The following is a 71,262-nucleotide window of genomic DNA, read 5'->3' on the forward strand; positions in this document are numbered from 1 at the left end:
GAGAAATATTGTAGGCCTTTCCCCTCCCCGGCCGTACATCACGGACATTTTTGTTCTGCTTTAAAAGGCGGGTTACAAAATAGCTCTCAGGGAATATTTAGCAAGTGCATGACTTAAAATATCTTGTGTACTGGGGGAAAGAAAACTCAAAGCGTTTTCTTATCTCATTTTTTGTGCTGGCACTAGAAAAGATAAAAATGACACAAACTTTTCTGCATGGAAGGCCCTTATGAGTGGCCGCTCCACCAAGTTCCAGGCCTCGATGAAAACTAGCACCAGTCATCTCGAGTGGGTATAGGGAGAGGAAAGAGGATACCATTTAGGGTACAGTGTCAGAAGATGGACAATGGAGCCACAAGTTGAGGTGATTTCCCATTTTTTATTTGTACCCCCCTCGTGTTGAGACAGGTTTCACATGCGCCTCATGGTCTGCTGAATCCATCCCACATAGTTGCAGACCTTGGTGTAGATACCGGGTTTCCCGGGCTGGCCACACACTTCCGGACCCCAAGACACGATGCCCTGAATCTTTTCGTCACAGAGGAGGGGAGCCCCAGAGTCACCCTGCAGAGACAAAAAAAAAGTCCCCTCCCTCAAGTCTTAACTAGTTCATGTGTCACTCTTGTATGGCCAACTGGTATTCACCACTCTAAGAGGAACCACTACGTCTTGAAAAACATTTCTGTAAAAGAGTTGGTGGACTTAGAGCAGAACCACAAGTGACAAAAGGCACAGATTGGACACTTGTCAGCTTCCCTCAAGTTTTGATGGGAAATGTAGGCATCCTAGTCTTGCAGCTTGGCTCTCTGACTGCTGTCCAATGGACTTTTTAACTGTCACTTGTCCAACATTCCGCCAAGCTGCCTACATTTCCCATCAAAACTTGAGGGAAGCTGACAAGTGTCCAATCTGTGCCTTTTGTCACTTGTAGTTCCGCTCTTATATAACAATGTGAGTGTCTGGGCTAGGATCAAATCCTTACTCTGCCATGCAACTCTCTGGCTGACATTCTTAGCAGAAAAAAAGGATAAAATAGGAAGGGGCATGCTCTATGCTGCCCTGAGGGCAGGTTAACAAAGCCCTTGATAGATAGCACCAGGGCTTATTTCGAGGGGGAGCGCACAGGAACGCAGTTCTTTTCTTTTATTTTATTTATATTTCAATTTATATACCACCCATCCCCAGGGGCTCTGGCAGTTCCCCGAAAGAGGTCACATGTCAGGTGGCCCCGCCCACCTGACTCTCAGCCATTTTGGGCCCGTTTGGGCCCGTTTCAGCCTGGATTGGGGCCAAAACGGCCTGGATCGGGCCAGCTCGATCCTGACCATTTTGGGCCCCTTTTTGGCCATTTTCAGACCCTTTTTGCCATTTTGGGCCCAATTTCAGCCCTGAATGGCCAGGATTGGGTCCAAAACAGCCAGGATAGGTGATGTCAGGGGGTGTGGCATATGCAAATCAGTTATACCAATGACACACTTCCGGTGATGGCAAGAGGCGTGGCACACGCTAATGAATTATGCTAATGAGTTATGCTAATAAGTTCCTCCAGCTCTTTTTCTACGAAATGACTCCTGGATAGCACTTTTACAAAACTGCAATTCTCAGGATTTTTCAGGTGAGGCCTTGATGGGTGCACAGATCTCAAACCATTTGTAGCACCAGCTAGATAAAGACAAAGAGTATGTTCCCTCGTGGGAGTTTAGCATCTTTGGCTAAGTTGATAAAGAACACAGCCTCCCAAGAAAGGATTCATCCAGTCTTCCCCACTGGAGGCTCAAACCTGTCTGACTCAAGCTGACGGCTTTGCCGCTTCTTCTCCCCTTGCCCCCCCAAATCTGGTTCCTCCAGCATTCCATGGGTCCTGATTGGCTGTTAGCTGCTCTGGACTTCTACTGAACAGGAATAAAGAGAACTGGAGATTGATAGAAAGGGGCAGGGACTTTTGCCCATTCATCACCGATGGTCACTAAACTGTGCAACGAACAGAGAAGTTTTTGAATCACAGACATCACATAGATATCATAGAGGATGTCAATCCAGAGGATTTAGCCATGTTAGTCTGTAGTTGCAAAATAGTAAAAAGTCCAGTAGCACCTTTGAGACTAAATAACTTTATTGAGGCACATGCTTTCGAGAACCACAGCTCTCTTTGTCAGATAGAGAATGTTATGTCATTTGGCCATTAGAGCATTCTCACTACACTGGCATGATTGAGACAAGGAAGTGTTGTTTTACAGCCTGGTTTTAGGAGAAGGCAGGCTAATTTTAGCAAATATTTTAAAAAGGAGCCTGCACAAATCTCAGAGCGGAGTTTCAAGGGAAATCTAGCTAAAGAATTGGGGTTTCCAGAAGGAGTAACTGTCTCTCTACATGTTATGGATTACCTTGGGATGCTCAAGTGAACCTCAGTTCACATGTCCCCTCTCCAACTTTCCAGATTGTTATACTGTCTGGGAGCCACCTCAAAAAACTCCTGACAGTTACTAATTTCCCCCCTGGTTTTCCTAATGTCTCATTTGAAATAACTACATTTAGGAGGCGCTTGAGGTCAGTCTGGCAGGTGGAGGTTGGGGTAGATACCACATTTGGTCAAACTTCACATCACACTACCTGTATCCATTTAAAACCCCAACCCTTTTCATGCAGTTAAATAGAAAGAGGTGGCAGATCTTATATTTAAAAGCAAAACGAGTCTATCAGGGAAGGGGGCTGAATGATTCCCACTGACAAGTCTTACTTCTCTCTTAGCCAGGGACACTTCTGATAACAGATCCCTGGATAGCTGCAAAAAGTACGCGAGGAGAGGAAGGAAGTAAGCTGCACGCAGAGGGTGATGGGAAGGTTTAAAAGTCTTGGGAACAAGCCAAGCTGAGCAGCCCCTGTGGTGCTTTGAGCCAGTTCTGCAGGGCCCACTTGGGGTAGCCCTTGCCAGCAGCAATGATAATAAGCATCATTGCACCCATTGCTTCTGGGAGGTGGGACAAATGGAGAAAACTGGTGAGCTGAGACCATTCGTTCTGCTGACGGGCCTGATCCAAGTGAATCCTGAAGCACTGGTAAGTTTTCTGGGCTATGGCTCAGCTTGCCCCTGGCCGCCAGTAGCCATCCAGGTTAGTGGCCCACCAGGAAGGTTCCCAGTAAGGTAAATGGGTATGGTCCCTTCCCTAGTTAGAGGCAGACAGGTTCAGTGTCCCTTGTCTGTATGCTTTTAAAGTTGCTACACGTTTCTATGTGATTGGGGTAGAAAGACATGGAATCATGTGTTGTTTGGGCCTAAGTGTGGAGGAATATGGGTTTGCGCTGACCAATCAGCTTTTCTGCAAGCGCAAAGAGGCGGGACTCTGACACTTGATTCAGTCCCTGGGCAGTTTGGTGGTGAGCGCAACCATAGACGTACAGCTTTCCATTACGATTAAACGTTTCTGGGCTTAAGTATTTGGCAAATCTGTTTTATGAAAGCAACTTTTCTTAAAAAACAAACAAACCAAGACACAGATCTGTTTTTTAAATGCCCCATTTAAACATGTCTTAAAAATGAGCATCAAGGTAAAGGAGGTGAAGGCGGTGGCCAAGTCGGTCTCCTTTCTTACCTGACAGGAGTCGACGTTTCCTTCCCTCTCACCTGCACACAGCATGTTGTTTGTGATGGCATCAGGATAGACTCTCTCGCACTCTCCCTGAGAGACAATGTTCAGGTAAGCACACTGCAGTTTTTCAGGGATGGTTGCTGTGGATACAACAGTCAGTGTTGAGTCTTTTTATTTTGAAAGAGTGAAGGATTTCTCCTGAGGTAATTTTTTTTTTGCTATCAGGTTGCAGGTGACTTTATGGCGACCCCATAGGATTTTCAAGGCAAGAGACATTCAGAGGGTTTTTTTGTGCCATTTCCTGCCCCTTCATAGCAAATCTGGACTTCCTTGGTGGTGTCCCAACCAGGGCTTTTTTTCAGCAGGAACACAATGAAACAGAGTTCCGGCACCTCTTGAAAATGGTCACAGGGCTGGTGGCCCCGCCCCCTGATCTCCAGACAGAGGGCAGTTTAGATTGCCCTCCGTGCCAAATGGCATGGAAGGCAATCTAAACTCCCCTCTGTCTGGAGATCAGGGGGCGGGGCCACCAACCATGTGGCCATTTTCGCTGAGGGCGATTTAAACTTTAAAAAACTCCCCCCTTGTTCCAGATGACCCAAAGTAATGTCATTGTGTGGTCCTGTGCTGGCAACCCCCTGAGTTCCACCTCCTCTTTTCCCAGAAAAAAAGCCCTGCTCCCAACCAATTACAAAGAAGTACTGAACCTACTTTGCTTCAGAGATTTGACAAGATCTGGCTAGCCTGGTCTATCCAAGCCAGGGTATATATTAGATGCAATAAATAAAAACTAACTTTAAAGATATCAGACTGGAGACATTGAAGGTCAAAGTGGTCAGGAGGACACTGGGAGTTCTGTCAAAGAGGTGCCTGGTGTTTTTATCTATTCAGTTTTAAAGTCTGCTATGGCATAGTTCTTAAGAGAATTTAAGTCTTCCCCCCCAAGCCGTTTTCCTGACTTGAAACAGCCTCAGAGAGCCTGCCGGAGTATCTGCATGAGTCTACATTTCAGTAGAATCGAAGCATTCCTTTCAGCCATACAGTTTTCTACAGGGCCATACCCAGTCTTTGTCACTAGATGGGGCTGCCATATTTCCATTTGGGGCTTTAAATAAATGAATGGAATGGGGAATCCACACTTTCTTTAGGACGGAGAGGAACAGAATCTTCTCACCCAGCTTGCTATTTTAATGCCCACTGATAGCAAATCTAAGTTTAAAAAAGTAGAGTGGTTTTTAATGTTTACTTGTAACAAACCTCTCCATTTCCATAATGTATCTCTTTTTAAGCCGTCCACCATATTCAGCCATAGTAGTTCAAATTCCCCCCATGCCCTTAACTTCTTGAATTTATGGATTTAGATATTCATACCTTGCTTTTTCTCCTCGATGGGGACCCAAAGCCGTTTAAAACACCGTTCATCCCTCCCCATTTTATCCTCTTAGCAACAATCCTGTGAAGCAGTTTAGGCTGTGAGAGAGTGAGGATCGCACTACAAGTGATGAATGACACTTGCCTGGCAAATGAACAGACTCCTATGCAGGGCTTTTTTTCAGGGGGAACGCGGTGGAACGGAGTTCCGGCACCTCTTAAAAATGGTCACATGGCCGGTGGCCCCGCCCCCTGATCTCCAGATAGAGGGGAGTTTAGATTGCCCTCCACGCTGTCTGGAGATCATGGGGCGGGGCCACCGGCCATGTGACCATTTTCACCAAGGGCAATTTAAACTTTAAAAAACTCCCCCCTTGTCCCAGCTGACCCAAAGTGATGTCATTGTGCGGTCTTGAGTTCCACCACCTCTTTTACCAGAAAAAAACCCCTGCTCACGTGTATTCCTCCCTGTTCACTTGCCATTCACTTGCGCTCCATTTGATCAAGTGGAGAACAAGTGAATGGCAAGTGAACAGGGAGGCATACAGGTGAGTCTGTTCACTTGCCGGGCAAGTGTAATTCGTCACTTGTAATGTGGCCCTGACTGGCCCAAGGACACCTAGGCCAGCCCCCCTGCGGCAAGGGACAGAACCTACCTGGCTTAAATCTGTCTAGCTGCCCAGCTTGGCTTTGCACCTCCTGCTTGGCAGTTGATCCCTCCCTCCTTTGGCCACCTCCCCCCTAATCTTCTGCAGCATTTGTTATTTCATTGGGTACAGGTGCCCATGAATGGGGAATTGCATTCCCAGATCCTCTGTCATGTGTTGGAAGAAAATCTTCATGCCATACTTCCATGAACCTCACTGCAAACCTGGCCATTCACCAGTAGAGCTTTCCTTGCAGGTTATGGTGAAGAAGGGGTGAGGAATTTGGGATGCAGTGTAGTAAAATAACTACTTTGGTCACCCGGTGAACCACTGCAATTAACAGCTTGTTATTTGGTCACCATATGACTTTTGATTGAAAGCAGTTACAACATGCTCAGGGGGTGGTCATAAAATATGCAGAAAGATCAATTTATAGATCATGTTATGCTGTTGCAGTGTGGGAGTGGGAATTTACAGGGGCAAGGTAATAAAAGAAATCACCCTGTTTACAGATAGGGTTGCTGACTCCGACATGGGAAAATTGATATTTGAGAGGAGGAGAAGTGCTTGGGGAGGGCAGTGTTCGAGCAGGTAGCTTGGCACGCACGTGATGTCATACACTCCACCCTCTGAAGGTGAGACTTCCTTAGCAGAGCTGATCTTTGTAGTCTGGAGATTGGTTGTAATTCTGGGAGAACTCCATGCTTCAGCTGGAGATTGGCAATCCCAGGGCTCATTTCGAGGGGGAACGCACAGGAACACAGTTCCGGCAGTTCCCCAAAGAGGTCACATGTCAGGTGGCCCTGCCTACCTAACTCTCATCCATTTGGGGCCTGTTTCAGCCTGGATTGGTCCTGAAATGGCCCAGATTGGGCCTCTGACGGGTGGTGGATCACTCTCCCACTCAGCAGCGGCCCAATCCTGACAATTTTGGGCCCCTTTTCAGCCATTTTCAGCCCCTTTTTTCCCTTTTGGACCCAATTTTGACCCTGAATGGCCAGGATTGGGTCCAAAACAGCCAGGATTGGTGATGTCAGGGGGTGTGGCATATGCAAATCAGTTATGCTAATGACACAATGCTGGTGATGTCAAGGGGTGTGGCATATACTAATAGGTTATGCTAATGAGTTCCTCCAGCTCTTTTTCTACAAAATGACCCCTGGGGAACCCTATTTGCATAGCAAAACACACCACTTCTAATGGGGTATGAGTGCCCCCCTGGATAAGCCCAGAAGTGATTTTTTTTTCCTACTCTGCACCCCTGGGGTGAGAATTTTCTTCCCACATGTGACAGAGGATCTGGGAACACAACTCTCTTCTTGGACACAGCCACTGCCTCTGAAATAACAAATACCACACAGGATGCACAATTGTCCAGTCGCACGCTACAGCTGCCAGGCCCCGCATGCGATCTAATAGTTGTGACTGAGCACTCTCCACATTTCGGAGGGTGCTGGGTGCATTGCTGAGACCTTGCTCTCAGAAACCCCCCAGGATAGCAACTGGGATAGAGGAGACAAGGGTAAGCGCCGAAGACTTTCCAAAATGAAGAACCCTCCCGTAATCTGTTTGAATGGTTTTTTTAAAAAAAATAAAAGGGATTAGTGCAGTACGTTTAGGGCTGGTGACTGTGCCCCAGCCTGTCACAAGACACCGCGTTCCTGGAGCAGCACATTCATTGGCCACGTTGATCGGCTGGACTCTGTCATTGATGTCCACCAAAGAGGACAGCTTGATCATCATGATGTCATTGTCCTTGCTGACAGGGTCATAGTTTGGGTGGGCTACGAACGTCATTGCCCTTCTCTGCTGTTCGTTACTTTCTGAGGCGGCCATGTCGGTTACTCCCAGGCGTATGTAGGTGGTGCTGAAGGAAAACAAGGAAAGAGGTGGTTAGTATGGAAATCTGTAAGAAAGAAAATGCTGAAGGTATATATGAGGTCCTGTTTCCGCTACATGCTTTCATCTCAAACTCTGGCCTTCAACTCATGGGTCGAGATCTTCAGAGCACCGCCCGCCCCCTGCAAATCACTGTAGAGCCACCACTTTTTAAACTACTTTTGAGAAGGATTTGCTGCTCGTGTTTCAGGGCCAGTGGCACCTTAAAGCCCAACTAGATTTCCAGGGTTTGAACTTTCAAGGGTCAGAGCTCCCTTTGTCAGATACAAGGGCTCCTCTTCTACTACAGACGGATATGGCTACCCACCTGAAACGGCTCATGTTTAGAGAGCAAAGGGACTATACGTCCTGCCTTTCTTTGCACACACTCACTGAGCATAGCAGGATGGTGAGGTTTCAGTCACTTGGTAGGGAGGGATTCCTTTTTAGAAAAGGCTGGGCTCCTCCTCTTCCTGTCATGTGACTCTGATGTCACATACATCTGATGCCATGTCACTTCCTATGACCTGGCACATGCTTTCAACACAGTGGATCCTATACTGCCATCTGGGATTTTGACAACCACTGATCTAAAAGAACAGTCACGGGTAAGCATAAAGGCAAGAGAGAATAGGTCTCATTCTCCTGTAATACATTGGTGGAGGAAGGAATTTTGGCACGGGCAGCTCATTAAGCTATAACATTGGAGGGTTGAGGAAAGCTTGTTTAATTTTTTTAAAAGGATAACCAACCTCTTAGAGCGGAACTACAAGTGACAAAAGGCACAGGTTGGACACTTGTCAGCTTCCCTCAAGTTTTGATGGGAAATGTAGGCAGCTTGGCAGAATGTTGGACAAATGACAGTTGAAAAGTCCATTGGACAGCAGTCAGAGAGCCAAGCTGCAAGACTAGGATGCCTACATTTCCCATCAAAACTTGAGGGAAGCTGACAAGTGTCCAACCTGTGCCTTTTGTCACTTGTAGTTCCACTCTTAGACTCCCTAGCCCAATCCCATACGGAACTATCTTACACCATCATTTTGACTGGCAGCACTTCTGCAGTGCAGAAAGATACTTCTGGCTATGAGATACTCTAATTGGAGATGCCAAGAATTGAACCTGGGACCCTCTGCACGCAAAACAGGTATTCTACCACTGAGCTATTGCTGTTGCCTAACTTTTGATTCCTTTTTCCTCCAGGCATGAACCCAGGATACTTTGCACCCAGAGGAATAATGCCTTGTTTGACTTTTCTGAACACTAGAGTGGCACCTGCCCCATTAATCAAGGCTATCGCCCAGTAGGCTTTTTGTTGGTAGATGGTTCTAACTTAGCACAGAAAGAGGTTCAAATCAACTAGTCTCTTCTAGCGTCCAACCTGGATACTTTTAACATAATATAATTTTAAACGTCCAGCTTAATAAAGAATTCAGGAGAACTTGAAATCTTGCATATTGCTTTGTGTCATAAGGCAGACTCGCAAGCCCTCTCCTCTCTCCAGATACCCAAGGGCTGCTGGCTAAGGTTCAGCGAGGGGGTAGGGAGAGGCTAGCCTACATGTTCAGAGGTTATAGGTATATGTTTCATATTAATACTTACCTTATTGTATGTGAGTTTGATGGGGTGGCACACAGGGCATCCAGGAGCCACATGACTCTTTGGATTGATGATAATTGCAAATGTGGCTCTCAGGAAGCCATGGAGTAAGGAGTCGCCAGTGCATTAGACTAACCAGCCTGACCCAAAGTTAGATGGAACTCTGACATAAACATAGGAAGTTGCTAAATACTGAGTCCAGCAATGGTCTATTTAGCTCAGCGTGGCCTACTCTGAACGGCAGCAGCTCTCTAGGGTTTCACGGAGAGATCTTTCTGCTCTCAGATCTTCTTCCAAGATCAGCTACCCAAGATCTTTTTAACTGGACCTGTCAGGGACTGAAGCTGGGTCCTGCACGCAAAAGCAGAAGACACCTGCACTGAGCAACAGCTTCCCCCCCACCCCAATAAGAACATACAACGTGTCCTTATGCCCAATCAGATTATTGCACCATCTGGTGTGGTGTCATTTACCCTGAATGATAGTGACACTGGAGATGACAGGGTTGGAGCCTGCAGTCTTTTGGAAGAGAAATGGACGCTGTACCACTGAGCCAATACCAGATGTTCCAAATGCCAGCATTTGCCAGAGTGGAGGCGTTTGTGCCAATGTTTTGCTCTCCAATGGGGGTGGGTAGAGCCTGGCCTTCTCTTTGCCTTTATTCCAATTGAAAAATTCTTGTGGTTGGTTCCCTAGACAGTTTCCTAAGAACATACCCCGGCATTTTGCAATGTGCAGCTGTCAGCACCCACTGTCTGTTCAGCAGCGTCCCGCTACAATAGAACCGGTTGCTGTCATAAAGGGCTACGTGCCAAGGCTGGGAGTTTTTGATGCAAGTAGTTCCACCAACAATTCGTGGCCCAGGTTGTGCAGCGACTGCAATGCAAAAGCAGCAAGACTGTGAGTTGATAATACAATCGGGGTCCCAGGTGACTTGTACATTAAAACGACAAAGGGGGCAAGGGATTGTGAAGGCCCGTTGGCAAATTATGTTTATTTATTTATTTTACCCTGCCTTTCTTCCCAGTGGAGACCAAAACAGCTTGCATTGTTCTCTTCTCCTCCCTTTTAATGTTCACAACAATCCTGTGAGGTAGGTTAGACTGAGGGAGGGGGAGGAGGAATAGTTATTTCAGGATGTTATATGGCAATCGGTTGTAATTCTAGGAGATCTCCAGGCCCCACTGTCAACTTTTTTTTGAGAATTTGACTAACTACACACAAGGGGAAATTGCTAGGCTAGGAGATAGAGGGATGCTTGCACCCAGTGGGTCAGCTCCAAAGCTGCTCTTTTGCTTACAGAAGTGGTCTTCCATTCACAGGACTACCCACCAAAGCAAGCCGATATAAATTTGAGAGTCAGGCCACAACTGTTGAGAATATTTGCCACATTGGACAGCCGGACGAGTTCCACTCGTTCGTACCCTCTTACCTGCGGAAATGAACAGCAGTGCCAGCACCACCTCCTCCGTGGGTGTCATGTCAACATATGAAACACGAGGCGAGCCTCTCTACCAGTAGCTGTGCTGAGGACAGACCCGGAGAGTCAAGGAGATGTAAACGAATGATGTGACAAACTGACGTGAGTTCAAATCCCTGTTCGTCCAGGAAGCTCAGGGTCAAAATGCACGTATAGAAGATTGGTGATAAGATCCTCCTGACTTTGTTTCTAAAGCTTCCAAGTAGATAGAGGGGGAGAGGACCAAAACTGGACTGAGATCAGAGTGCTGGGGAGGTGTGATGTAGCGTCATGATGGTTTCAGGCAAGGACCAGGGAGATTTCCAGCAATAATTGAGCCTCTGCTTGGATGGTATATCCCTAACTACTACACCATGCTCAGGTCTATGGCATATGGGGAGGGAATTTAACCCTTTCCCCTGTCATTTTTATAAGCTCAGTTGTCCTCAGAATATGTGATACATATATGTCATATGTATATTTTCCCTACAGCCAAATAATCATTCCCCAATGGACCTCTGTTCCTCCCTGGCTTTGCTTTCTGTCTCCTCTATAGTTCTGGGTCCACTTGTTATTTTGGATGGCTACAGTGACCAAATGTGTGGCCGAAACTCTCTTTCCCCCCTGATATCAGTGTTCACATTGGGGATGTGCGTGTCCTCAGATCAAGTTTGGAATTTCCCTGTAAACCTGGGCCATTTCCACACTACTTACCGGCCTACGGAGCGTTGTGCAAAACACGCAGAAGATAGCGTCTTCTTGCACGAAACCGTGCCAGGAAGACGCTATCATCTGGGAGTTTTGCGCGACATCGCGTCTTCCTGGCACGATTTCACGCGAGAAGATGCTATCTTCCGTGTGTTTTGCACAACGCTCCGGAGGCCGGTAAGTCATGTGAAAACGGCCCTGGAGTTTCCTCAGATTTACAAAATCCTGAATTGCAACCATAATTGGCCCCATTGCATGAATTTTTTATCCGCAAATTTTTTTAATCTGCTCTCCCCTTGGATATTAGATTGAATGATAGAATTTGCTCCAAAAGATAAACCCCTGAACTATTTTCAAAATACATACAGTACATAGATTTATTAATTTAAAATGTTGATAAACTTGCCTTTCTCCCAGGCATCTAAACAGAACATTTCTTGTGGAGTTTAAAATATTTGTATCCCAATGAAACAAATAAGACTAACAAGTTTCAAAACATAACTCTAGAGAAGCTCAATTAACAGAACAGCAGAAAGCAGCAAGAATAATAAGACCATCTTCTAATGCTCAAGCAACTGTCTTAACCTGATGACTAAAAAATCCTGAATCTTAGAAGTATCTCTGGGAAGAGTATTCCATAGGTAGGGTACCACCATAAATAAGGCTCAGTCACTGCTGGTAGTCGTCATTGTCAACCTAACAACAGAGGGCATGTGTATCTGAGCAAGGAGCAGAAGTTAAGGAACAGGCAGGTTTACATGGGAGAAAGACATCCTTCAGACACCCGGGTCCTCCTAAACCACTGAGAGCTTGTGATACAATGCATTAAAAATTCAACATCAAGCTATTAACTGAAAAATCCATTTGGCAATCTTTACTATGGAGATATTTATATAGAACATGTCATTTATACACTGTATTTGATACTTAATTGCCAGGAAGTCTAATTAGAACAAATTGGGATGAGGCATGGATTGTCGTTACATGTTTCATTGGCCACATTGATGGCCATAAAAGGTGGGGGGAGGAAAGATAGACTCGGTTAGAAACTCTACATATTTGCTATCATCCTAAGACTGAGACCCTATTCCTTTGAGCAAAATGTGACTTTCAAACCTTTTTAGTATTTTGAAATCAGGTGTATCATTAATGAGAGGGGGCTGTCCTCCTTTATATCTAAAATTTAACTGTGACGGCTTTTCAAAATAATCTATATCTCTGGTTGGTAATTATGAAATATCGCAGTCACCACAGCAGATGCTCTTAAAATACAATTTTACGTAGACCTCCCCTACTGTGATTTTTGTTTACTAATATTCTTATGCCCCGGCCTGGATAGCCTAGGCTAGGCTGATCTTGTCAGATCTCGGAAGCTAAGCAGGTTCAAATTTATTTAGTATTGGATAGGAGACCACCAGTGAAGTCTAGGGTTGTTATGAAGAGTCATGCAACGGCAAACCATCTCTTGCCTTGAAAACCCTAGGGGGGGGGGGTCTCTGTAAATCGGCTATGACTTGATGCCCTCACCCAGTCACACTGAAACCTGAACCTTACATACAACTTTTGCTCATAAACAGGGACATTTTATTCCAAAAGGACAGCTCTGTAGCATCTTCATATAGAATGAACACAGAAGGAGAATATTTACAAGCAAAGATAAAAGCAGTGCAACATACCTGGGACAGAGATAGATATTTTGAACAGGGATCCAGTGCCTTCTTGGAGGACCCTGTCTCCAGCTTAGTAGCAGCAAGGATTCCTGAGTGCATTCATCACCACAACTTGTACAGCTTCTTATAATCTGCCAAATTCCTGGAGGCCCCAGATCATGAAAGTCCCAGCTGGGATATCTCCTCTTATTGCTGTTATATTTCCTCTTCCCACCTGAGTTGCCCTGCTTTCAACAACCTCTCCCTTCAGCTGCCCCATGCATTTACGGGGCCTGAGATGCGTCTTCCTGCTGTCTTAAATTCTAGGCACTCCTCTTAATGAAGAGGTGTCAACCTTTAATTATTATTACAAGGGGGGTTGTCTCATCGGATAAGGGCACAAAATGAGCGAGGATCACTTCTGAGGGCCGTAGAACGAGAGAGTAGTGTTTGGCTAGACTGTCCCCCACCCTTCTACCCCATCAATGGCTGCTGTTTGACACCTTCATTTTTACTGGGTTGGGCAGCAGGGGTGCTGAGGAAAGAGTTTTCTGTTGAACGAGGAATTACGTAACTCAGCTGTTCAGATAAGAATGTTGCGTACCCTCTGACATTTCATGTGCTTATAACACTTCTAATCTCATAGTAAAGATTGCTTTGCAAGCCCTACCCTTTTTGCTATGATACAAGGTTGAAGATATAAATCGAATGTTGTTGTTGTTATTATTATGTGCCACTGTGTGGCATACGCCATATTTGTTTACTCTGCAATTGTCCAATCTTGGTTAAGATTGTCCTGGTTAAGATTTAATTGTCGTACAGCACGATATCTTGATTTCCAAACATATTTCAGCTGCTGCAATGTGTCAAACAGAAGGTGTGGAATGACAGTTTTAGATGGGTAGCCATGTTGATCTGCAGTAGAACAGTAGGATTTGAGTCCAGTGGCACTTTAGAGACCAACAAGATTTTTGGGGTATGAGTTTTTGAGAGTCACAGCTCCCTTCTTTAAATATCAGATATCTGAAAAAGGGAGCTCTGACTCTCAAAAGCTCATACCTTGAAAATCTTGTTGGTCTCTAAGGTGCCACTGGACTCAAATCCTGGAGTGCAGTGATGTTAGAAATATTTTTAGGGTCGTTTCAAGCTTACTAAGACGTAGCTCACATCAATTATTACCTTCTTTGGAGGGACGAAGGGATCAGCTAACATTGCCTTGAATACCATCCTATCCCTATAGGGGAAAAAACACACACATATACCCTTCCAAAACAAAGAGAAATATCTCAAAGTTAAAACAGATGATCTCAAGAACTGAGCTGGAGGAAGAACCTGTGATTTAGAGGTTTCCAATATATATATATATATATAGTCAGGGCTTTTTTTCTGGGAAAAGAGGTGGTAGAACTCAGTGGGTTGCCCTCGGAGAAAATGGTCACATGGCTGGTGGCCCCACCCCCTGATCTCCAGACAGAGGGGACTTTAGATTGCCCTCCGTGCCTCCGCCACCAGCCATGTGACCATTTTCAAGAGGTTCCAGAACTCCGTTCCACCGCATTCCTGCTGAAAAAAAGCCCTGTATATAGTATATCGCATATATATAGTTTAGTATTTATTATAGGCAGGCAAAATCATCCATACAGGACACCCGTCTCTCTCGCCAGTCTTTTTAAGCAAAGGGATTTGTGGTTTTGTTGCACATAGCAAGTATGTGAGCTCATTTAATTGCTTGTAATGATAGTCATTCATCTTTAAGTGTGTGGAACGGGGCGTGGTAGCTGCAGACATAGATGTTCCTGATTAAGGCTGGCTTCTGTTTTGTGATCACCTCCTCTTGTACTTTTAATGATTGTTTAATCTAGAGACGTTTACTAGTGGTAATCTTTATCTCTCTACTGTAAAAAGCCACTTCAGATTTCAAGGGGTAGATTCTAGCTTTGAATATACCATCTAAAAACAACAACATCCCTCCTCTTTGCAAACAGAAAACTAATATTTCAAGGTGAACGTTTCTATCCCCCCTCTCAGCATGCAGTGCTGGTTTTCTATGGTGCAGGGATTTTTTTAAAAATTGGGAAGCATTCTGCAATGTGATCTTTTGCCTACAGCCTGAAGTGGTACACTCCATTCTAGCCACTCAATGTTCTGCCCCATCATTCTGCTGCACGTGTGAACTTTGGTCTTACTAGTGTGACACTACATACTTCAACATCCACAAAGACTTTGTGTCGGATATCTACTGGGAGCCTTCCTTCGTCTTCCATTGTTGTATTCCCAAACCATTCCATGGGGCTAGACTTGTCATTTGTTCATGGCCCCAATCCCTTACTCTTGATGATTTGATGAGTGGAAGAAAAACGGGGGCCGGGATAGCATCGATGGTGATCCTTCAGGAATTTCCCCAATCTCTATGATAAGGACCAGAGAGATTCTAGGGATTCCTAGCATATCAACTGGAAATGATGTCACATTCTCCTAACACTGGCCCAGAAGTGACATCACATTCTCCTTGATGCTGTAGGAATTTCCGCAGACACTATGGTCACAAAGACCATAGGCTCCCATAGAGTTGTAAAGACTCCCACAGAGATTGGGAGGAAGTCCTAGAGCATCATGGAAGATGTGACATCACCCCAGCCTGCCCATGCACCCCTCCTAAGATTTCCTGGAATTTGCTGCTACAGGGCTGACAACTCTATGTGGAGTTGGTACTGGTTTGGCTCCAAAATCATTTTAAGTGTAATTTGCACAATGGAGCCAATCCTAGATCCATGGGGCAGTTTGAAGATACAAATCCAGTGCAGAGGGGAAAGCTGAAGCTGCTTCTTCCCACACACTGTGGTTGTGAGCAGAAAAGGATCAGCATGCATCTGGGTGGTACAAAACTCCCATTGCTCATCTATACAAACTCCTTGTGATGGACACAAGGACTTTATAATTTGCAGAGACACCCTCAGAGGCAGGTGAGTTTGTGCTCTGTGCACCTTCCTTTCCCCTAGTGCCACTTCACATAGCCCTGACTAATCAAGATAACGGGCATAGTTTTAAAGGAGTAATATGCCATAGCAAGGTTACTCTCACAACGAGCAGGTAATGAAACAAAGCTGTATTTCGTATTATTTATTCTGAGGTTGTAGTGTGGGGAAAGTTGTCTCCACTCGCGCTAGCATGTGCCCATGGCACGGTTATATGAGTTCCTCTGTATAGTGTTCCGAATCCATTCTGTGTATCTGCAGACATTGGTATACACTCCAGGCTGCCCTTTCTGTGCACAGATCTGCATCCCCCAGGAGACGATGCCTTGAAGTTTATCATTACACACCAAAGGTCCACCAGAGTCACCCTGCAGAAGGAAACGGAGAAGCAACATTAGCATCATGTGGGCCCATGTTCTGGGATGAGCATGAGATGTGCATGGTGCAATGCCAAGTGACCCATGGAGCGGGATCAACCCTCCACATCAACAATGTGTGACCCATAGATGCCTTGATTTACAGCCTCTCGCTTATGGCAAAATCCGATAAGACTATCCACGCGTCACATGTACAATTGCAATGTGTCGTAAATCCATGGGAGTGCATGACAAGAATGAGCACCGGGCTCAAAATCCAACTATCTAAGAATCTCTCTCTCTTTTTAAAAATTAAAGCAGGTTTCTAGCCCTCGTCATTAAAATATGTGTTTGGAAATGTATGGATAAAACTTCAGTAAATCTCAGAAGTGGGTAGAATTGCTGAATTGAGGGTAGATCTGGTCTGGGTTTTTTGCTAAATCTTGCTTGGTTCTCATCCTTATTTACAGTCTCTGTTGGTCAGGTTGTCTCATGATCCCTAAGATGGAACTTTGGGGAGGTCAAAGGGGAACCCCTCCTCCCCCTTTTTAATTTATTAACAAATTAATTAATTAATTCATTAATTAATTCCATTCTTTGTATTGCTCCTGACCATAAAAGATCTATGTTATCTGCATTAGAGATGGGCACGAACTGAAATATGAACCAAAGTTCATCACGAACCAGGCTGGTTCGTGGTTCGCGAACCAGAGGTTTGTCAAAGCCCATATCTGATGAACCGCCACGAACTTTAGGGTGGTTCGTTTGGTTCATTTTTTGGTTTGTCACTGCGGACAGCCTGGTGACAACCAATCGGTTTCCTAGGCAACGGGGGTTGGGCTTTCTGCAGATCTTATGCTAACCCAGAAGTGACCTTCTGCTGACCCGGAAGTGGTGATTTGCTGGCCCAGAAGTAATGTTTTTACGAACCAAAAACAAACTGGTTTGTGAACCGGGGCAGGTTCATGAAAGTTCATGGTTTGTAGTTCGTGAAATGTGACAAACCATGAACAACATGGTTTGTTTCTTTCTGGTTTGTACCCATCTCTAATCTGTATCTCTGTTTTTTTTTTATTTGCAGTTAATTTAATTAAGGTATAGATCTCTTACTTTCAAGAACAAATCTTGTTGTTTAGGGGTGTTTTTTTGTTTCCATTGTCTGACAGAAACCGTTCTGGCAGCTGTAATCATATGTAGGGCAATTAACCCTCCTCCCTTTTTTCCTCCACCGGAAAGTTGGTTGGAACTAGCCCTAAGGGCAGAGAGACAATTGCTTCTGGTGTGAGCTAGAAATCACTCCAAAACTGATAGTGCTATAGCCATAACACCAATTACTGATTTTTAAAAAGAAAAAGAACTTTAAAAGGGGATGGGGGTCTTCTGATGGCACAGGGATGGTGGTGACCATGGGCTGTGCTGAGCATCATGTTCCAAACCCATGACCACATGGAGCATCCTGTCCAAATTCATTTTGAGCTGCTATTCTAACAAACATCTTATTTCTTAGTATTGGGTGGGGGGACCAATGCAAGATTTCTTACCTGGCAGGAGTCCACACCCCCTTCCCTCACACTGGCGCACAGCATGTTGTCTGTGATTGAATTAGGATATGCCCGTCTGCACTCTTCATTTGACATTGTGTAGACCTCCGCACACTGCAGGATGTCGGGAAACTCTGCTGTAAACAAAGAATTACAGCGATAATTCACAGATCTGTTCATCTGGAACGGAAATTGGGAAGGAAAGAAGCACCAAGGAGCAAGTTATACTCAAGGCATGAGATCTATAGTTGAATCTCTTGACTGCTCTGCTCATCCGCTGGGCTGTGAGTGGGTGAACTGGGTTAGGGAAAGGGCTTTAAATCCCCCCTGCTTTCTACAATCACCACCCCTTCCAGTAGCTATTAGTTTTTTGGGAGGAGGAGAGGCATGGAAAAAAGAGTTAGCAAAATTAGGGAAAGTAAGAGAGAAAATTTATGCATTTTGCAAAATCACCAAGAATTTGCATGCAAATTCATTAGTATGGCAAAATGTTTTTCAGAATTCAAAATGGACTGAAAAAAAACCAAAATATCAGAGAAGTTGGGGTATGTAACAGAATACAAGATAGTGGGGGAACCCAGAGATTGTGCAGTGGAGATAGAGGTAGCAAGGGCTGGCTGCAGTCGTTCTTTGTCCTGTTGACTTCTGCCAATGGATGCTCCTGCCTGGTCTATGGTATACATTTGGAATTTTTTACCATACCTTGTGGAGTCTCGATAGTGCCCCAGCCAGAAACCAGGCAACGAGTGTTAGGTGGAGCACATTCACTAGCCAATACAATGGGCCTGACATATTCGTTGATGTTGACAGGATTGCGTAGTCGTATCAGCATGATGTCGTTGTCGTGAGTAGTGGGGTTATAGCCCGGGTGTGGGAATTTCTGTGCTGACATGATGCACTGCTCCGACCCCTCGTGGGCCCTCAGGCTGTGGTCTCCCATTCGTGTGTGGATGTCTCTGAATAGTATGAGCACAGAAGGAGGAGGAGGAGAGACGATGACGATGACATGTGAGCAGATCAAAGAACCATTATAGAACTATTGAAGATTTTTAGTTATTGCTTTTCACAATTAAATGCAAAGGGTACGTAACAAGAAATTAGAGCTGCCATGTTTAATCTACTAGGGAGTTTCCACGTTGCTAAACATGCCTCTTCTGAGATGAAGTCTGCTGTATGCAACATCTAAAAATAAAGTATACTTTATTTATTTGGGAGCATGTTTGTGCAATATCGCATAAACTAAAATCCATTTTGAGAACTCACATGGCATGTTTAGCAACGTGGTCTCAACCTGTGTGAGACCACTCATGCATGAAACATTGCCAGTTGCATTCTGAATACGTCAAAAGTGAACCCACTGAACAAGTTTGAACAGTTTGCGAACAGCTGAACTGATTGATGAAAAATCAGCCCACTGCTTGCAACTGGAGAACAGCATGTGAGCTAACTTGATGAGTGTTTGAGCATCTCTAGTTTGGACATAAGTAGCTGTTTGTACTATATATGGTCTTAGTTTGACTTGGATCTTGTAGGTAGTTTCATTGGTGAATATGTGAACACAAGTGTTTATTGTTCTCACAAAACAATAAGATGATTCTGATATATTTCGTGTGGGAACTGATTTCCCTCCCTCCCTCCCTCCCTTCCTTCAGCACCTTTCAGCATGGGAGGGTGACATCACTGCTCTTCTTGCAACATGAGTTTACAAGATGATCTACTGTTAAGACAACAGAAATATGGAAGCACAAAATCTCCTGGCAATTATGTATGAATGAAGAAACTGAGGACCTAAAGGCACCGACTCTCACAGAAGAACCAGCAAAGCATCAGAACAACAAGGGATAAGATTTAGATTACCTCACACCTGGAATGGATCTCGTATCCTTCAGCATCCTTTCCTCTCTAGAGTTAACATGCCCAGTTCTTCTGCAAACCTTTTCCCATCAATCCTTTCTTCCAAACCAACCTCTTTAGAATTTTTTTTACAGTTACCTGGTTTCTTACAAGCAATCACAATGGGTTGGGACACGGGTTCCTGCCCTGACTTGCTTTCACACAGAAGAGCAGGGTCTTACCTTAGCAGCGCTCCGTTGCTCCATTTGGCTGTGGAGCGTTGCGAGGAAGGAGGAGGGGCTCCTTGCTTCCCTCCCATGCCATTTTCACCAGTGGAAATGGCTGCAGTTGGGGGCTGTTTGCCCCTTTCTCTGGCTTCACATCTGCAAAGACAGGCAAACAGCCCCCCTGCAGCTGCTTCCACTGGTGAAAAGAGTGTGGGAGGAAAGCCACAACCTTCTCCTGCCCCCTTACAATAATCCAGAGCCGAACAGAGCAATAGAGTGCTGTTAAAGTAACATATCCTTCTGTGTGACAGTGGGACAGGAACCACTGTTCAGACCCACGTAGAATGACAGGATTTGAATCCAGTGGCACCGCACCCTAGAGACCAACTAGATTTTCAGAGTATAAGCTTTCAAGAGTCAGAGCTCCCTTCTTCAGACATGAGTAGGAAGAAGGGAGCTTTGACTCTCGAACGCTTCTACTCTGAAAATCTTGTTGGCCTCTAAAGTGCCACTGGAGTCTGGACTCAAACCCTGCTGTTCTACTGCAGACCAACACCCACCTAAAACTGATCCACTTAAGTTTGAGCCACAGTCTGAAACAAAGCAGACTTTCCCTGGCACCTGTCTCTAGTTGGGAGTTTTTTCTGGCACCTGTCTCTAGTTGGGAGTATGAGGATGCCTTCTTAAAATGTTGTTCGTTTACACATACACATGAGGTTTTTTGGATTTCAGCTCCCATCTTTGGATCGGTTACATTTCCAGTTATGCATGTGGACCGGAAGGGAATGCATTTTGACTCTGGTGTACGTGCTTGCAAAGTACGCACACGGGCACAAAATTATTTATTTAAATTTATTTTATTTATTGTATTTATACCCTGCCTTATCTCCTTGGACTCGAAGTGGCACCAATCCGCAGCTTGCCTTCATATTCTCTCCCTCATAATGGGCTGCTTAGATAGTGAGTCTAAAGTAAATTGCTGCTTTCTATACTATACAACCAGATCCATTGTGAAAGTAAATATTCAGTTAAAACCCTTCAGCAGCAAGACTGTTAACAAGCTGCACAGATTGCTCGTTCCCACAAAACATTTTCATGTGTACATACTCAGAAGAACTGGCTTCCAAACCAGGCCATGGGTTCAAAATAGTATGTTAAAACTGCCCCAGAGCAGCTCATCTTTACCCTTCTTATACAACTCAAATAAGGTTCAGAGAACTACCAATCTAGTAGCAACTGATGCTCACCAAGCCAATAGACATTAGGAATCCAGAAACAATTTATGCTGATAAATCAGATACTCAGAAAACTGGGAACTCAGGAACAATCAATACTCATCATCAGGGCTTTTTTTCAGCAGGAACGCGCTGGAACAGAGTTCCAGCACCTCTTGAAAATGGTCACATGGCCAGTGGCCCCACCCCCTGATCTCCAGACAGAGGGGAGTTTAGATTGCCCTCCGCGGAGGGCAATCTAAACTCCCCTCTGTCTGGAGATCAGGGGGCGGGGCCACTGGCCATGTGACCATTTTCACCAAGGGCAATTTAAACTTTTAAAAACTCTCCCCTTGTTCCAACTGACCCAAAGTGACATCATTGTGTGGTCCTGAGTTCCATCACTTTGTTCCACCACCTCTTTTCCCAGAAAAAAAGCCTTGCTCATCATGGATGTTCAAAACACTGGGAACCCAGAAATAACTGATTTCATCAACTCAATAGATGCTCAGAAACTGGGTAACCCAGAAACAATTGATGTTCATCAATCTCAGAAATGTTCAGAACCCAAGAATCCAGGAATGACAGATGGAATTCAGAAACAACTTGACATTCTATGTCCAGCTCCCGGTAGTTTCCTTACCCTTGGGTATTACAGTGGGCAGCAGTAACCACCCAGTCCCTCTCTATCAGGACTGCTCCACACTGAACATCTGGCCCATTTTTTCTGCTGTTAGATAGGATGACCTGGTAGGGCTGACTATGTTTTTGGCAGTCCTTGCCCCCAATGATCCTCTCATCCTGTGCAGCCACTGGGGAGAAAAACAAACAGCGAACATCAGAGGCAGTTTCAGCCGCACCTTCAGCTTCAACCACACCTTGAAGGTCCCATTGCTGGGCAGGAGCAGTTTAACCACTTGGTGGATTTTGGAACCAACGCTCAGTAAGAGCAGCTGTAGAGGGCATGAAACTCATTTCATGGTCTGTATGGGGCATGAAACTCATTGGCAATGCAATCATGGGCTGAATCCATACTTACCGGCACAGCGCTAAGCAGGCAGAGTGAGAGCGTCTTTCTGGTGTGTTTTATGACGTCATCGCGCCATGAGAGTGGCATCATGGTGCGATGATGTCATAAAACCCACCAGAAACACGCTCTCATTCTGCCTGCTTAGTGCTGTGCCGGTAAGTGTGGATTCAGCCATAGGCAGAGTTACGCCAGTCAACGGGCTTAAATTGGAGTAACTCTGGATAGGATGGCTTGGTGGGTAAATAGCACTAATTTCTCAGCCTAACTTACCTCACAGGGTTGTTTTGATAAAACGGACAAGGAGAGAATGACATATGCCTTGGAGAGGTAAAAAGGTGGTAGATAACAGGCCCAAATGACCTCTGTAATAATGACCTTGTCTTATCCTTTTGTCTAGATCTTTCTAATGATGGATCCAGGTAGGACATTGTTGCAGAAAGTAGATGCCCGCCATTGAAAAGGCTCTGTCTTGTGTAGCCACATACCAGTGGAGCACCCTAAAGCTGGTATGGTGAAGCCAGAGAGGCACAGGATTTTCTTATTCATATATTTGTAACTTCCTTTCTCGTCTGCCTTTCTTATGAAATCTGAAGGCAGATCACAGAACTTACAAACCATAATTAACAAAAATTAATAAACATGAAACAAACATTTAAACCACAACAGCATCCCTTTAATAAAAACACTTTCCTAAAAATTTCCATTTTATGTATCTTGCAAATTTACTCTAGTGTGGAAGCCTTTGTGACCTCATCAGACAGATTATTCTAGCCAAACTGGGCAACAGGCCAATCTAGAATTGCACAAAGGATGAGAGCATGCCAAAATGGCTGAAGATACACTTAAGCTTGTAAAATAGGTTGTTAGGGATTGCAGCATGCAAGACACACAAACATAGGTTGTATTCATGAAGTTCCATTTATCTGCAGCAGTCAGTAGCAGGCAATTGGAAATCCGTGGACTACAGCCAGCCGATGACTGCCGTTTGGCCTACTTCCCGCCAGTTTCCGGAGGAAGAAGAAACTGACAAAAACCATACAAGTTGTATTACTCATGCATTACCCGTAGCCTCTATCCACCACCTAAAAAAGTCAGTGGAAAGAGGAGGAGGTAGGAGGAAGTCTTGGCTTTTGTTCTTTGTACAACTCTCATTACCCAAATCGACTGGCTGGCCATTGAGATCTTCTGCAAGTTCTGAATTCTCCCAAAGCTAAAGATTCACATTGCTGGTTTGTGCCAGGCTGTAATCAGTATGGCGTCTATGGTTTGAATTCCAGAAAATAGGCATGTTAGTTTGCGGTAGCCACTTTGAAGACTAACAGATTCACTCTGGCATTAGGCTTTGTGGGCTAGAGAGGCATTCGCTAAAATGGAGAAAATGAAAACAACGTCCACAAAATCGACTACCACGATAAATCGGTTTGTGTACGATGCCACAAGGCTCTTTTCTTTTTTCAGTTTCATTGGAATTATTGAAGCAACCTCTGTCCTGTATGGGTCAGTCCAACACTTGACATTTTTTGATAAATCTATTGAGGAGGAGGTTCAATCCAGCCAGGTTCTGATCATGTTTGGGAGCCATATTTAACCATTGGTAAGAGCTGCTCAGTCAACATGAATCCCCCCACCCAAAAATAAAGGTTGACTATAATGAGATTTACTTCTGAGGAGACCTGAGTTAGGCTTGCTCCCTTACAGTGCAATCCTAAACCAAGTTACCACCCTTCTATAACCAGTGAAGTCCGTGGGCTTAGAAGGGTGTAGCCCTGCCTGAGTTGCAGAGCATCTTATGTACAAAACAACTTGATGTTCCTGGTAAAAGGTGGCCTGTTCTCCCAGGACAACAGGTAAATTACATAGACATATAAACACAGGAGAAAGGAAGGACTTTTCTGAGACCCTGGAGAGCCACTGCCAATCACTCAGCTAGAAGATTTGATGCAGTATGTAGCGGCTCCATGCATTCAGAGGCTCTGGCAAACAGCTGATGCTCAGTGGTAGAGAACATGCTTTGCATGTAGAAAGGTGCTGGTTCAGTCCTGAAGAATCTCCCGTCAACATGACCTCTGGCCCTGGGAAATACCATTGTCTGCCTCAGGCTCCGCAGAGCCATTGCCAATCAATCCAGAAAACACTGAATTGCACATACGCAGGATAAGGCAGCAATGCATATCCCTATCACAGATGCGCATTCAGGTGGACATGCTCTCATGCGCACACACTCCAAATGTATCCTTTCGGCCTCATGCAGAGAGGATGAATTTCCCTACCTGAAACCACCTGCAGAAAAAGCGCTGTAGTCAGAAGCCTCACGGCCTGGCAGGGAAGCCACGTTGGTGCCAGCATGTGAATGTTTTCGTCTCGGAAATGCTGTCGGATTGAGAGCAGTTTTATTGTCATTGGATTCGTCACCCTTAAATCCCTTCTGGCCCCACCTTTCCTGCCTTTGCCTAGACGCAGAAGGAGCTTGTTATGTGGGTTTCTTTCCCACGCCCTCCTCAAGAAGGCAGCTTGCCTGCTGCACAGCCCCTGGTATCACCTCTGGCCACATGAGTGATAACTCAGAGGAAGAAAGCTGATCCTTGCTTCTGGAATAGTTCTGTTTTAAAGCAGCCCATCCTGTCCTCTGATGGAGGCCAAAGACACTTGGTTCCCTTCAATTCCTCAGTGAGCGGTGTTGGGGGGCTCCCCACCTCGGGAGATCCCATCCTGGCCCGTGCCCATGGAAAAGGACACAAACTCTACTTTGCAGCCCAAATTACTACCCAAGTGGATGAAGCACCTACTCAGGTTTAATCTGATTTCACTGGCTTCAGTCCAACAACTTCATTTTGAAGTGTTTGATGGATCACAGTGGGTAGGTGGGTGGGTGTGCATGTGCAAGAACTGGGGGGAGGGGAAAGGGAGGACAGGGAAGGGAGGGCCTTTCAGACCCCCACCCCCCAAGATTTTCATCCCTGTTCCTAGGGCTGTAGCTAAGGTATCCAAGTTCTAAGTGGGACCTGAAGTCTCCTGGAATTACAAGCGATCTCCGGACAATAGAGATCAGTTCTCCTAGAGAAAACAGCTGTTTTGGAGGGTGGACTCTATGGCATTATACCCTGCTGAGCTCCCTCCCCTCCTCAAAACCTGCCCTCCCCAGGCTCCATTCCCAAAATTTCCAGGGATGTCCCAGTCCAGAACTGGCAACCCTAAGTGTAGCCACAGTACTTGTGCCAGTATGCAGCTGTGTCTTTATTCCCCACCGAATGGAAAGAAGTGGAGCTGGTCTCCCTGCCAACAGAAATCTGGCTTTCCTCTTTTGTCTCAGGGAGACACAGGCTCCAAAATTAAAGAGCTGGAGCTCACAGCAGCTGCGATGAAAGAAGCAGAGAAAGAGGGTATTTTGAAATAAAAGGGGCGCTGATTGTGGGATAGGTTGGCCGAGTAAAAGAAGCCCCCAGCTTTCCTTTATTTAAAACCCTTATATCCCATCCAAATAAACTCCCCTGCTGACTCAGAAGGGAACAAAATGCAATAAGCAGTTAAAAAGAAATCAAATATACATCTTTTAAAAAAAACCAGTTAAAACATTCCTTTAAAAAACAGTTAAAGAATAGAGGCTCTATCATTTGTGATAATTGATCATTTTGTACAAATCAGCTAAGAGTGGCTGCTTCCACACACGTTGGATAATCCACTTTCAATACTCTTTAGTGAACATTTGAAATTGATTTTCCATGTGTGGAACAGAAAATCCACTTCAAAAGGATTGTGAAAGTGCATTGAAAGTGCATTATTCAACGTGTGTGGAAATGGCTCGTGTTTTGGTTTTGGTTTCCTCAGAATGCGACACGTTTATAGGTCTCAGATAAAAAGCTTTCAGAACTGTTCCCTGACTTTGGTTTTCACTTCCTTTGTTGCCTTTCCCCTTATAGAATCATAGAATCACAGGATTGGAAGGTACCTCCAGGGCCATCTAGTCCAACCCCCTGTACAAATGCAGGAAATTCACAACTACCTCCCCCCCCCCACACCCCTAGTGACCCCTGCTCCATGCCCAGAAGATATCAAAACACCATCAGGATCCCTGGCCGAACTGGGATCCTGAAATTGCTACCTGACCCCAAGGTGGCGATCGGCCCTACCCTGGGTATGTAAGAAGGGACCACAAGAAGCACTGATGTAACCCTTCCTCTCATGATCTACCTAGGTTCACAAAATTAGCATTGCTGTCAGATGGCAGCAATAAAACCTCCAAAGTAGGAAAGCCCACCACCTCCCAAGGAAGCCTGTTCCACTGAGGGACCACTCTAACTGTCAGGAAGTTCTTCCTAACGTTTAACCAAAAACTCTTTTGATTTAATTTCAACCCATTGGTTCTGGTCCAACCTTCTGGGGCAGCGGAAAATAAAACAAAATTTTTAAAAATATATCATTAACTCTAAAACAAATCAAGTCAAGTAATCCAAGCATTGATTAGTGTCAGGATATGAACTCGACATCTCACCACACTTTCATAAATCCTTTCTCAAGCAATGTGAAATATCCCCTTCTTAGAAAAATACAGAGATGGAGAAAAAAATATATAGCTACCATATAGACACGAAGCCCTTCTGCAGGGAGAAGGGAACAACAAATGGAACCCTAAAATCTAGTCCTATATTACAAATATTCCTCATAAACACATCGTATCTATTGCAGACAGCATGCAACTATTGCAGCATCTGCAAAAACATCTAGCGCTTCTTAAATCACAACTGGCGGGACAGATCTACCACAGATGCCTTTCTGGATCACAGTGCAGCCATTCTTCTTGGATGCTCCAAGCCCTCTGTCCTGCCTGCACAAACCTCTCTCCCTCGGCACAACAACACAAATCACCTGCAGTTCCTGGAGAAAGGGAAGAGATGCCACAGCCACGCAGTGACCAGGGAGAGCAGTTTTCTGAAGGTGTCTGCGATCGTGACAGGAGCTACCTGGACTATGAGTCAAATGGGTCTTATCTGCCCATCTTTCCTTGATCAATCACCCTGCACTTATCCTCCATCACACATGTTAAGGCAAGGAGGGCACTCCCTCTTCCGTCGTACCCAGTACAGCCTCCCCAGTGGATCTCCTCCTTCCTTCAGTGTACCGGCATTATCTCCAAAACATCAGCGACTCTTCTGGGTAGCCTCTTTCTGCTACTTCCCACCCACTCTGTTGTCAAGCTTCCTCCCTAATATAATTTTGTCCAGCTAGAGAAAGGGAACTCTTTCACACTTTCTTTCCTCCAGCTTCATGTTCAACAACTTAATTTACACCACTCCTTGTGGTGCAGATATTCACATCTCTCTGCTAGGTAATTTGACCAAGCCAAGGAAGTACTTCACTTCTAATGCCTGGAGGAGCTGAGGAGCTAGCTGAACATAACAGAATCCTTATCTGGCCCTTTCCAGACATTACAGTCCATGTGTACTGGGACGGTGGCAAGCTTGCATAGATCCTCCAGGTATGTGTGGTCACCAGTGTTACCCGAAAGGGACAATGTGCGAATGTTCGGCTTTGGTACAAGAGAACCAGAAATGAAGGTTTTGTGAAGTACATAGAGAGGCTATACACATGCATACAATCTGCACATTGCTCCTTTCAGACAACATGGCAGCTGTGCATATTTTGGTGTAGTGGTTAAGCGTGGCGGGATTCTAATGTGGAGAACTGGGTTTGATTCCCCACTCCTCCACTTGAAGCCAGCTGGGTGACCTTGGGTCAGTCACAGCTCTTCCAGAGCTCTCTCATCCCCACCCACCTCACAGGGTGATTGTTGTGGGGATAATAATAACATATTTTGTAAACTGCTCTGAGTGGGTGTTATGCCATCCTGAAGGACGGTATATAAATCGAATGTTGTTGTTGTTGTTATATTTGGGGGATTGCAGGTGATGCATATGCATGGTTAGCAGGCTCTGAGTATATGTGATCATAACATCCCAAATGTCTGGCAAGTGGCACATGCCTCGTAGAGCTTCTTGAACTCTTGTGAGAATTTTGTGAGAGTTTGAGAGATGCGAGACACTGGGCAGCTAGCACCACTGAAGAAGGAGTCACCTACAGCAACTTCCTTTGACGTGCAGGAGGAACCTTGAGACTCTAGTTTGGTCCACTCATCCTGAGTGGAAATACACTTTACCAAGGACCTAGGGACACTCAAGTGCAGGATTTTATGTGTGGTCCTCAATTCAGGTGCAGGCTGTTCTTGCTTGGCGCACATGCATGCCGCTTTCACAGGAGCTCCCTTTGTGTGATTGCATCTCAGCTCTGTTTTTGCTGTGAGAACAGGTACTGTAGGCTCCTTTGTCTTGCCAATTTGCATTTCTTTAAGGTGCCAAGATCAGCATTTCAATGAATGGATCTGGGGGAAACAGAGATACTTTTAGCAGTTGAGGAGGAACTGATATGGAATGCATAAATGTATTCACACAGAGCAAGTTGAAGTGTGACTGAGTGAGTGAGTGCATGGAAAGTTGGAGGAAAGACACGTTGAATGAGGTTCACATGAGCATCTCTAGGTACTTTATAACCTGTATTTCCATTCCCTGAGATACAGCCCTACCTTCTGATTTGGACTTGGACCCTGAACCCTCCATCTCAGAGCCGAAGGTCCCTCATCTACTGACCCCTCAAGCCTCTCAGAGCCCGGCACCACCTCAGCCTGTCACAGTACTTGCTGCAACCTAGCTCGGCACCTTTAACTAGTAGCAGCCTGCTCCTGGAGGGGAGAGATCTGTATCTTCAATTCCTTGAAAGAGTATTAAGGCCTCATTCCAAGTATTAAATCTTAATTCCTCCTTCTGCCTTTGCTATGCTGTTGGCTTCAGCTGCAAAAACTTGATTTCTGCCTTGATTGCTGGTGCTCGTCCTCAAAGAGGACAATTGCTATAAAACAAAAGTCAATTAGCAGCAGTCAAGGATCGGAATAATAAAACCAGCTACCAGCAGACTTTAAAGACTTAGCTGATAGGAGCGATCAGGAATAATGAAAAGAAAAGTGACAGGGTCAAGATTATGCCAGGAGATCAGTTCGATTAATCAGAAGTAGAGATGGGCGCGAACAACAATATGAACTAAAAAAATCCAAGAACAGCCCAACCTGCTGTTCGCGAACAAGTTGTTCGTGAGGCCCCATTCAAAACGAACAGGTGGTCATTGCAAGCCTTGTTCATTGCTGTTCGTTGCTGTTCGTCAAGCCAGACAGTCTGGCACCTACAATCAATTCCCATGGCAACTCAGGCAGGGATTGTCTGAACTCTGTTTGAACTCCTGCTGTTGCCCTGGAAACCCCAATCTAAGCCCAATTTAGCTTGATAGGCAAGTCTTCCTTCCAAGTGTGGACTGGAGCTCCAAATTTGTTACAAGAGGAAAAGACCAGGGGAGAGGGGGGCTCCCAGCTCTGGCTTTCAGGGAGAGACAGCTGCTGTTAGAGAGACAGGGTGAGTGCATTGGAGCTGGAATTTTCTTTGTGTGTGGTTGGATGGGGATCTACCCCTTCAGATTCCAGGGCTGCTGCCAGGCTCTGGGGCCAAGCTATTATTTATTATTGGTACCTTTCCTTCTGCTTGCTCCGGTAGGGTTTCTGGGAGTGGTGCAGTAGGGATCTTGATGGCTGGAGGAGAGCCTGTTGGCCCCCACAAACAATGAACAATTTTGTGACAGGATCATGTCCGTCAGTGTTTGTTGTTCGTGGATGGCAACGAACGATGTTCGGTTTTTTTTCTGTTCGTGCCCATGTCTAATCAGAAGTTCTATTCATCAACATTAAAGGGATAGGATATTTTTCTGAAGGTATGTGGGCAACCCTAAAGCGGCAGCTGATCTAAGATTTTCAAAAATTATGATACACCCTTTCTCAATTTTGGCGCAGACCTGTAAGACTGAAGGTAATTTGCTAATGGAACATTATTCATGGGGTGAATTTATCCTGGACCTCCCATGAGGCAGTACAGATGTTATATGGTGCTTGTAGTCATTTTCACAGTTGAGTGATAGTTATGAGAAAATGAAGGGGGAAAGAATGATATTCTAAAGCATGTGCCACTTGCCATACCGTGTTAGCGGCTATGAGTGAGAATGATATTCTAAAGCAACTGGGGAGAAAAGCAGGATATAAATCAATACATGCAAATATGTTAATGCACTACATTGCACTTGCTTCTTAATGAAAAACTTCCTGTGCTTGGTTGTTTAATGCAGTGAACCTTCCATGTCAATTTTAGAGCTTATTTGCCAGCTCTTAAAATTTCAGCTGTAGCCTTTCCCGCCTCTTTCATCTTTTCTTCCTTCTCTGCCCTGGTTACCAGATTCTAGGGGACCAGAGATGGTTATCACCATCATACTCTGCTTTTTTCAAAAGCATACTGGTGGTCCCTGGCCCCAGGGAGGCTCGATTGGCCTCAACCAGGGCCAGGGCCTTTTCGGTCTTGGCCCCGACCTGATGGAACTCTCTGTCTGAGGACACCCGGGCCCACCAAGATCTTGTCTCCTTCAGGCGGGCGTGTAAGATTGAGATGTTCCGCCAGGCGTATGGTTGAGGCCATCAGGGTTTCCACCAAATGCGCCTCTCTCCCGGTCTCCTCTATGTCTGTAGGGGGTGTTGACCATCTACTCCCCCATATATGAGCAACCACGCATGGTTAAGCTGCACCTCCACCTCCGTCAGATGCTATATGGTTTTTATACAGTGAGCAGATGTTTTATTAGAAAGCTGTGTTAATTGATTGTGATTTTATCTTGTATATTTTATCTTCTGTTGTGACCCTCCCTGAGCCCGCTTGTGGGGAGGGCGGGATATAAATATAATAAATAATAATAATAATAATTCTGGAAAAGCCAGAGTGATACAGAAGTTAGGTTGGACTACAATCCCAGAGGCCAGGGTTCAGATCCCTATTGCCATGTAACCTTGGGCCAGTCACTCTTTTTCGAGCCTAACCTACTTCACAGGGTTGTTGTGTTCATTAAATGGATAGAGCAGACCCAGGTACTCTGCCCTGAATTCCTTTAAGGAAAGGTAGGATAAAAAAGCGCTGAATAGATCTGACTGGCTACTGTTAGAGACATGATACTAGAGGAGATAGATCTTCAATGAGTCTTTTGGTCTAAAACAAATGAACTCTGAACCCAGTAATAAAATTCATCTGTAGATTGGAATAAAATCCACCATATGTTGACAATGTGGTAGATAAGTCGTTGTGCCAATATTGCTCCTTGTTTTCTTTGGTGTTGCAGAACTTCCTGTTTCCCTGTAACCATGGATTGGCCTCTACGCCCCTCACGATGATGAAAGCGCTCATTATTGTGTTGGCACCGGTCTCATGACACTTGATTGGCTCCAACCAGCTTTTCCACTGGTGAAGAAGGGTAGAAGGTGCCTTCTTTGAGCACCAAGAAGGCTAGACTGTGGTTCATGGGAAGTGCATGGACAAAAGCTTTGTGAGATGGGGGGGGGGCTGTAGTAAGGAGAGGCATTGGACAAGATTGAGAGAAAAAACTGGCTGGATCCAACCGCTGAAGTCCTGCATTATAATCTCAGTGAGACTATTGCTCTTGAAATGCCAAACAAATGTATACTAGATGCGAACATACAGGAAGATGTATTTAGATAATGCATTAGAATAAAATCAAAAGTGTATGGGAATTGGAATGCTATGAGTAATGGGGAAAGGAGACCTTCGGCAAGGTGATTCTTGCAAAACATCTTGCTGCGTATTAAGTTTTGCAGGAGAAATTTTAAATGGGTTGCTCAAGATCCCTTCAAAACACATTGCAAAACCTGGATGCTGTAAGCCAAGTGTCAATGATGACCTCTTCGTAATTCCTTCTTGGCACCAGCAAAGAGACCGTGAAAGTCCTGTGCCATTACAACTTCGCGCAATTTCAGGGCTGTTGGCTTGTAAGGAACCCCAGCAGAGTTTGGTCCAAGCATTTAGGCAAGGGGACTGAGACAAAGCATTTTCTGGGAAGGGGGTGGATTTCAGAAATGCCTGTTTTCTGCTGGATTCATGAAAACAATTTCTGATGTGGAAACATGAAGTGGTGCATGGCAACCAGAAGTGGAATTTATACAGGCAGTCTGTCTGTGTTAGAGTTGCCAGGTTTTTACATCCTTCTAGAGTAGGGTCCCACGTCCCTTGACTCCTCCGGCGGGAGCCTGGGAGCCTGGCACTTAACCTTCCATGTCCCTGGATTCTGTCTTCACGCACGTGCGCTCCTGGCTTGTGTGATGATGTCACTTCTGGGAAGTGATATCATCATGCAGGTCAAAGGGCGGCCCTGCAGCTCGAAGGGCGCTCCTGTGCTCACCATGGAGCATGATTTGGCCTGAAACGGGCCCTCTGCAGAGTGCTACAGGGCATGATTTGGACCTCTGTAGGTGTGGGAGTGTACTGCGCCTCCTGGGGGCGCGCTGTGCTGCCCAGGGGGCACCATGCCACCCGAGGGCACTGCTCCCACTGGCCAAGAAAATGGGTGTGGAGAGGAAGGGTGGAAGCAAGGAAGTCCCCACCCTGGGCAAGGGAATGGCAGCCCTATTCTGGTGGGAGGGGGAACCCTGTACTTACGTGGAGGATCTTTCTTGTGTGTGCGCTTTGTGCATGCACTCTCCCAGGGTCCATATCACTTCCGGAAGTTATGTTATTGTGCCTGTGGTGAGATGCCCGTCCCTGTGGAGTGCAGGAGCATGCCCACTGCTGGTGTGATGACATCACTTGAAGAAGTAACATCATCATGCCTCACTGAGAGCGCACCTGCTGCACACTTGCTGAGGAGGTTTTTTGCCTCCCAGGCTCATTCCCCAGTGGCAGGGGGGTGGAGGCTGGGACCAGGAGATCCACCACCCCTACCGAGGAAATGAGATCCTGCCTGCCTGCCTGCCTGCCTGCCTGCCCGTCCATCCATCAACACTTTCTGGTATTTTAATGATTTGTTTAAAACATTACTAGGCCTCTTTTCCACCCAACTCAGGATCCTCAAGATAGTAAATATTTCAAATGTTAAGACAGTGTTCAACAATAACAACAACAACAACAACAACAACAACATTCAATTTATATACCACCCTTCAGGATGACTTAACACCCACTCAGAATGGTTTACAAAGTATGTTATTATTATCCCCACAACAAAACACTCTGTGAGGTGGGTGGGGCTGAGAGAGCTAGAAGCTGTGACTGACCCAAGTTCACCCAGCTGGCTTCAAGTGGAGGAGTGAGGAATCAAACCCAGTTCTCCAGATTAGAGTCTTGCGCTCTTAACCATTACACCAAACTGGTGTATATGTATAAAATATTTAAAACTATTAAATAAAACATATATAGAACATAAACACATAGGCATACAAACAGGGGAAAGGGACAGCAATTGGCTAGTGTCTATAACGTCACCAACACACACAAATCTCCAGAACAATTCAACAGCCGTTTCAAACACATTTAGGCTTTTTAAAAATACGGTGAAGGATGTATGGATTATCATGTAACCATGCACATTCTTCTTAAGAAAAAAAGGTGACTAGCCCATCTAAAGCATGAAGAAAAGGGTAAGTCTAATTACTTAATTAGTGTTCATATCAGTGTATAAAAGGTAAATTGTAAGGTCAGGCATATCCTATGGGTTGGGTACCCACTGCAATCACTGTTAAAATAGTTTGTCTGTCTTCACTCTCTGATATTCTGGTGTTGCAATGGCATGCATTTCAGAGTTCACAGGAGTTTGTACTACACCTGGGCTACATCCAAAGGCTACATGCAACAGTCACCAAAAGGTTGCTGTAATTACATATACAAATTCAGCCTAATCAGCTCTCTTTCATCAGCACACATACAAACAATTACTTGGATTTAATTGTATGCTTGCATATTATAAAGACAGTTGATTAGAATGGATCATTTGTTTATATAATTAGATCAACCTTTTTGTGATTACTGTACTGATTCTCGGCCCCATACAACTAAGGTCCAACTTACACATTACGTTTGCCAGTGAGCTGGGTCCAAGTTCCTCAATCCCTGGACCTGACTTGCTTTCAACACAGCCACCCAGCAGGTTCAGGAAGTGGGGTTTCTGCTGGAAACAACACCAGGCCTTTGAATGGAAATACACATTGCGAATTATCTGGGGATACTCAAGTGTAGGATTTTATGTGTAGTCCTCAATTCATGTGCAGGCTGTTCTTGCTTGGCGCACGTGCATGCCACTTTCATGGGAGCTCCCTTTGTGTGATTGCATTTGCAAGTGAGTACGAACGCTGTGTCGGGAGGGCAGAGCTCCAGCTCTAGGGATGGACACTGTAGAGCAAGTACTTTAGGCTCCTCTGACTTGCCAATTTGCATTTCTTTAAGGTGTGAGAAAGTGTCAAGATCTGCATTTTAATGAATGGATGTAGAGGTGGGGGAAACTGGGAATCAGGTGGTTGTAAACAGCCTGGGATACTTTTAGCAGTTGAGGAGGAACTGATATCAAGCTCATGAATGTATTCACATGGAGTAAACTGAAGTGTGGGCAAGTGTATGGGAACTGGAGGGGGGATACATGAAATGAGGCTCTCTTGAGCATCCCTAGGTACCTCGTAACATGTATTTCCACCCTTTGTATCATGTATCCAATGAGAGTTTTGTGCCTCCCAGATGCACACTGGTTCTTTCAGAGAGGGGCTATGGATCAGTGGATATTCCAACATTTCCAAAATTCTTCTACGAGACATTCTATTGGCCTGTTCATATGTCAGTCTTCAAAATGCTTTGCAGGAGAAATTAATAAAATGGAAACGGCACCTAAACTTCTAGAAAGGCATGGAATTAATTTAAGAGTTTAAATTAGGAGGCATTCCTGCCAGGGCACCTGAACTCACCCCCCCCCCTGCCATCACTAAGCCAACCCACAAATCAAACCGTTCAACCCTGCATATTTACCGAGCAAGACGTATCCACACATCTCCTCCACCCCAGTCTTTGACACTGTTAAAAGATGAATCATGCCCTGCTTCAGTTTAAGTGCTTGGGTTTAAGCAAACTTTGCCTATTTGACATCAATCACAGGAAAGGAGCTTAAAACCTCCACAATCCGTTCCACTAGGTGACAGGTCAGATTATTAATTGATAGACTATTTCACACTCTGCACAGTATATTTGTAATGGCTATGTTAATCTGAGGCAAAATAAAATTTTAAATGCATGTTTAAACTGGTTTAGTTGTTATGCATTCATCAAAGGGATGCAGGGAATCATCATTTCATGAAGCTGCTGAGAAGCCCCCCCCCCCCCGCCTGCCCGCCCCTGTAGTGCCCAGAATGTCAAAGAGAACCCATGAACCCATTTAAGACTGGAATGCAAAGGTACGCAAAGCAAACTCGGGAGCCTGCAGTTTCTGTTTTTCTACTAAAAAAACACCAGCCCCTCACCCCCTTCAATTTTTTGAAAACCCTGTAAAAGAAAAATCGCTTTTCCCAGAGGCACAATTGTATGCTATCCACCTTCTTCCTCTCACTCAAAATCACAGCCTCCCAGGGCTGCTTTTCATTTTTTTAAAAAAAGTTAAAGTTTAAAACATTTAAGAGCCTCTTTGCTGCCCAACTTAGGGTCCCCAAGGTAGTAAACATCAAAAACATGAAAACACAATTTCTCTCTCTCTCTCTCTCTCTCTCTCTCTCTCTCTCTCTCTCTCTCTCACACACACACACACACACACACACACACACACACACACCAAAATTAACACAAAACATGTAGATGCCTGAACCAGGAGTTCAATGTGAATCAATGAGAGAACACCACACACACAAATAGCTTGCCCAAAAGACAATTTTACTGTTGACCAGGGCTTTTTTTCAGGGGGAATGCGGGGGAACGGAGTTCTGGAACCTCTTGAAAATGGTCACATGGCTGGTGGCCCCGCCCCCTGATCTCCAGACAGAGATCTGCAGCTGCAGCGCGGAGAGCAATCTAAATTCCCCTCTGTCTGGAGATCAGGGGGCGGGGCTACCAGCCATGTGACCATTTTCTCTGAGGGTAACCCACTGAGTTCCGCCACCTCTTTTCCCAGAAAAAAGCCCTGCTGCTGACACTATTCTTACACTCCCAGATGGAAATGGGCACATGACCCATGAATCCATGACTCGACATCCATCAATAAAATGCAAATTGATGTTCAAGCAGCTTCGATTTGCCTTGTGGCTGTGTGGAGAAGAAAGATGTGCTTTATAACCCTTTAAAAGCATATTCCCTCTCCCAAAATGCTAATCATGGAGCGGGAAGCCCAGTTTTGATTAGCGAAACTGAGTGGAGGGTTAAACCCCTTTCCCGTATACCCCCCCCCAAAGCAAACTGGGGCTGTTCGAGTCTGTCATTTCCCTTTGAGCAACTGAATTGAGCCATCTTTGTCAGAACCATTTAGAACTGACTTTCTGGGCTCTTCAGAGTTTCACTGGGAAGTCTAAACTGTCGGTTTCAGCATCATTGCTGAACCTGCCTTATTTTTCCTGTATACTGCTCCAGCAGGGCAGTTAAGGTGATGCAGAGGTGGCAATTCTCCGGCACCTCTTAATTTATTGACACTCTGATAAGAGTAGCAAATCCAATCTCCCTTGTGAGTTTGGGTCATGTCAGGCAGGGTGTGTCAAACTAGATACCTTACTCATTGGCAAAGACTTGTGTCCATCATGGCACTTAGTGACTGGTCCACAAAATTCATTCCTACACAAAAATGAGCTTGCAGGGATTGGGGGTGGATGAGGTGTTGCGAAGGAGTAGTTGCTGCAGAGTATTGCATGAGAGCCACACAAAAGCCCTGTTCAGAGATCCTATAATGATAGGGTGGCAGACACTGTGGGTCGAATTCTAACCCAACTGCACCCAGCAGAGTCACTTGGGTTACAGAGGCTTGCCTGCAGGCAGAGGGCAAAGAGGCAGCAGCATCACCGCAGACACAGTCCCAGCCCCCTAGGTGATGTGTAAGGTACTATTGTTTGCATCATCAATCCTGATATCAGACTAATGAAAAAGTGGAGACATAGCCTACACAGTGGTGTTGCTCCACAGCTCCCACTGTCCAACAACCGAACACACATGAAACTACGAGCCAAGCTACAAGTGACGCCTGACACAGGTTGGACACTTGTCAGCTTCCCTCAAGTTTTGATGGGAAATGTAGGCATCCTGGTCTTGCAGCTGTAATGGAGAGCCAAGCTGTAAAACCAGGATGCCTACATTTCCCATCAAAACTTGTGGTAAGCTGACAAGTGTCCAACCTGTGTCAGGCGTCACTTGTAGCTTAGCTCTACCTTAAACTGAATCACAGCACCCATCTGCCGAGCTCTGTATTATCTACTCTGCTGAGAAGCAGCTCTCCAAGGTCTTAAAAAGAGGTCAGGAAAGCTCTCCAAACAGAATGATTCAGGAGGGTTCTCTGCTGACATTATAAGGATGTGTCATAAGAAATCGCTCTGAGGGCCAAGCTACAAGTGACGAATGACATTTGAACGGCAAGCGGATCGAGTGGAGAGCAAGTGGAGGGCGAGTGAACAGGGAGGAATACACTTGCCATTCAAGTGTCATTCGTCACTTGTAGTTTGGCCCTGAGAGAGGCCTTGGTAGGGAAAGGGACTATAGAATTAGACAGTGGCCATTTTCACACATCTTTACATAGCGCAAAGCTCACGGAACGAGGGCGTCTTCATGGCGCGATCTCTGATGTCATAAATCACGCCATGAAGATCCCCTCGTTCCGTGAGCTTTGCGCTATGTAAAGATGTGTGAAAACAGCCTATGCTATTGAGTACTGTCTGCTGATGTAGATATTTTCCTCCTGGGGAGTTTCCACATTGCTAAACATGTCATCAGGGCTTTTTTTCTGGGGGAACGTGGGGGAACGGAGTTCCGGAACCTCTTGAAAATGGTCACATGGCTGGTGGCCCCGCCCCCTGATCTCCAGACAGAGGGGAGTTCAGATTGCTGATTGCTGAGTGGCGCGGAGGGCAATCTAAACTCCCCTCTGTCTGGAGATCAGGGGGCGGGGCCACCAGCCATGTGACCATTTTCTCTGAGGGCAACCCACTGAGTTCCACCACCTCTTTTCCCAGAAAAAATCCCCTGCATGTCATGTTAATTAGTTATGCTTTGTTTCAAAAGATTTCATCTCTGTGCTTGGCTTTATGCTTGTTTTTGAATCTTCTGTTACCATATATATTGTATCCATTCACTGAATGTCCTAACTGTTGATTACTATCATATGGTACTCAGTGAATATCCTAGCTGTTGATTATATTATATTTCACTTGCACTGTGTAATCCTTCTTGGGTCTCAGTGAGAAAGATGGACTATAAACAAACAAACAAAATTCCCTCCTACCTGATCTTTCAAACTAGAGATTGAACCTCGGACCATCTGCATGCAAGTTAGATGCACTACCACTGAGCCATGGTCCCTCCTTTTAAGAGGCAGAGTATTGGGTTCTGGAGGTTAATCATTTGGCTAGATGCATGGCTGGTTTTAGCAGTCCAAGACACAGCTAGAGCGGGGCGCTTTTCCTCTGCATGATGCTTGTCTCGTTCCTAGGATTGTTACCTATAAATAACATCTTCCACTCTCTAACCCTTCTGCCATCCTGGTTTGCCAAAACAGATAACAACCAATATCAGTGAAGAAACGTTGATATTGGTTGTTTCTGACTCGGAGGAGCCCTCTTGCCTACTCTAAAACAGATAACAAAACAAATGTCTGCATCTCATCAAATGTGATACAGAGATGACTATGGGGGGGAAGAAAGAATCTTCAGTTCTGCCATATTACATTAAAAATAACAAGGCCGTTTAGTGTAGAACCTCTTTACTGCTGTTTGGTGCCTATCCCAATTTTCATATGGTCCTGGACAAACCTGTCCCTCCACTTAGCTTTTCAAGAAGTTTATGGATTATCTTTTCTCCCTATTCCTTCTGTTTTCAAAGGATTCTTCAGGAAATGAGAATTTAAAGAGTGCTTTAAAGAGTGATTTTCCCTTGGTGAGAAGAGCACCTCAGATGTAATGGTGTCTTTGTAATAATCTGTATCCTTGATAAATGCACAAGCAGGGCTTTTTTTCTGGGAAAAGAGGTGGTGGAACTCAGGACCGCACAATGATGTCACTTTGGGTCAGCTGGAAGAAGGGAGGAGTTTTTTAAAGTTTAAATCGCCCTCAGTGAAAGTGGTCACATGGCCGGTGGCCCCGCCTCCTGACCTCCAGACAGAGGGGAGTTTAGATTGCCCTCCACGCCGCTTGGCATGGGGGGCAATCTAAACTCCCCTCTGTCTGGAGATCAAGGGGCGGGGCCACCAGCCATGTGACCATTTTCAAGAGGTGCTGGATCTCTGTTCCACTGCGTTCCAGCTGAAAAAAAGCCCTGTGTACAAGCCATATCCTAGAGAGTGGTTTTTCACATGCAGGTATTTCAAGAATGAATCAAAATTCCTGGATGATGTTGGTTATACATTTTGCTTGGCGTTGACCCTGGAAAGCTTCCCCCCCACAACCAAAGCAATAGGAAAAGTTGAAACAAGAACCATGTTAATTGGATTACAAATTGTCTGGTCTTAATGGTGGGATGGGATTGCACAACCCACATCCTGGAAGCTTGATAGTGAGAACTTTCAACAAGGTGTAGGGAGAAAATATGTCATCGTGAAACAAATAAGCGAGATTGCAAGGTCGTATTAAAACAAGTCTAGTAATACTACTTTGACACTCCCTCGCCTTATCAGCGTAGCTTCCCACCCTTATCTTTGGAATGCGCTGCCACTCAACCTGTCACACTGTAGGAGGAACAGATTCCAGAAAAGAAGCCTTGTTAGTCTGTTCTTGTTAGGAAAAACAACCAAGATCCAGAGCAGGCCTTTTCTCGGTCTCTCAACCATGGTTGCCTGGTAGAGTCCAATAACACTGTAAAAATAAGCATTGTTGATAACCACCTACATGTACTTCCCAATCCATACTGGGATGCTGGGAGCATGGACAGTGGAGTACTTGCAAGTGAATGGTCTGGGAGTGCACACAAACAGGTGACAGGAGACGTACCCTTGTTGGGGGATCAGCCACAGTGGGCCCTGCAAGAAGTCCTGGGCACATCAGCCGTGCCACCAAATGTAAACACTTTTGGAATTTCAATTTTTCCTCTTTTGCAATTGCTTATCTAGCCCCCCCCCCCAAAGAAACAAGAGCTGCACATCTGCCATGCAGATGTTCTTCAAAGCAATAGCATTCAAACCAGATTTTCATCTCAGATTCTCATGGCTGTTTTCATAAGCACAGCATTTCATTCACAATGATCCCTTGGCACCAAAGAATAAAATTATTTCACTGTCTAGCTAGCTGATGAGCAACTACTCTTAGAGAGTCTGAGATACAATGGGATATAATTGCCACCACAATTAATTGGAGACATATAAATGGCCTCAGACATCTGGCTTTGCATGTTCTGGGGTGGTGGCCCCACACTTGGGAATGGGTCATGTCAACATGGAGTCTTCCTGAAGCCTTTGTGCTTCCTAAAAGGAAACATGCTTTTGGTTGTTGTGGGTTTTCCGGGCTGTATTGCCGTGGTCTTGGCATTGTAGTTCCTGACGTTTCGCCAGCAGCTGTGGCTGGCATCTTCAGAGGTGTAGCACCAAAAGTCTTTTGGTGCTACACCTCTGAAGATGCCAGCCACAGCTGCTGGCGAAACGTCAGGAACTACAATGCCAAGACCACGGCAATACAGCCCGGAAAACCCACAACAACCATCGTTCTCCGGCCGTGAAAGCCTTCGACAATACATCAAACATGCTTTTATGCGGCAATCTGCGTATGTGTGTAAAGTGCTGTTAAGGCAAGAGATGAACAGAGGTGGTTTGCCATTATCTGGCCCTGCATAGCGACGCTGGTCTTCCGTGGTGTTCTCTCATCCAAGTTCCTGGGCTGATCCTGCATAGCTTCCGAAATCTGATGAGACCAGGCTTGCCTGGGCCATCCAGGACAGGACACAGCAATCTATGGAGATTCTCAATAACTTGAGTCCAGTGGCACCTTAAAGACCAACAAGATTTTCAAGGTATAAGCTTTTGAGAATCTTCAGATACCTGAAGAAGGGAGCTCTGACTCTCAGATGCTTATACCCTGAAAATCTTGTTGGTCTCTAAGATGCCACTGGACTCAAATTCTGCTGTTCTACTGCAGATCAACACAGCTATCCACCTGCAACTATCTCAGTAACTTGGTGGCCTGATCTATGAAGACAGGGGCATTATATGTATGTTTTATATATATATATATATATATATATATATATATATATATATATATATATATATATATATATATATATATATAAACATATATATATGTTTTTAAGTATTTTATATGAAAGACATGGAAACTGGCAACCGTATTTGTCTAGGCAGCACCAGGCTGTCTGCTAATGACGTAATCAAATGGTCTCTCCTGCTTGCTGTGCAGCCAAGTCATGGTCCAGTTTGCTGCAGTAAGTGTGAGAGCAGCCCTGGAATGCAGGACTGACCTTGATAGACCAATGGTTTGACTCACATAAGGTAAATGAAGCTGCCTTATATTGGGTCAAGCTGTTGGTCTACCAAAGCCAGTATTGTTTCCTGTAAAGCTCTTCAGCAGGGCTCCTTTTGAGGGGGAATGCACAGGAACGCAGTTCCGGTAGATCTCCAAAGATGTCACATCACGTGGTCCCGCCCACCTGAGTTTCTGCCACTTTGGGCCCATTATTGGCCTGGATTGGGGCCAAAACGGCTAGGATAGGGCCTCTGATGGGTGGTGGATCACTCTCCTGCTCAGTAGTGGCCTGATCCAGACCATTTGGGGCCCCTTTTTAGCCATTTTCAGCCCCCTTTTTGCCATTTTGGGCCCAATTTCAGCCCTGAATGGCCAGGATTGGGTCCAAAACAGCCAGGATAGGTGATGTCAGGGGGTGTGGCATATGCAAACCAGTTATGCTAATGACACACTTCCGGTGATGTCAAGTGGTGTGACATATGCTAATGAGTTATGCTAATGAGTTCCTGCAGCTCTTTTTCTACAAAATGGCCCCTGCTCTTCTGTAAAAGTCTTTATCATCAACCATGATCTGATCATTTTAACTGGAGATGCTGGAGATTGAATCTGGAACCTCGGGCACACAAAGCAGATGTCCTACCCCTGAGTCATGGCCCTAGTCCTGCTGGCCTTTCTAAGAGCCTGTCCTTCGTACTTCCTCTCTCTTTCCCAACCCTGATGTCTTTTCTCCTGATCCCTCACACCCCCTGCTTCTCCAGTTCTGCCACCGCTGAAATAACACTCGCCCAAGCTGACACCCACCCCGATCGTTGCTTCATCATCTGCATCAAGTCACAGAGATATCCTTTGTGCTTGGTTTAAGCAGAGCCAGAGAAAAGGTGGAAGGGTGGATGGAATGTGGTCCCTTCTTTCCTAAGAGATCACAAAGAGAGACATTGAACACAGGAGTGTGTGTGAAGAGCACACCTTGTTCCCAAAGGATGCCTCCAACCACACAAGAATGACTGGCTTTCTGAGAGAAGGTCAAGAGAAGGGCAACATCCCTTAGCAAGTCCTGGAATGGGGGGAGGCAGGCAGAACAGCAGAACAGTGGTCTATAAATTGTGGATCAGCCTGGAAGCCAGCCATCATTTTTTACTAGTCAGCTGTCAAACCCAATCCTACCAAAGTATTACCTGTAACCAGGGGTTTTTTTTCCAGCAGGAACGTGGTGGAACAGAGTTCCGGCACCTCTTGAAAATGGTCACATGGCTGGTGGCCCCACCCCCTGATCTCCAGACAGAGGGGAGTTTAGATTGCCCTCTGCGCATAGCCACCGGCCATGTGACCATTTTCGCCAAGGGTGATTTAAACTTTTAAAAACTCCCCCTTGTTCCAGCTAACCCAAAGTGACATCATTGTGCGGTCCTGAGTTCCACCACTGAGTTCCACCACCTCTTTTCCCTGAAAAAAAACACCCTGCCTGTAACCATAAGAAAATTTCTAAACTAATTGGACCAGATGTTTTTTTTTTTTTAAGGAAAACAATTCCTTAAACTTAATTTTGATTTTTTTTCATGTGGTTCCTGGGGGATTTACTTGCTTGGAAGAGAACCCTCCTCGCCACTGGCATGTAGGCGACTGTTTTTGTGGAAGACGATGCTGGAAGAAAAATCATAATGCTGAGGAGCAATGCAAACCAGTCCAGTGTATGCCGAATTCACATGCCGAATTCACTGGTACAGATTCAGGGATCAAGTAACCATCGCATATTTGAATGAATAGCCAGTAAGTGGCATGCAAGGACACACAGGACAGAGAAAATCTAATGCTGGACTAAATGGACCACTGGTCTATCCAGTAGAGCTCTTCTTATGTTCTTTCTTATATTCTTTCTGTGAGCCGAATGCGCCATAACAATTCTGATTAAATGCTTCTGTCTTTCTGAACGGATGGGGACTTTTTTTTAAAACATCCAATATATGTGAAAACCGCACATGCTCCGGTACACATTTGAAGATCTGTGATGCACTGCAGTTTCAAAAGTCACATGCATGTGCCACTGACTTGTCACAACTAATTTTCAAATAAATAGCTATATACTTCCCTCCTCTTGCATTCACATACCGGGCAACTCTATCTCTCCTGCAGCCAAGGCTAGCTGATGTGGGGTTAGTCTCCAAGATGAACTATATGCCTATGTTGCTTCCTGATTTGATTTGCCTGTTGGTCTTAGGGTTGCCAAGTCTGCTTTAGGAAATTCCTGGAGACTTGGGGACAGTGCCTGAAACAGAGTTCGGAGAAGAAAGGAAGCTCATTGGAGACACAACACTATAGACTCTGCCCTCTGAAGTTGTCATTTCCTCCAGGGGAAGTGATCTCTGTAGTCTGGGGAATCGCTTGTAATTTGGGGAGAACTGCAATCCCCACCTGGAGGCAGGTAACCCTAGTTGCTTGGCATCTCACCTCTGCTCTCTGAGCCAGCCAGAACTAGATCCACAGCACCCCCAGTGGTAGGAAGGAGTCACTACATGTCAGGAATGCAGGAGCATTTCAAGTAGGAGTTTGCACTAATAAATCCGGTATGGCAGTAGCCAAAAAGTGCAACCCTGCTCCAGCCTCTTTGCTAGGGAGGGCCCCATAAGGTGCCCTCCCTAAAGGCACTTGTATAATTGCTATGTCTGGTTTAACTTTGGGTTCTCATCTTTATCTAGAGAGCACAGTTTCCAGCAATACCTCCCCCCCCCCACCCCTCCACAATCTAATTACAAAATGTCTGGCAGCTCCTGCCCTTAGCTTTGTTCCTTTGTGCTTTGTACAATAAACCAGTGAATGATGTCAACTGGAGGTGTTACAAAAGGGGCTGGCTGCTCACCCTTCAAAATTGTCACTCAGGGAGTTTCTCGGGGAAGATGGTTAAACCGCACCCAAGGAGTCATTATAGGAATCTTGTAATGCAGCTACTGACCTGGCGTCACCTTTCCAAGTCACGTGGCCTCCACTGAACAGACAATCTCGTTCTTACTAGAAGAAATAGCCTGGAATGTCAAATTTTATAAGAAACGGTTGAGCAGTGGACAGCTAATCCAAGTGAGGGAGAAGATTAGACTCATAAAGCATGTGACAGTGGCAGATCCCAGATTTTGATTTCAGTACCAACAAGGGTGCACACAGACAAGGAGTGCAAAATACTCTCATCGGCATTATGTGACTGGTTGTCAAATTATTTTATTGCTGCTTTTATCGTGCTCATTGGCTCCGGCATTAGATATTTTGCAGTGTAGTCCTCTGCAGAGATAACCCAGGCTAGGACCACTGAAATCCATAGACACAGATTGGGAGTGACTGTGTAGAAGATTGCACTCTTGGATTTTTCACCTCTGCAGGTTAGAAGGAACTTCCAGGGTCATCTAGTCCACCCCCCTGCACAATGCAGGAAATTCACAACTTCCTCCACTCCCCTAGTGACCCCTGCTCCATGCCCTGAAGATAGCAAAACACTGTCAGGATCCATAGCCGAACTGGCCTGGGAAAAATTACTACCTGACCCCAAGTGGCGATTGGCATTACCCTGGGCATGAAAGAAGGGGTCATGAGGATTAAGCACTGATGCAATTTGATAAAGCTTGAATTTCATGTTGCAAGCTGCCTAATAGGCTGTTTGTAGGGCCAAAAACAACCCAATCCCAAGGACAGGAATCTTCTAAGTGAACAAATAAATAAAACCCCTGAATTAAAAAGCAGAGCAAAAGCAACCTTTTGAATCCATTCTCTCACTGTGACCCAAGATCCTGAAAACTCCAATGACACTCTTTCCAGCAGAAAGAGGGACACACTCTTCTTACTAGAATGCAGAGGAGTTAGCCGTGTTAGTCTGTAGTAGCGAAATCAAAAAGAGTCCAGTAGCACCTTTAAGACTAACCAGCTTTACTGTAGCATAAGCTTTCGAGAATCACAGTTCTCTTCATCAGATGCATGGAGGGCCAACAGAAACTGGTCAAATATAGAGGAGGGGAGGGGAGGGGGGGAGGAGAGAGGAGATGCAAACAACTCCTTTGATATGGAGATGCAAACAGCTCCTTTTGATGTGGGGATCAGTTTGCTTCTGTAAAGGTTCAAAGGAGTTTGCCGTGTTAGTCTGTAGTAGCAAAATCAAAAAGAGTCCAGCAGCACCTCCAAGACCAACCAATTCCACTGCAGCACAAGCCCTCAAGAGCTTATGCTACAATAAAATTGGTTAGTCTTAAAGGTGCTACTGGACTCTTTTTGATTTTACTAGAATGCATTCCCTCCACACCCCACATTAATTCATGGAGGTGGCACCATCAGCACAATGCAAAGCAGATGGAAGGATAATGCAAGTACCCAGCGGTAACTAAGCAGTGAACTGGAGGAATAAAAACCAACACTAGCTCCCTATGGAGTCAAGGTCTTCTCTGGAGAAGAGGTCTGCTTGGGAGAAACAGCCTTCTAGGAGAAAGCTATATGAGGGCAGGAACTTGGAGTGCCCAGGAGGAGGACAAAAGACCCCAACTAGGGTGTGTGGCCTTTTGCCCTTTGAAGAATAAAAGATGTTCTGAACACCAGAGGTTATAAATGGTTATCATACAATAATTAGTGGCTACACATATGCATGAAAGCAGTGTTGTTCAGAGACAATTAATGTAATGCACAAAAGAAGAATGAACAATGTACAAGGACATTGACAGTAATGCTAAGAAAATACACTAATCCATGTACAAAAACTCAGCAGTAACATTCACAGTGATGCAAATTAGAATTTTTTACATAAGTGGTACATCCCACTAGATATACACACCGAAAATCCTGTATCAATGTTCATAACACAAGGAGAATGCAAATCACAGATATCATTGTGCTAGGTACTCTCCTTACAGAATCAAAGTGTGCAAATGTGCTGGTGCGTCCGATAGAACTGCTGGTGGAGGAATCATGGGTCAAGTTCATAAAGTGACTATACAAGATAGTTCATTTCTGAGGAATCCCATACAAAGTGCTCATGTACGTCCAAGGTAAGTGCTTTTCCTTCAATATTGGATCAGTAGGGAATTATTTCATATCCATTCTTGACCAGTCTGTTTTATTTTCACAGGTTTCCATAAGGGCACCCAGCTCTCCTCCAGCCATTCCCTGTGTAGGGGGAAAGAAAAATTGGGGTGACCCTTCTGCCAACAGGCTGCTAGCTCAGTTCTTGTTTCGGTAATCTTTTTCAAAGAAGTTGCACATGTTCAATAATTCATTTCCATGTTACACAAGCACAATAATAAAGATCGTACATCACCATAAATTATAAATTTCATCTCAATACAATAAAATGCATCACTCCTCCTAACTCATCTCAGTTACCCCAACACTCTCCTCAATACACAACATTATTCATTTCTCATCTGAGTGCATGATAAACTTCAAAAGACTCGCAAGTCTGTAATCAGTCGGTACCTTCCAAGGTATTCCCTATGGTGTTGTCTCCAATGCAGGAAAACATGCTGACTCATGCTAGTTGCTGACAGTTAAAGGAGCAGTTCTGATCTCATGAGGTCTAAAACCATTTTATTTAAAGTTACATGCCCCTTCCCCTCTGTAATCAGCATTACATGGGATATACATTACTATAAATAGCAGGAGTAGTCAATGGTTTGTTTCAAACCCTCTGGGGCCACTGTGTTAAGTTCATAGATCCAAAAAGTCTCCCCTTTTAACAGCTCCCTGTAGTCTGGGTAATGTGGTGTACATCACTGAGTGTACTTGTCCTTCGGCTTACACGTAGGCTGGTAAAGATTCACATACAGCAGCATATTTCCCATATCAGAATGAACTTAACACAGTGGCCCCAGGAGGTTTGAATCAAGCCATTGACTACTCCTGCTATTTATAGTAATGTATATCCCATGTAATGCTGATTATGGAGGGGAAGGGCGATATATCTTTAAATAAAATGGTTTTAGACCTCATGAGACCAGAACAGCCCCTTTAATAGTCAGCTACTAGTATGAGTCAGTGTGTTTCCCTGCACTGGAGACAACACCATAGGGAATACCTTGGAAGACACCAGCTGATTACAGACTTGTGAGTCTTTTGGAGTTTATAATGCTCTCAGATAAGAAATGAATAATGTTGTGTATTGAGGAGAGTATTGGGGAAACTGAGATGAGTTAGGAGTGGTGAACTGTACTGTATTGAGATGAAATTTATGCTTAATGATGATGTGTGGTATTTATTATTGTGCTTGTGTAACACAGGAAATGAATTATTGAACATGTGCAACTTCCTTGAAAAAGATTACTGAAACAAAAACTGAGCTAGCAGCCTGTTGGCAGAAGGGTCATCCCAATTTTTCTTTTCCCCTACACAGGGTGTGGCTGGAGGAACAGGATTTGGAGAGCTGGACACCAGTGCTTATGGAAACTTGTGAAAATAAAAGAGAATGGATATGAAATAATTCCCTACTGATCCAATACTGAAGGAAAAGCACTTACCTTGGACGTACGTGAGCACTTTATGTGAGATTCCTCAGAGATGAACTATCTTGTATAGACACTTTATGAACTTGACCCATGATTCCTCCACCAGCAGTTCCATCGGATGTACCAGCATATTTGCAAACTTTGATTCTGTAATGAGAGTACTTGGCACAATAACATCTGTGATTTGCATTCTCCTTGTGTTATGAACATTGATAAAGAATTTTTGGAGCGTATATTTAGTGGGATGTGCCACTTATGTCAAAAATTTTGATTAATTAAATTAGATGGTACTTTATTACCAGTAGCACTTAGAACTTTAAGAAACATAAAACAAGGATCCATATATTGACATAGTGATTTATTGGAGCTCGCAGTGGACTAGTGTCCTCTTGGTTTTGCAATTGCACACCTTCAAGAACCTCTGTTGGTTTTCAGTCTATTTTCTAGTGAAGCTATGGATATGTTTCGGAGCGTTTTCTCTTTTTCTGAGGAGGAGAAAGAACGGATTCTAGCGGATGTTCCCTCCTTTTGGGGGGAGACAGCCACTGACCAAGGGGAGGATTGGAATACATTACAAGTGTTACAGAGCAAGCAAGTGAAAATGGCCTTACATGCCTCTTCGTTAGTAGGATATTATAAAGCCAGTAAAATCCCTAGGGGTTTGCGCATTAACAAGCCACCAGGTATGTTTCGAGACAACAAGAGCTTCAAGTCTCGATGGGCGGCCATATTAAATAAGTGTTCACTGGATTTGATTCTGCTGATCATTGAGACGGCAATGCAGGAGTCAGACAAACTTGGTGCTGAGATTACACATGTCACCTCTAGACTTAAAGAGACATCGACAGATGACGAGTTCACACTTAAAATGAGGGAGCTCGAGAAGGAGCTGAAAGCCTTTGAGACTGAACTTAAAGAGATGAAAATCAAAAAGTTCAGGAGAGACTGCCGTGACTACATGACAGGAACTGTCTATCGATGGTGGAACAAACAGGGGGCAGTGAAAACTGGGAGGAAAAGGGTCTCTTGGGCTAGGAATTTAGTGAAGATATCATATTTTGATAGATCGGAATCCTCAGAACCTGATAATTCGGGTGGCGAGGATACTACCGGCAGAAGCCTCAGGAACCGCCTTGTGCCCTTTTACCACAGAAGCCATTTTTTAGGCAAAGGCCAGAGACCCCCCAGGAGGAGAAAACGTTAGATCTGGTTTTCACTCTATCAACATGGTCTCTTAAAAGTGGACTTTGAACAAAGGGTGAGGATTTGTGCCAGCTCGCAGATATAGTGCCTTTAACACTAGGGTGGATGTGTTTAAATTGGTCAGATTATTAAAATTACATAAACACTTTGGTGATAGTGGCATAGGCAGTACCAGTATCAGGATTTCGGGCACTAGGTCAACCTACATGATTCCTCCGCCAGCAGTTCCATCAGATGTACCAGCATATTTGCACACTTTGATTCTGTAATGAGTGTACTTAGCACAATTATATCTGTGATTTGCATTCTCCTTGTGTTAGGAACATTGATATAGGATTTTTGGTATGTATATTTAGTGGGACGTGCTGCTTATGTAAAGAATTTTGCTTATTTGAGATGAGATGGTACTTGATTATCAGTAGCACTTAAGAAACAAAAAACAAGGATTTCTATATTAACGTGTGATTTATTGGAGCTCATGATAAACTAGTGGCCCCTTGGTTTTGCAATTGCACACCCACGAGAGCCTCTGTTGGTTTTCAGGGTTTTTGTGCATGGCTGATTGTGTTTTCTGAGCATTACTGTTACTGTCCCTTGCACGTTGTTCACTGTTGTTTTGTGCATTACTTTCATTGTCTCTGTACAACACTCTGCTTTCATGCATCTGTATAGCTACTAATTATTGTATTATAAACTTTTATAACTTCTGGTGCTCATCTTTTTCTCTTCTTCATTCAGAGGTTTCGCCTTCTTTTGTTTCTTTTTCCCCTTGAGCTTGGGGCATTCCTGGGCAGGAATATGGTAGGCAGTGTCTCTTGGGACACTGGCTTCCTTGCTGATCCACAGCTTAACCCTGCAGGATGGTGCTTCAAATAGAGGCACCAGTTAAATGCCTTGGGGAAGGATGCATGCCTACGATTGCCAACTTAGGGTTACCAACTCCAGGTTGGGAAATTCCTGGAGATTTGGGGGCAGTGCCTGGAGAGGATGGAGTTTGGGGAGGGGAGGGCACTCAGTGGGAATGTGATGCCACAGAGTACACCCTCTAATGCTGCCATTTCCTCCAGGGAAATTGATCTTTGTAGTCTATAGATCGGTTGTAATTCTGAAGGAATTCAGGCTGCACCTGGAAGATGACAACATTACTCATGTTTTAAATTAGGATTAGAACCTGTGCTGAAGCAGATGGAAGTATGGATTGGGAAATAGGCCTTTTGGCTGAAGTCGGATTGTTCAGCCCATGAAATCAACTATTATAAGTGATGTGAACAATTAAAGTGGAACTTCTGCAATTCCCTGGTGCCGGTATGTCCTTGGAGGAGCTGGGAAATCCTGGGGCGGTGTCCCTTGGCCCTGGGGGCCAAACTTCATGTCATACTGAGGATACATGGGTAACTGAGCTGGAAAAAGCAGCTTTGGGGATCAGAGCTGTAACTGTGGTGGTAGGAGTAGGGCTGTCAATTGGTTGCTGGCAGTGGGAGAGTCCTGTCCCCACCACCCCTGCCTGCTGCTGCTCAGCAGGGCAGCAGGAGGACGATGGTAGGTGAAATGTGGGGCAGGCAGTCAGCATTCCCAGTGTGATGACAGCACATTCACCATGACTTGGAAATGTTGTCATAATGTTAGGTAACCCTCTAGCATTTGCCTATAACTCTACGGTACGGTTAAACCATAGAGTTTTGGGTGAATGCTAGAGCATCACCCCCAGCATGATGATGTGTATATTTTGCAAGGTAACTCAGAGGAGCTAAACTCTGTTATTGACGGGGTTTTATCCAGATTTTTGTCCCTTTCTGGAAATGTATATATGTAGTAGAAATGAATATATTTTATATTATATATATATATTGTATTGGTTATAATTTTTTAATTATAGCCCTCTCTTTCTTTCTATCATGTTAGGCCCAGTTGTAGTCACAGAATAAATTGCACAGTAAGAAGAATCCAAATGGTCTCTAACCCTTGAGTCCAGAGGTATTAAGGAATCCCTGTTTTAGTTAAAAAAATAATGAATCCACTCCAAACAGAGATTCGTATTTTAAAGTTGATTTTTCTTGCTTCTTCCAAGAGGGATCCATTCTACCATGGAATTTTGTATCAATATCTGGGATTGTCTTTGGTAACTACATGCTGCAAGGTGTCAAAGCCAGGACAGCAAATCTACAGAGTAACAAGATGTGTTGCTAAACCATCAGATAAATCAATAAAGTCAAATTGATTACTGCTATCATGAAAACAGATTCATTGAACATAGGCACCCATATGAAAATTGCTAGCTCTACTCTGGCAATAAGGATGCAGCCCTCTCTCCTGATAGTCCTCAGGTGACCTGTGACACTCATGGGGGGAATCCCATTCTCCCACCTGGTCTCCAGGCCACCCCTTCACTGAATAATAATAATAATAATAATAATAATAATAATAATAATAAATAACAGTGTGATTGTATACGTTCTTCTAGACAGATTGGTGCCCACTCAGAGTAGTGAACAGGGTCAGTGTTGTTATTATCCCCACAAAACAATTGGGGAGCTGAGGCTGAGGGGAGTGGCTTACCCAAAGCCACCTGCTGAGCTCATGACTGTGGGTCTGTAGGTCAGCGGATAGGCAAACCTACCCTGGCCAAAGGGCGCTCTGCTCCCCTCATACTCGTAAATGCTTAAAAATGCAAAGTTTCTCTCGGCTACGTGCAGTTTCAGCCGTCCCTGTCAGTAACTGGTTAACTGGATGTCAGCACAGATAAGCATTATTTCCTTGGTCATCAGTCCTTGTGTATGCATGCTGTGCCTAAATAAAAGCGCCACTGCCTGGCTAGAGAGAGACTAGCCTTCGCAGACTGATGCTCAGAATCTCATCCCTGTGTCGTGTCATTCCTACACATGACAGTAGCGGGATTTGAACCAACAGAGTATTGATTTGCAGCCCAACCACTTAACCACTATGCTACAGGAGCCATCCCTGGTCAGCTACCTACCAGTAGAGCCTCCACCTTCCTGGCTCATGCAATAACTGGGGGCTCCTACTTTTCCTGCTTATCAGTTGGGCAGGGGCAGCTGCCACTCCTCTTGCCTGCAGCTCTGGTGCCACCCACTCGGCTCAGATAGAGGCTCCTCTTCCCTTTTATTTCCTCTAAATGGCAGCCGGTATTTCATGATGTAGCATCACAAGATCTCAGCTTTCCCCTCATAACTTTCTTTCTTTCTTGGATTTTTTTTTTTTGCAAACTAGAGGGCTGACCCAGGTTTGTACAAACAACCCCCCAACTCTGCACCTGACCCCCACCATGCAGATTTAACAATCTGCACCCTGAGATCTTGGTTCGGAAATAGCAATAGAATACCAATCACGAAAGAGGAAAATTAAGTTCACATGCAGACAAGGAAGGGGTCTCTATGTACCATGGAGGGGGGATATGACTTAACCAAGAGGTGACCAAGACTAGATGTAAGTCTGAGATTTCTGTGTAGATGGAGTGCATTTTCTGCCCCCTGGTGGCAAGCTCCCTTCTCCACGGATATGCTATGGATGCATCCTGCCACAGAGAGCTTAAAGCTACAGCCTGTGAATGAGGCTTAAGAACACAAAAAGTGCCTTGGATCGCACCAGAAAAGTCTATCTGGTCCAGCTTTGTCTCCAAAAGTAGCCATCTGAATGCCACCCTGAATGCATGAAGTTGTCTTATACAGAGTCAGGCCATTGCTCTATCAGCTCTGAATTTCATCTTGTGGCTGGCAGTAGCTCAGGTTGACCTCTTTTACATCACTTACTACTTGGTCCTTTAAAACAGAAATATTGGAGACTGAATGTGAGACCTTTTGCATGCATTTTTTTAACCCCTAGCACTTGATCCTTAGAGGTATACCAGCTCTGAATGAGGGTGTTCCATTTAGTTTTTCCTCCTTCTTTTGCAGTGGGTGCAACATTCAGTAGACTAGCTTTGAATGAGAATTGGCCTGCAGAAACCTTGCCAAAGGGCTTCTCTTGCATGCTGCTGTTGTTTGCAGTAGTCATTTATGTGAACGGTTTTAAAGCCAAGAAGGTATTTGTTCTTTAGGTTAGGCTCAAAAAACATAATTGTCTTGTGATCTGTTATCAACTGCAAAATAAGCCTTCCCCAGCACATGAAATGGCCGGTTCTGTATGGAGTGGAGTCTTAGAGTTCATTCATGATCTTTCCCCACAAGTCATAGATCCAGAGGAGTTAGCCGTGTTAGTCTGTAGTAGCGAAATCAAAAAGAGTCCAGTAGCACCTTTAAGACTAACCAATTTTATTGTAGCATAAGCTTTCAAGAACCATGTTCTCTTCGTCAGATGCATGGAGGGCAGAAGGAAACTGGCCAAATATAGAGGAGGAGAGGGGGGGAAGGGGGGGAAGGAGGAGAGGGGGGATGTAAACAACTCCTTTGATATGGAGATGCAGACAGCTCCTTTTGGTGTGGGGATCAGTTTGCTTGTGTAAAGTTTCAAAGGAGTTTGCCGTGTTAGTCTGTAGTAGCAAAATCAAAAAGAGTTCAGCAGCACGGTTCTCTTTGTCAGATGCATCTGGCGGGGAGGACTGTGGTTATCGAGGGCTTGTGCTGCAGTGCTGCTGAACACTTTTTGATTTTGCTACTACAGACTAACACGGCAAACTCCTTTGAAACTTTACACAAGCAAACTGATCCCCACACCAAAAGGAGCTGTCTGCATCTCCATATCAAAGGAGTTGTTTACATCCCCCCCTCTCCTCCTTCCCCCCTTCCCCCCCTCTCCTCCTCTATATTTGGCCAGTTTCCTTCTGTCCTCCATGCATCTGATGAAGAGAACTTGATTCTCGAAAGCTTATGCTACAATAAAATTGGTTAGTCTTAAAGGTGCTACTGGACTCTTTTTGATTTTTCCCACAAGGAAATCCAGACGTTTCCAACTTTCCACCTCCCACTTCTACAGATTTTAGGGAGTGAAATGAATCCTGAAGATAGCTGTAATGGTGCACACTAAGAAAATGTTATCCTCAGCCACTAACCGATTGCCATAATAAAGCCTAGTTCACACACACAAGAGAACGAGGTGACCGTGAGAAGGTGGAATGGAGAGCAAGTTTTTTTTAAAAGCACCATGGGAAGAAAGGTTCTATCTGTTGCGCAATGTTATATTCCGCCCCCCCCCCCCAAGTCTGTGGCTCAGGAGCACAAATGGGATTTTCCCTTCAAACAAAAAGCAAGGTTCTTCCACAATCACACAACCATGATATTGCTGAGAGTCAGATGTATGTCAAGTAAATAAGGGGTTCGGGTTATTTTATTAACATTACATTTGGGTTTCTGTATGGTTTATGTGAGCATCCTACAAACAAGAAAACCAGCCTAATTAGGGCTAAGTGAAATGTGACACTGGTAATTCCACGAATGTGGTGTGGAGGGATGGGGGATTCAAACTGGAACCATAGCACAAGAGAATGAAGAGTTAAAATTTTCCTTCCTATGCCTTTCTCATGCCCTGAAATTGACCCAAATTGTGCTGAAATTACCCACTACGTGTCATGTTGGGGAAGTATACAGCCATTGATTCAAGACTGATTGATGGAATAAGGGATAGACAGATATAAAAATAGGAGTTGCTCTGCTTTGGAAGCGCACTTGCCATATTGGTGTCAGAGATAAATCTTCCCTTGAAGACAAAGTTGCGGGGGGAAATATGAAGCAAAAGATGAGCAAAATATAGATTGGCTGGGCACCTGTGATGTCACAAAACACTTCCCCCCCTCTTCCCGGAGCATTATTTACAAACGTTATTATAATTTTTGAACTAGGGACTTCATGTTCTTTAAATGGATAACCACGAGGCCACTTCAAACAACTAAACTATAAGGGCAGGGGGCAGTGTGAGAAGGGAAGAGCCAACTTGTTTGCTGTAGAGACAGACACCTTTGAAGAAAAAAACTGAAGAGAAGGGGAGCCCTGGGACAAAACACCTATATTGGCTCCTTTTTTTATGATTGAGGGTCTCTCTACACAATACTTTTGGCACGTGTTCTTCACGTGTTGAGAGATGCAATGTTAGCTGGGAAGCGTAGTTTTAAATGACGGAGCTGGCAGAGATCACTCTGGAGGGGACGGATTCTCTCACAGCCCTCCGCTACCTCTGGCATCTCCCCTTCTGGAGCCTTTGCCCCGATGAGGCTCAATCAATTCAAAGTTTTAAGCAGCGAGGGCAGCAGGATAAAAGCTCTGGAAGGGGAGACAATCCAGCATGTCCGAGGTGGCAGAGGGCTGTGAGAGAATCCTTCCCTTCTGGAGCAATCTCTGCCAGCTCTGTCTTTCAAAACTATGCTTCCTGGCTAACATTGAGTCTCTCTACACTTAATGGACATATGCTCTGGTGTCTCGTGTAGAGAGAATCTATGTGTACACCTTAAACAAAACAGAGAAAAATCAGAGTTCATGAAGCTCTTTTGGAACATTCTCTCATAGGATGCTTTTTCTCATCCCTTGCCAATATCCTAGCATTATCCACTTCCGCTCACAATATGTTCTGCTACAGGAAGGGAAGAGCCTGCTTCTCATACATCATTCATCAGAAGTAATACAGTGCATCTATCAAAGCCTTTCCTGTTCACACATCTACATAACCATGGCATTTGAACAGCCCGGACCAACCCAAAGCAATAGGCAGTACAGGTCACTGTCAAGAACAGCAGGATTCAACGACCTTCATGTCAATCGGGAGAACTTTTGAGGCTAAATGCAGTTGGAACCAATGGGCAAACAGGATGTGTGTGTCGGGTGGAAGTGGGTCCGCCCCACTTCTTGTGACTTTCCTGGTCTCTGCCCTTTTCTCTTCTTCCATCATGGTAACAATACATAGCATTGGTATAGCACTTTCAGCCATTCAAAGCGCTTCACAAAAATCAGCCCGACGTATCAATCTTCAAAGCAAACTTTTGTCCATATATGTAATAGTAGAAAGGGGCTGAAATCATGTGGGAAAGCAGAACACATTTGCTTTGTCTCTGAGAAAACCGGATCCAGAATAATGCCGCAGCTCCTTGCCACCCCCACCCCACAATTGATTATAGCCCCTTCTTTCATTTGCATGGGGCTAAAGAAAGGGCTGCAATGGGTAAAACCTGTGGTGGACACAATCACCTCTTTCCCAGACCCTTGGGACAAGAAGGTGGGGAACGGGTGCGACTCCACTGCCCAACCATTTCCCCGACTGCAGCTCTTTTCTCTTATTGTATTTTTGATGCAGACACAATTTCTACCCTTCTCTCTCCACCCCCTCCCCCCAATATGGCAAAATGGAAATGGGGAGGGGGAAGTAGTAGAACGAGCTTTCACTTAGAGCAGCCATATAACTTGAACCAGCCTCAGGCAGCGCCTGGAGAGACACGGACAAACATGTAGCATTGGTCACAATAGCAGGACACGGACTTGAAAGTTTGAGGAAGGCAGCCATGCACACAAGATGGTTACGCTCAATTGGAACATGTGCGCAAAAGGCTGGGCATGCGGTGCTGATGTTCCGTCTCCCCAGAGTCCTGCGTTGTGGATTTGGGTCAGCATTTACCATGCTTGCTTATCGTGTCTTTGATCCACGGAACCACACAGCACACTTTGGCATAGACTCCAGGATTCCCTTTCTGTGCGCATACGTAGGTCCCCCAGGAAACCACGCCTTCAACTTTACCGTCACAGACCAGCGGGCCGCCAGAGTCACCCTGCAGGGACAATGACAGAAGTTATCAGTGGGCACACCCATGTTTAACTCCATGCATTCATCGACTTCATGGTCCGTAAGATGAATTAGATAGCTTAACGTGTTCTGCATAATATACTACTACTCACTTTTTTTTTCTGGGAAAAGAGGTGGCGGAACTCTCATGAGGGAAATGAGGAAAAAACCCATGAGATTCTTTGAAATAATATTATTTTCATGCACTATTGCCGAGTATTTTCAAGAGGTGCTAGAACTCCGTTCTACTGCATTCCCGCTGGAAAAAAACCCTGCTACTACTTAGGTATAATATGATGCTTTACGACATGTCCAAATGAGACCTTATAAGGGAAATCAAAACATGTCCACTCTTTTGTGACCCTCTTATCAACAGCCACATTGCTGCAGTCAGTAGGGTTGCCAGCTCCTAATTGGGAAATTCCTGGAGATTTGGGGGAGGGGTGGAGCCTGGAGAGGGCAGGGTTTGGGGAGGGGAAGAACCTCAGCAGGGTATAATGCCATGGAGTCCACTCTCTAAAGAAGCCATTTTCTCCAAGGGACCTGGAGATCAGTTGTAATTCTGGGAAATCTCCAGGTCCCACTTGGAGGCTGATGAGTGTTGGAAGAGGAGGATTCAGCACTGTCCCTTTCCTCAGGTTTCAGAAGGGGACAAACCAAAGAGTTCGAAAGATAGAGAGGTCAGGACACTCTGTTTACTGTTTACTGCTCTGATCATCCTTTGATATGCAGATTGCTGTTCTCAGGATTTCCTCCTCCTGATTTCCTTCTTCTCACTTCCTCTCTTCCTGGCTTTGTTCCAGGCACCATCTCTCTCCTTCTCCTCCCTCCATCTTGAAAGCATGGATGCAGGCCTTGCCCTGCCATCCATGCCCATCCTTAGACTAGATAGGTAGTTAGGATGTGTCTCTCCTTCTTTCTTATCAGAGTATGGAGTTCCTACAATAAAGAACTCTTATTTCCCTTCTAAGCATAAGCAAATGGATGCTTTGTTATTTTCTCTCCTGCACACACACCAGCCAGCAGAACCAGCTCACAACTACCTATAATCACAATTCCTCTGCTAAATGATAGACTCCGCTAATGTCCCAAATATGGAATCCTTTAATTAGGTTTCTGGGGCCAAGATACGATTCATTTAACAGCAAACATCAATTAGTCAGATGCTGGTATATGCTCTTCACTGCTGGCTGGTGCCCCATAATTCCCATCTCCATTTGCTGCCACAGGGGGGCTCAAAAATATGCCCTTGCCACGACAGCAAGAGCAACAGGAGTGGCAATGAACAAGAATGGCATCTGCACACACCTCTATGCAGGGCTTTTTTTCTGGGAAAAGAGATGGTGGAACTCAGGACCGCACAATGTTATCACGTTAAATTGCCCTAGGAGAAAATGGTCTGCGGCGCGGAGGGCAATCTAAACTCCCCTCTGTCTGGAGATCAGGGGGTGGGGCCACCAGCCATGTGACCATTTTCAAGAGGTTCTAGAACTCCATTCCACCGTGTTCCAGCTGAAAAAAAGCCCTGCCTCTATGTTTACTGAGACCACCTTTCCCTCCTTCTAGTCCTCCTCTTTTCCTCATTATATTTACACAAAAACAAAGATACAAAGTTGATTTTGGACACTCAGCCCAGAAATCCCTCTCTTTTCCTTTCTCCACCAAGCTATGCCGTAACACTACAACTCTCAGCTCAAGTAGGAAAGGAAAAATACCTTTTAAAGGGCTGAAAAGGACAGGGAGAAAAGGCAGAGCTTAGCGCCTTCATTTTGAAGGTGGAGCTTAACTCTAACCCCTTGTCACAATGTCTGTGGGTGGAGTGTCCTCCGTCTGCAGCCACGCCACAATTCTCCTTTTGAGCCATACTAAAGTAGGTTTATTTTTACTCTAATTCAGAGAGGAAAAGCCAGACGAGCCATGATGACCAGATAAGGCATTTGTGTGCACCTAGATGCTGCATGGGCTTCCTTTTGCCTGTGTGCAGGGAAATCTCTGTCTGGAAGCAGCTGCCTTCTTCTTTTAGGAAGCAAACTTTCCTGTAGCTTGGTGCCTGAGATGCAAAGAGACCAGGCTGTTTCCATCTCAGGCATTTGGCTGTTCTGTCATTCCCCACTGCCCTCTTGTTACTGCTACCACTGTTGCTTCCTTCAATTGGGAATGAAAGCTCCCTACACCTGAGAGCCAAGCTACAAGTGACGAATGGCACTTGAACGGCAAGTGAACAGACTCACGTGTATTCCTCCCTGTTCACGTAGTGGGCCCTTTTCACACTGCTTACCTTGACTCGCAACAACACGGAACATCGCGGTAAAAACGTGGAAGATCGCGTTTTCTCGTGCGAGATTTGCGAGATGTCGCGCAAATCTCGCATGAGAAAACGCGATCTTCTGCTTTTTTACTGCGATGTTCCGTGTCGTTGCAAGTCAAGGTAAGCAGTGTGAAAAGGGCCGTGATCAAGTGGAGCGCAAGTGGAGCACAAGTGAACAGGGAGGAATACACGTGAGTCTGTTCTCTTACTGTTCAAGTGCCATTCGTCACTTGTAGCTTGGCCCTCAGTGTCTCAGCCAATGGACAATAGTTGGGGGTGGGGCAATTGCCCACAGCCCTGCCCCCTCAAAAAGGTGAGGGGAAAAGGGGAGGAAAAAATCACGCACCTGCTACCTCTTGAAGGTGCCCTAACTGGGGCTTAGACACTGACTTCCAGGGGCAGTAGTGGTTCCCACTCACCTCACGTGGGTTGAGAGCCGCCCCTTGCTTGGCCCCAGTATGAGGGGGAGGGCAATGATTCTATATCGCCACTGTGGACTTTGCCCAGGGCCCCAAAATCACCAAAACTGAGAGGAAAGTGGCACCCCCTTCTCCTTTCTCAAGCAACTTGTCTACAGACTGCTTGGTTTAACAGGAGAATGAAGGCAATAGGGGGAAGAAACATTACCAGAGAATGGTTTTTGTGGATTTTCCGGGCTGTATCACCATGGCATTGTAGTTCCTGACGTTGTAGTTCCTACAATGGCAAGACCACAGCGATACAGCCCGGAAAAACCACAACAACCATCGTTCTCCGGCCATGAAAGCCTTCGACAATATTACCAGGGAATGTTGTTCTCAGTGCTATCTCTTCACTACCACACAACACAAACCCAGGATTATGGGGGCATGATTTATGCAGGGATATTGTCTCTATGTACATTGCGTATGAAATATAACAGCTGAAAAAAAGAAAAGAAAGAGGATGATCTCAAAAAACTGTACCAGACCCTCAGGATTCGAGTCCAGTGGCACCTTAGAGACCAACAAGGTTTTCAGGGTGTGAGCTTTCGAGACTCCGAGCTCCCTTCTTCAGATACCAGACCCTATCTATCTCACTCAATCCTCAACGAGTTGCAGGAACCTCTCAGAAAGAGGTTGAATTCATCTGGCTATCAACTGCTTCTCACCTGGCAGGAGTCGATGCCTCCCTGTGGAACTCCAGCACACATCATGAAAGGTGTAATGGCACCACGGTAAGCTTTATTGCAATTCTGATTTGGGACAGTGCTCACATCTGCACATTGTAGAGTGTCTGGAAGCATTGCTAGAAGAAATATATAGATAGAGAGAGAGACCAAGAAGTCAACAGTGGATGAAAAGCAAGATAGTCAGGGCTAAGTGGCCAGCCAGTGTAAGTGGGGGTACAGTACTGGCTTCAGTCAACATGCTGGGTTTGAATAAGAATGTTGTCTTGTGCTAGTATTTGGCTGGAGGTACTCCAGGCTTGTCATTCCTCTCTTGTGGTGAAGGATCTCCACTGCCAACTGGTGCTTCCTGCTACCGGTCATCTGGCCAGCAGGGGTGGGGGTTGCATGAAAAGGGAGTAACATCAGCAGCATCTTGATGTACTGACATGGCTTACCATGCACCCAGAAGTGACATCAGCACATCACTGGGGGACGCCAGGGACACATTGGCATCTGGGCAAAACTCTATGGTTAAACCACAGAGTTTTGCCCAAATACCAGAGCATCCTCTGGCAACATGCAGAAATCACTTTTGAGTGCACAGGGAGTGATGTCAGCATGTTGACAGTGACTTAATTATGTTGCTGGTAAGCACCTCATGACTAGTAAGTCCCAACCATACCCTGCCAGTTGCCATGGCAACCCCAAAGTAGTCCGGTGGCTCTCAGTGAAGCCACAGAGTTACTACAGGTGTCACCCGTTCCAGGCACAGTCAGGAGAAAAACTTGACCTGTTGGATTTCTGGCACAGAACACTTGCTAGAACAAAGACTGACAAAGTGGGTTATCAAGATGCCTGGGAGAAGAGGTTCTGGCTCTTTAATTGAGGCTTAACATGTGGAAATGAGCAGCTGTCATTTTCTATGGTATGGAGGTAAATAACATGACCAGGTCAATAGGATCCCATTAAGCCTCCATTAAAAAGACACAACAGTTTTTTCTCCAGGCCTGCGGGCAATCATGGTGGCAATCTCATTTTCGTAGCAGAGGGGCTCAAAGGCAGAGCCTGTGCAAATAGTCTCAGATTCAATCTCTGCTCTCTCCAGATGAAAACTATTGTCTGGAGAGCCACTGCTAGTCACAGTAGCCAGTACTGAACCAGGTAGACCAATGGCCTAACAAAGTGTAAGGGATCTTCATCTAAGCAAGGACTTACATTTTTGGCAAGCTCTGAGACCATGACATCATTTCTAGTACAATTCAAAAGTAATGTGATCATGCTGGGACGATGCTCTAGCATTTGCCCCAAACTCTATGGTTTAACCATAGAGTTTCAGGCAAATGCTGGGGCATTGCCCGATGCAATGATATCACTTCTGTGCCATGCTGGAAGTGACATCAATACTGATCAGCCCCTCTTTCCTTGGCATCTGCCCCTTCTCCCTGCCCAAGCTGCACAGCAGCAGGCAGAATCAGAAAGGTGTGGAAATCTCCCACTGAACTGGGAGACTCAGTCTCTCCACCTTTGCTAGACCTCTCTTCCAGGAATCTTTCTAATCCCCCTTTTTCTGGGCCAGTTTGGAAGTACCCTGTTGCATTCCATCCAAACGTATATATTTTTCTCTTCTAGGTAAGGGTACCAGACTATTGAGAAGGTTCTCATCCTTTTAACAGTTGTGCAGAATGGAAAGTTCCAGCCAGTGTAACATTGCCTGGTTTAGTTTTGCAATGACTGGAAAATACACCTGAAAGAATCTTCCGTAAATGCAGGGCTTTTTTTCTGGGAAAAGAGGAGGTGGAACTCAGTGGGTTGCCAGTACAAGGGGCAAGTCTTGGCAGGAGGTAGTGCCTTTGGTACCACATGTGCATGCACAAAGTGCGCACACACTCCCAGGACCACACAATGACGTCACTTTGGGTCAGCTGGAACAAGGGGGAAGTTTTTTAAAGTTTAAATCACCCTTGGCGAAAATGGTCAGATGGCTGGTGGCCCCGCCCCCTGATCTCCAGACAGAGGGGAGTGTAGATTGCCCTCCGCACCGGCGCGGAAGGCAATTTAAACTCTCCTCTGTCTGGAGATCAGGGGGCGGGGCCACCAACCATGTGACCATTTTCAAGAGGTGCCGGAACTCTGTTCCACCACTTCTCAGCTGAAAAAAAGCCCTGCATAAGTATATTCTTAGATCTCCAGAAGCCTTTGTGGAGTTTGGTCCTGCAATTGCACCCTCAGAGTATTGACATATCCAGGCAAGCAGAGACAACCACTGTACCTTGAGGAGATCTTATGGTACCCCAGCCTGACACTGTGCATGGTGTGTTATCCGCAGGGCACTTGGAAGGCAGAGGAATAGTCTTTACAGCCTCAGTGAGCCTGGCACAGGGCTTAAGCCGAAGTAGCATGTAATCCTTGTTGTTGTTGCTTCTTTTGTAATCTGGGTGTGGTTTAGCTTCGGCAATACCTAAGCACTGCTCTGTGTCTTCTATCTTCTTCAAGTTCTGCTTGCCTAGGCACACTTTCATGCTATATGGTGAAAAGGAGCAGAGTGAGAAAAACAATGAAAGATCTAAACTCAAAGAGACTGGTCCAAGGGGTTAAGTAGGGTGTGAAAACCTACAGGTAGGGCCTGGAGTTCTCGTGGAATTGCAACTGATCTCCAGACAGTGGAGATCCCTTCCCTTGGAAATGGCAGCTTCCGATGCTGGACTACCTGGTATAGCATAAAGCCTGGGAGAAATGGACATCCTAGAATGGCATCAAATACCTGCTGAGCTCTCTCCTCTCTCCAGGCACGGCCCCTCAAATCTCTGGAGTTGGAACTGGCAATCCTTATTATTATTATTGTTGTTATCATCATCATCATCATCATTATTATTAACAACAACAACAACAACAACAACATTTGATTTATATACCGCCCTTCAGGATGACTTAACACCCACTCAGAGCGGTTTACAAAGTATGTTATTATTATCCCCACAATAAAACACCCTGTGAGGTGGGTGGGGCTAAGAGAGCTCTGAGAGAGCTGTGAGACTAGCCCAAGGTCACCCATCTGGCTTCAAGTGGAGGAGTGGGGAATCAAACCTGGCTCTCCAGATTAGAGTCCTGCGCTCTTAACCACTACGCCAAACTGGCCAGGTCCTGTTAACCTCCTGGAGGGAGGGGGACCAGCACTCATCTTGTTCTTGCTCCTTGTGCTCCTGCAAAGCTCCTGTGCCTGTGTAATGAATGATCGGCCTGCTGCGAAGCACGGGAACATTCTCAGGGCAGCGTGATGACATCACTCCCAGGAAGTGACATCATTGCAACACCCTAGGAACGTGCCCAGGAGACCCATTCCCACATCTTCCCCCCACCAGTCAGGTGAATGGTGTTGGGGAGGGGAGGATGGAAGCAGGGGACCCCCCACCCTCACTGGGGGACCTGAGATCCATAATGAAGCAAGACATGCCTTATAAAGGAGCACAGGCCTGATTTCCAGCTGAGGGTGAGCTTTACCCCCGAGGGCCAGTTCTCCACCCAAACCACCCTTGGGGCAGCATATTAAGGAAGGCTCTAATGTGTCACCAGGGGCATGACTTGCTCTGGCCAATAGCATCACAGGAGGAAGTGACAGGTGTGGCTTATGCCCATCACCATCTCCTCAATTTGTGTTATTGTCAGCTGGGTCAAAGCAAAGCCCCAGAAGAACAGATAGCAAGAGGAAGCAAAGGACAATATAGTTGCTCGGGGACATAAAATACTTGGCCCTCTCAGTTTTGCCCCTCAACAAACTGAAAAACAAGCATCTCTTATTGGGAGAAATTCCTTGCTTACATTTTGAAGTTGGAACTCATTGACTTTTTTTTTTTAACTAGCATGCCTGGTAAGTCCCCTTGTTCAAAGCATTTTATTTACTTCTATTTATTAGAACTGCCCCATTCAGCGAATAAATGGGCTAGTTGGAGTAATCGGTTGACTAAACTTTCAGTTGGCTAAAAGGTGCCTCCAATTAATTAGGGTACAGATTTTTAATTATTAAACAATTACATTAATGAATCATTAATGCAACAACAACAATGTGCTTATATACCTTCTTCTAGACAGATTGCCCCACTCAAGTGGTGCGCAAAGTCAGTATTATTATTATTGTCTGCACAGTACAGCTGGAGAGGGGGGGGCTGAGAGTGGTGACTTACCCAAGGCCACCTGCTGAGCTCTTGGATACATAATTGGGACTGCAGGCAGTAAATGCTATGTTAGAAGAGGCATTCCCACCAATATGAGAGCGGAGGTAGAATGCTTCTTTAGCAGTGATGCTCTCTGTGACTCAGAGCAACCCAAAGCAAAGTGTTCCTTTGTCCAGAATGCTGATTTTTCATCGTATGTCTGATTAATTGACTACACTTCTTTTTAACAGCACCATGGCTCAAAAATTTATGGGTTGGCTTTTCCCAGAAAAACATGCATAAAAGCAACTGTTTAAAAAACAGTTTGAAAATATCAACAAAGCTGCACCCTAACTATTTAGAAAAGATCATCAACAAAATCAAAGACCAAAAAACTGGAGAAGAATATCTGAGACAAACAAGCTTGCCGCTGCTGATGGAAGAAAGTCAGGGAATGCGGGCAAGGATGTTCCCTAAGAAGGGGGCTTTCGCAGCAGCCGTCGTCACCCCCAAGGAAGCCTCCACACCGCAGCCACTCAGTAAATACAGAGCAGGGCATCAGCTAAGCATACGCCAGGCGTATGGTTGATGCTAGGCGGAGGGCCCCCAACCCCGTCCAGTCGAGCGTGGTCTGTGCCCTCCCCACTAGCGACATCCTCCATCTGTTGAGCTGCACTGTAAATGCTCTAGTGAAGGTGAAAGGGAGGTGCCTTGTGTATGCGTACAGTGCATGTTGTTATGCTGCTGAGTATACGTGTATGCATATATATGTATTTTAAATGTTAGCACGTTTATACATTTATAATTTTAAACTGTGTGAAATGTTAGATGTATTTTAAATATATGTAAATTGTAATCCGCCCTGAGCCTGCTGGTGTGGGGAGGGTGGAATATAAATTAAATTAAATTAAATTAATGTATTGTCGAAGGCTTTCACGGCCGGAGAACGATGGTTGTTGTGGGTTTTCCGGGCTGTATTGCCGTGGTCTTGGCATTGTAGTTCCTGACGTTTCGCCAGCAGCTGTGGCTGGCATCTTCAGAGGTGTAGCACCAAAAGACAGAGATCTCTCAGTGTCACAGTGTGGAAAAGATGTAGGTCATTTGTATCTACTCAGGAGGGATGGGGTTGAGCTGAGTCATCCTGTAAGAGTTTCCCAGGGTGTAAGGCGGGAGGCTTCACTGTATCCTGAGGAGGTTCTTTTGCATATGGATTGGTACTTGATGTGCTAATCTTCTCTGCAGGGCTATTGTCGGGGATAGAATGTTTTGTTAGCCTGGTGTTTTTCAGAACTGGAAACCATGATCTGTTCATTCTTAAGGTTTCTTCTTTCCTGTTGAAGTTTTGCTTATGCTTGTGAATTTCAATGGCTTCCCTGTGCAGTCTGACAAAGTAGTTGGAAGTGGACACACTTCCAACTACTTTGTCAGACTGCACAGGGAAGCCATTGAAATTCACAAGCAACACTTCCAACTACTTTGTCAGACTGCACAGGGAAGCCATTGAAATTCACAAGCATAAGCAAAACTTCAACAGGAAAGAAGAAACCTTAAGAATGAACAGAGCATGGTTTCCAGTTCTGAAAAACACCAGGCTAACAAAACATTCTATCCCCGACAATAGCCCTGCAGAGAAGATTAGCACATCAAGTACCAATCCATATGCAAAAGAACCTCCTCAGGATACAGTGAAGCCTCCCGCCTTACACCCTGGGAAACTCTTACAGGATGACTCAGCTCAACCCCACCCCTCCTGAGTAGATACAAATGACCTACATCTTTTCCACACTGTGACACTGAGAGATCTCTGTCTTTTGGTGCTACACCTCTGAAGATGCCAGCCACAGCTGCTGGCGAAATGTCAGGAACTACAATGCCAAGACCACGGCAATACAGCCCGGAAAACCCACAACAACCATAAATTAAATTAAATTAAATTAAATTAAGTGACGGGAGAGAAATAGAGAATACTCTTCTGTAGGTATAACCACCAGCCTAGAAATGACTGACAATGGGGCAGGTTGGCCATTAAGGCCACTGGGAAAAGTCTTATTAGTGGCCCAGTGGCTTGGATGTTGCCTGTGACAGATTCTTTCTTCCTCCCTCCTTTGATGGGTGGTGCCCAGCAGTCCCAGACCAGGGCGTTTCCCCCAGACTAACTTTTCCCTGCCAGTCTGCCCCTGACTAACAAGATGCTGGGGATTATGTGGTTGAAGCTCCCAAGCGTTCCTCCCCGCCTTTTGAACAGTAGGTACACAATGTGGACCAAGTAGGATCAAAATGTGTGTGCGCGTGCGTGCGTGTGCGTTAACCCATCCCTCCCCGTGCCATTTCACCGACCTGTTTTACAGAAGGACTGTTTGCCCCACTGAAAGACAGATACTGGCAGGGCTATTTCAGGTAAAGAAAATGGTGCAGGAGAAAGGGGTTAAGAACTCGCCTCTCCATATAATGGATCAGAGCAGCTACTGTTTACTAAAGGGTGGGGAACACTGGGCTGCCAGCATCTTATCTCGATTGACCCCCTGAGAAGTTGTAACACATGGGCCAAGCTGCATGACCCACGAAGACCATTCCTGTCAGACACTGAATTATGCACTAGCTGAAACTCCCAAACAGTCTTCAAGGGTAGGCCCAAGTGGAGCACATTGCAATAAATCAAACTTGCATGTATGTGAATGTAAGTACAAGAGTGTAAGATAAGGCTCCCCTTGCAATCTCTGCTGGATTGTTCAAAGGTTCTTAGCTGCTACTTCTATGGGGACAGGATGTTTTCCTCGTCCCTAACTGGCAGGTGGCTCCAACTGGAAGATGGGACCACCACCATGCCAAGGAAAGCTTTTAACGAGCAACGTTTGGGGGCAGATGGGCAAGGCAAAGGGAGCGGATGGTACAACTGCAATGCCGAAATGATTCCTGACCTTTTGTAGAAGAGGAAGATCTCTCAAGAGGCCAGGATTCTTCCTGGAGGACGTGGGTGGCTTGCCATTCCTACATTAAATGGGCCAAAGGGGGTGCTAAATTGGATTCAACCAGGTGCTCAATCCAGGCATTACAGGATGGGAGCTAAAGGGAGGAGGGTGCCCATAACACCTCTCCTTGTCTGAGACGGCGAGGGCATCCCTTGGGAAAAGGTAAAAAGTTGCACTCAAAGCTTAGGGTGCCAGACTCTCATGCTACTATCGTTTATTCTCTCACACCCCAAGGCTGTCAGGTGAAGGTATTTTATTCAGGTCCCTGCAGCTGTACCTTGCAGAGTTATTCACTTACCCCAGTTTGGGTTTGCAATGGGCAGCAGTGAGGACCCAACATGGATGTATTAAGGACCCTCCGCAATAAATATTCCATTTGCCTTTGCGTCCAAATACGAGGGCCGCCTGGTAGGGGCGGCTGCGTTCTCCACAGTCGTACCCACCAATGATCCGGTTACCCGGCTGGGCGAACACTGCAAGACAACAGCAAAGTCAGTCTCATAGCATCACCGTTCCTTGGGATTCCTGACTACTGAGGACTGGTCCCCATCCAAAACATTCTAAAGAAGGAATAAAGAGAAGCAAGATCACAAACTGCTGCATAGATGTAGAATCAATAGTGCAGATCAATGCCTTTGAGGAACCAAGCTTACAGCATCCACCACCCATTATTATGGCCATTCCTAACCTATCATGACATTGTTTTTACTGCTGAGACCAGGGCTAGCCCACCCAGCAGACCAATCAAGCTGAGATAGGATTGCCAGGTGCCCACCTGGAAGTGACATCACACACCCCACACACATGGTGCTCTAGGAACTGACCAAATCTCTGTGGTATTTACTATAGATTTCTCAGAATTCCTAGAGTGTTGAGGGGAGGCACTGATGCTTTTCCTTCCCAGGGTTTGCCCCCAAACAGCTCCCACAGAGCCCCGGTGCAGGCCTGATATCCCCAGGTAGAGATCACTGGGTTTTACCAACTGGATACTTGAGTATTTCTAGCTCAATTCTTGTCCCTAACTTCTGCACCCAAAGCCTTCCTTGAACCTCAAAGCCATCTCTCACTGGTGGTAGCCAGGTAGTACACCAGGACATGGGCACTTCCTCCTAAGGATCCCTCTCATTTGTTTTTCTGGTGCACTGCCAGTTTAAGCAGTAACTCTACATCAGGGGTCAGCGACCGTTTCTAATTAAAGAGCCGAATTGCGTCAAAATTCAGTGCAAGAGATCAACTAAGATCCAGTATAAATAAGCATATTTGCATAACTGAAACTACTCAAATTATATATTACCTATCATTGACATGCGGATTAGTAAACTGTAAAAGATTCTGCAACCCAAACACTGGTTGTTGAAAATCCTTTCTTAGGAAGTGGTACAAACAAGATCTCACAAATATCATACATTGACACAGGAGCACCTTGCGCAACTGCTTTAGAGCACTGGTGTAGATTTGCATGTAGTTCACACCTGGATTCCTAGCAACGGTTCACCTCTTTTGTTTCCCTTTTGTTAAAGCACTTGTAAGAAGCCCTAGAGTCCCATCAAAATCTTCACTTACTGTTCCCTTCGTATCCTGGTGATTCTAATATCTGCCTACCCCTCCGAAAGACCTTTAGTTAAAGATTTTCTTTTCTTTTTTTCATTCTGTACTGAGCCATATTTGGCTCTGCAGTCATCATCTGTGGACCCCTACCCTACCCTGACAATCCACTTTAGGATCCCTAGTAAATTTCAAGTAGATCAATTAGTGAGTTAAGATACTTGCAAATTAGGAAGGATGAGATGGACTTCTTACATTCCTAAACACTTCTACACAGATCAGCGAGGTTGTCACTGTGGAGGGATCCTATATATGCAGTTTTACTTGGGACATTTAAAACAGGGATTCTCGTGGGTGAATGCAGATGAGAAGGTCTTTTGCTCAGCTGTTTTGTGGCTTTGGAATCTCCCCCAAAGGCAATTTCTCACACCTCATCCCTGTTGGCATTTCTGTGTTTGCTTCAAACAGTCCTTTTCACAAGAGGCTTTGGTAACTATGCTGTCACAGTGGTTGGGTTGGTTTTCTATCCTTCAACTAGTTCCCCCCCCATTGTATTAGTTTATCTTCTATCCTGCCTTTCCAGCCATAGAATGGACCCCTAGGACAGGCCACATGAAAAACATAAATATTGCTGACAAAGGGCTGAAACCAACCAGGTTTTCTGCTGCTGAGAAAGGAGGAAGGGGTCACTTTTGACCACAAAAAGGGCTATGCTAGGGATCACTGGACTTTCACCTGGACAGCCCAGGCAAGCTCAGCCTCATCAGATCTTTGAAGCCAAGCAGGGTTGGTCCTGGTTACTACTTGGATGTGAGACCACCAAGTAAGTCCAAGGTTGTTACACAGAGGCAGGGCAATGGCAAACGACCTGTGAATGTCTCTTGCCTTGAAAACTCCACGGAGACACCATAAGTCAGCTACAACTTGACTGCAAAAAAGAGTGTGTGTATGTGGGGGGGGGGTCCATTGGACCTGCATGTACAAAAGCCATGTGGGATGGAGATTGGAAGTAACAAGGAGAAATGAGTGAGATTTGAGCGAAAAAGCTGGCTGGATCCAACCCAAAGAATCACCATGCCAATGTTATAAGAACAAAACCAAAAACTGAATACAGCAGGGAAACCAATACTGTATTCAGTTTTTTGGTTTTGTCTCATGAGGGAGACTGCCTCTCATAGTTTGTTAATGTTATAAGAACGACAGCATTAAAACCACCAACAGATTAAAATCATCATCCACGCCAAGCAATATCACCAATTTATCAGTAGCTAGATGTCGTCACTTATTGGTGATGCTGTTTTTATTTTTGCTAGTTCTTTTTTTAATGGATGTCATTAAGAAGACAAGATCAAAGCACAACTTTGTCGGCTGAGCTTTGTGATTTTTTTTCTTGCAGCTCCGTGTAACCCTTTCTGAGAGTCCTTTTTTTCAGAGGGGATGGCAGGGCGGGATTTTAGCGCGTAGAGTAAATAAGGGGGGAAAGCACTGAGCAGCCGTATCTTAATAGTACCTTGGAATTAGACATTCTCGACTTACCTGCAGAGGTCATCAGAAGAAGCCCAAAGATTAATAGCTTCATCGTTGCACTGTTGAATCCACAGGAGCCTGAGCCTTGCAGAGGAATTGGCTGCAGGGCAGAAGATTTGTAAGGCACCGTTCTAGGATGTCTGTGGGAGCAAGCGACTGATACCAGTTCAATCTCCGGCCTCACGCACACACCCAACTGATGATACTGAATACTGCCACTGGAATTTAGTTTTGTAAACAATTCCCCCGTCGTTATTATTCACGGTATACTGGGGTTAATTCCTATGCTGAAGGAACAGGAATTATTCACAATGAAGCAAACACTTCCTGTTTAGGTAAGGAGAAGGCTTTGAACACAAAGGGGTGGGGACCTGGGGAGAGGGGTTAAAATATGGTAAAGAAATGGTGAGTTGGGAAAAGTTCCGCTTCCTGCTCAGCTGTGATGCACAGCAACGAACAGTTCTTAGGTCCAATTCCTAGCATTTCCAGTTACAAGGATCCAGGGGTGATATGAAACCCTGAAACCCTGGAGAACGGCTGCCTGTCAGAGTAGGGGGCACCAATCTTGATAAATCAATGGTTTGAGTTGGTATATGGCATCTTCATGCGTATTTTTGTTAAGGTAATGGGTCGTGGCTCTGT

At 45.2% G+C, this 71,262-nt stretch overlaps 3 protein-coding genes across 4 annotated transcripts; all 3 read right to left on the bottom strand.

Annotated features, from left to right (window-relative positions):
* Positions 1-411: 411 nt before the first annotated feature.
* Positions 412-10,560, bottom strand: LOC129342932 (kallikrein-14-like). The gene is made up of 5 exons (XM_054998889.1): positions 10,512-10,560; positions 9,796-9,955; positions 7,219-7,472; positions 3,591-3,727; positions 412-564 (listed from the first exon to the last, which is right to left on the bottom strand). The coding sequence occupies exons 1-5, from the start codon at positions 10,558-10,560 to the stop codon at positions 412-414; spliced, it is 753 nt and encodes a 250-aa protein (XP_054854864.1).
* A 5,483-nt stretch (positions 10,561-16,043) lies between these two features.
* On the bottom strand, positions 16,044-27,015 carry LOC129343251 (kallikrein-14-like). 2 transcript variants are annotated; one of them, XM_054999364.1, is made up of 6 exons: positions 26,935-27,015; positions 24,342-24,441; positions 21,685-21,853; positions 18,470-18,723; positions 17,768-17,901; positions 16,044-16,238 (listed from the first exon to the last, which is right to left on the bottom strand). In XM_054999364.1, exons 2-6 carry the CDS (start codon positions 24,415-24,417, stop codon positions 16,059-16,061), a joined length of 813 nt encoding a protein of 270 aa, XP_054855339.1. In that variant the 5' UTR covers positions 24,418-24,441; positions 26,935-27,015; the 3' UTR covers positions 16,044-16,058. The 2 variants fall into 2 exon arrangements, with proteins under 2 accessions (XP_054855339.1, XP_054855338.1); XM_054999363.1 differs by having other exon boundaries at positions 17,768-17,904.
* A 28,635-nt stretch (positions 27,016-55,650) lies between these two features.
* LOC129343252 (kallikrein-14-like) lies at positions 55,651-70,805 on the bottom strand. Its single transcript, XM_054999365.1, has 5 exons — positions 70,630-70,805; positions 67,847-68,021; positions 62,701-62,951; positions 60,432-60,568; positions 55,651-56,980 (listed from the first exon to the last, which is right to left on the bottom strand). Exons 1-5 carry the CDS (start codon positions 70,670-70,672, stop codon positions 56,819-56,821), a joined length of 768 nt encoding a protein of 255 aa, XP_054855340.1. The 5' UTR covers positions 70,673-70,805; the 3' UTR covers positions 55,651-56,818.
* Positions 70,806-71,262: the final 457 nt, after the last annotated feature.

Source organism: Eublepharis macularius, chromosome 15, assembly GCF_028583425.1.
Source record: "Eublepharis macularius isolate TG4126 chromosome 15, MPM_Emac_v1.0, whole genome shotgun sequence".
Taxonomy (NCBI): Eukaryota; Metazoa; Chordata; class Lepidosauria; order Squamata; family Eublepharidae; genus Eublepharis; species Eublepharis macularius.

What these genes read in the sequence shown, in the direction of transcription:
- LOC129343251 (XM_054999363.1), bottom strand. Translation starts at nt 24,417, where the DNA reads ATGCTGGCACCAACGTGGCTTCCCTGCCAGGCCGTGAGGCTTCTGACT. An exon ending in GCCCACTGTAATACCCAAGG is followed by an intron (nt 18,724 to 21,684) that starts GTAAGGAAACTA and finishes CATACTATTCAG; the next exon opens with AGACATCCACACACGAATGG. An exon ending in CACTATCGAGACTCCACAAG is followed by an intron (nt 17,905 to 18,469) that starts GTATGGTAAAAA and finishes CTTTGTTTACAG; the next exon opens with CAGAGTTTCCCGACATCCTG.
- LOC129342932 (XM_054998889.1), bottom strand. Translation starts at nt 10,560, where the DNA reads ATGACACCCACGGAGGAGGTGGTGCTGGCACTGCTGTTCATTTCCGCA. An exon ending in CACAGTCACCAGCCCTAAAC is followed by an intron (nt 3,728 to 7,218) that starts GTACTGCACTAA and finishes TTGTATCCACAG; the next exon opens with CAACCATCCCTGAAAAACTG. An exon ending in GAAACGTCGACTCCTGTCAG is followed by an intron (nt 565 to 3,590) that starts GTAAGAAAGGAG and finishes TTGTCTCTGCAG; the next exon opens with GGTGACTCTGGGGCTCCCCT.
- LOC129343252 (XM_054999365.1), bottom strand. Translation starts at nt 70,672, where the DNA reads ATGAAGCTATTAATCTTTGGGCTTCTTCTGATGACCTCTGCAG. An exon ending in CATTGCAAACCCAAACTGGG is followed by an intron (nt 62,952 to 67,846) that starts GTAAGTGAATAA and finishes TTCACCATATAG; the next exon opens with CATGAAAGTGTGCCTAGGCA. An exon ending in GAGGCATCGACTCCTGCCAG is followed by an intron (nt 56,981 to 60,431) that starts GTGAGAAGCAGT and finishes TTGTCCCTGCAG; the next exon opens with GGTGACTCTGGCGGCCCGCT.